The sequence below is a fragment of the Mytilus edulis genome, chromosome 3, assembly GCF_963676685.1.
Source record: "Mytilus edulis chromosome 3, xbMytEdul2.2, whole genome shotgun sequence".
Lineage (NCBI taxonomy): Eukaryota > Metazoa > Mollusca > Bivalvia > Mytilida > Mytilidae > Mytilus > Mytilus edulis.
This window is the reverse complement of record NC_092346.1, coordinates 29,725,952-29,798,040: the sequence shown is the minus strand read 5'-3', so window position 1 is coordinate 29,798,040 and position 72,089 is coordinate 29,725,952. Positions and strand designations below refer to the sequence as shown.

Genomic DNA, 72,089 nt, shown 5'->3' with positions numbered 1-72,089 from the left:
TTATACTATGAAATATAGTTGAATTTGAACCAAACAGACTTCCAGGGATGCATGGCAAAATTTATTTCAATCTGATGTAAATTTGACTTAAACGAAACAAATTTTATCTGATGATGTAATTTTTTAATTAAAATTGGCTAGTTATGATAAATCAGTTGATTGCAGTTATAAATTTACTCTTGAATTTATAAACAATTTTAATCTTTTCTGTCCCTTTGGAAAACTGAAACTATAACCAGATTATCTGATTACAAGAACCAAGGATTTGTATACTATACAAATCCTTGCAAGAACGAATCTATATTTGTAACATTGTAGTTTTGAAGAAATCAGGTAATGCATTATATCAGAGGCTGCGTGGACACCAGGGACTCCACTGTACATCAAGGTGCTGTCAGCTTTAAAACTTGTAATAAACATGACTATTTTTGATAAAGTGTGATATAAATAAACCTCATGCAGTCTTTTAACTACTTTCCAACATTGGAGGGTGAAAGAGAAATCAATGCCTGAAAAGGTAGATCATCCAAAAGCTTTGTCCTAAATTAGAAGAGAATGAACCTGTGTAAATTAATAAGCGAAAGTTGCAATAAAGAATTGCAGTCTACTTTCAGTTTCACTTTAAATTATTGAACGCCACGTCATCGCGAAAAGAATAGTAAATGGTGGTTAATTAACATATATTTATAATTACATATGGAAGTTGAATCCAACTGCAAAATCTAAAAAGCCTCTCGGACAAAGTTTGAGTCTTGTAATACTGTTTTTGCTTTGCTGCTCTGTATTGGGCCAATTTTTCTTCCATGTTTACAATTGAGGAGATATTAATTTCAGAGTGTTTTCCGGAGTAGGATCGACGTGGTTCATCTTGTTCCCCAGCTACTGAATTATTGACAAGACGCACAACAACTGACAGCAATGCGCTGATAGCAATTTTAAATATCCGAACTTTCTTGTTTTTGTTTCTTTTAATGTTCAATTAACTTTTTAATGAATAATTGAAAACATACAAAAAAATGGTATGATTGCATATGAGACAACTCCACCAGAGACTAACATGTCATAGAAGTTTATTAGCAATGATCACTGATGATAACTCACTGTCATGATGACTGGCCATCAACAATGAACAACGACTTAATTGAATGAAACTACTTATTGCTCAAAATTGTACTCAGATGAGTAAAATCGAAGACCACGAAAATACACGAACAGTGCAACAGTAGTTTCAGGCTTAAATGAATTTGGATCTTTTATGTCGTTTTTAGCACTGTATTTTCACTTCTATTTCTTTTGTATCTGGGACTCGTACAAAAGTCACAGTTTGTATACAACATACTTATGGATGGTAATATAAAAAATAGTATTGAATTTGATCACAGTAAAATTACCCTGAACACAGAAAGACACGTGCTATTGTAAACATTCAGTTCTGAACTGTCATAGATTCGATCGAAAATACCAATAAAATCAATAAATAAAACACTGAGGCTACCAAAGAACTGTTCAACTTTAATATCGCGAAGACCACAAGCCATGATTGATTGTTGTTTGCTTTATGTGACGTCCAGTGGCAAATATTTCACACACATAATATCAGAACAAAACAATAATTAATTTGAAAAGAAGGCTGTGCAAAGTGGTCTGTCTGATCGAAAGGCAAATATTTTTTTAAAGGTGGAATATATCTACTATATTAAATACATTCCACATAGCTGCTTTACTAAGATGATGACGCGGAGCATAACCTATATAATGATGATGGATTGATATTTAAGGGGGTTCGCGGGTCTAAATCATTTATATAGGATTTCTCTATATTTTTCTATAAATAAACTTTATCTTATAGTTAATAGAAAAATGAAATAAAAAAATGGGGTCACCGTTCATTTGCGCTCACAATCTTCCTTCGAAGGAAGCATACATCTTTGTAAAAGTGTTTTTTTTTTCTGTTGACCTAATAGGAGAAATAAAGGTAATATCGAAATAAAAAAAGAAATTTATTACAGAAATCGCTCAAATTTTACAATAATTTAGTTTAAGTACAGCATATATCGAAATTATATTAAAAAATATAGGTCACCGATGAGTTAAAAGAGATATTTCAATTTTAAAGCCAAAAAATGGCATTTTTCTACCAAAGGGAGATAATTTGGAAGTTTTTCAATGATGTTTACATTTTAGAAGTCATCTGGGGCCAACATGAATTAATTGTTTTGAATATTTTTTGTACCATATGATAAAATAACAACTACAAAAGGTAATAAATAAAATTTGTAATGAAAAACAAATGTTTAATTTTTTTCTGAAATTTTTAAACCCTCGAGCCTCCTTAACGTTCAATGGCAATTTAAAATACATATCATGACGAGAATATCAGTATGTACCCTCATTTGTACAAGACCGACACGCAGAGTCGAATTTTATATTGACCTGTGGCTTGGTGATCTTCGACCGTTGTTTTTGAAGGTATGTCTCAAAGGAAATTATACAACTAATAATTTTCACACAATCTACAAGGCAACAGTCTGAAATCTTCATGACTGAACTAGTTCTTATTCCAATGCGACGATTATTTGCCCTTACTCCTGAATACCGCATGCTTAGCTTAAAAGCAAAGCATCCTTGGGTTTGGCTCGATCGCGAATCTGTTTCACAACCTCCTGCACTCGAGCCGATCATGCTACAATGATCGAGACCACAGAGGTGATTATACTAAGTAAGGCGAATGATACCAATGGAACATTCAAGCTCATTTTTGGGGCCTTTTATTTTCATAGTTTGCTGTTCAATGTGAGCCAAGGCTTCGTGTTGAAGACCGTACTCAAAAGCGGACCCAGTCATCTACCAAAAGGGGGGTTCCAAGATAAAAAGAGGATTCCAGGCATATGTCCCCATTCAAATGCATTGATCGTCCAAAAAAAGGGGTGATTTCAAACCACTGGAAACCTCCCCCTGAATCCGCCATGGTGTACTGCTTAGTAATATTGCTGATTTTTTTAAATGTCTTTATATAGTAATGTCGGGTGATGTTTTCTATATTTCTGTCGATTGTTGTTGCGTTGTTATGCCTTGTATTTCTGTTGTCTGGTGTTGGTATTGTCTGTACAATTGTGAAGATTACTGTCCAATTCCATGTTTTGTTCCGTTGATGACTTCCACTTTCCCTGCATAGTTTTGTAGATGACATAATCAGTTTTCCGCATTTTTGCTGGTCATGTTTGAAGATATTGATTTGATAATTAGTATATATTTTTCGTAGATGATTAAGGTCCGAGTACGAATTTTGTTCCGGTCTTATTCTGATTTTGTGCAGAGTTATGATCCTTGGACCTAGAAAATTCACTGAAATAATCAGGTTTCCTAAAAAAACAACAATTGCCATGCTTGATTTGTAAATTGATCAATAGTTTTATCATGACAATTTTAAGATACAGATTAAGATCGAAATTTGTTTCATACGGATGATTTTGTGCCCAGTTGTGGTCCTTTGACCTAGAAAATGCACTGAAATAATCAGTTATCCAACACCTTTTTTCAACATGCTTAGAGATATTAACCTGCTATTTATGTTCTAATACAATGATTTTTTAATCAGTAGATGACTATGAATTGCCATGCAGAATGCTTGTTAACGTTGATCTCCAATCAGGTGATGGACTCCTTATTATTCAATGATTTTTACAGTAATACATGAAACAGTAATCTAATTGTAATGAGGCCACCATACAAACTTCAACAATGGACAAGCGGCTAAATAAAAATACTAATGAAATTAAAAGTCAATATCTATAGGCCACCATTCAATCTTTAGCAATAAGCAATAAACAGTAATCACAGAGATATGTCTCGCTTTCTTTTTGTAATTTTGATAATCTGATAATGCAAATGTTGAAATCAAAATAGCAATACTTTAACATGTAAGATATGCACCCTGACTGAAGGTAAATGGCTAAACAATCTCCTTGGAAAAAAGATGTGCCAATGCTAATACAACTGCATAACAAATACTATTGACTTATAATAACAACTTATTAAATAACACAATAAATTAGAAAACACGGATAACAACTTATATTAACTAACACAATGAATTAACAAAAACGAGCAACAGCTTTCTAACTAACGCAATAAACTAACAAACATGGGTTACAACTGATTAACTAACAGAATAAATCAATAAACACAGATAACAACTTATCATCTAACACAATAAGCTCTAACCGGAGAGCACGAATTTCATTACAAAATTGCTTGTCTCCACCGGGAATCGAACCCGGTACCTCTGTGTTACAAGGCAGCGCGTATACCGACTGAGCTAAAGAAGTACTTCCTTAGCTCAACCGCTTACGGCTGACTAAGTATCTAATAAGTTTTTCTAAGGGAAGCAATCCCGTCACACTTCCCCCACCTCAAGAGTCATTATATACTCTATAATGATGATACTTTCATCTTTTTTATATTTATATTTTAACCTGAGTAGGTAATTCTTCTAACCGTGGGTTATTATTGTTGGGCGCCAATGTAACCGGAGAGCACGAATTTCATTACAAAATTGCTTGTCTCCACCGGGACTCGAACCCGGTACCTCTGTGTTACAAGGCAGCGCGTATACCGACTGAGCTAAAGAAGTACTTCCTTCGCTCAATCGCTTACGGCTGACTAAGTATCTACTAAGTTTTTATAAGGGAAGCAATCCCGTCACAAAGCTAACAAACACGGGGAACAACTTATTAACTAAAACAACTAACAAAAAACACGGATAACAACAGTTACTCATTGGTCGTCAGCACTCAGAAAAAGAAGATAACAGAGAATCGGACAAAACCATCCCGCAGCTGCGCTGTTACAATACTTCGTCATAAACGTATCCAATGCCGACGTTATTGTCGATATATCGCCAATACGTTGTAGCAGGGTAAAATTTTATAAGACATAAAATTAATTCTGTTCGGCATTTTAGACATTAGACAATTAGAAAGACTAGTCTGGTGAGTAATGTTATTTCACTTTTTTCAATTCACTTGGTTTTTTTTTTATCCATTTATTTATTAGAAACCCCCTTTAAACTCAAAATCTGCATTTAAGAAATAGCAGTATGATCTCAAATCGAGTCAAAGACATTATATTTTTTTTTATTGCTGAAGGCATAAACATCTCAGGTTCAGTGCATGGACATTTCTGTTAAATTCATTCTTTACAATTATCGGGACCTCTTAAAAATGTTAAATCCACAAAAAAAGATTCCAGAAAAAACATTCTTACTTTAGACTAGTCCTATAACATATGACTTTGCATTCTTATTCAATTTTTAACGTTTTTTTTTTGTTTTTAATGCGATAGTATTTTTTTTTTTTATCAGAAATGCAAAATAGAAATAGTAAATAATGCCCTGAGGTCATATGTCATAGAACTAACTTTAGACAAACATTTTGGAAATAAAACATATAACAGTAGCCCAAACCGGGAAGACCATAAATATAAAACAAACGGGGAAAAGGGGGGGTGCCGGGTAAAAGGATTTCGTGATGAATTTTAACCATTATAGTTATTCAACAATTTATAGGTTAAGAATGTCCACTAGTGAAGAAGAAAATGAGCATTTTGCATTGTCTGGCTTCTGTGAGGCAAGTTTGAGTACGGCTGAATTTGAATGTTCGCTTGAAAACATACTTGACAAAAAGGACGCAGAAGCAAAGGGGCCAGTCTGGAATATGAAATTAAGTAAGTCAGTTATAATAATAATGAAAGAGAGAAGTTTTTTCTCAGAGCATCTTATTAAAATCAGGCTTATAGTTGGATAAACAGTTCAAGTATTGTCCAAAAAATATTGTCAGTTCGATTCTGTCACTGTATGTAAGTCTATATCTGTTCACAGTTTTGCAAGATGTTTTCTGTATTATTTCGTTTGATTACGTTTGATAGTTTTCTCTTTCGATTCAAGATTAAGATTGCGGGGAGACATCAACGGCCAAGCACCATATACAATATGTCTCGCTAAAATTCGTGAATAAGTTAAGCTTACAGCCATCAAACAAGGGCGCTAAATATAAACTGTTTAACCAATTATGCTGTTTTTACAGTTTGTAAAGAATGATTTTATGTACCATCTCAATCTTTCCGTTTGAAATTTAATATTTGATTACCAGTATTTAAAATGTGTAAACTGGCTGATTTTCCTATAATATGAATATTTATTTAATTATTTTAATAGAAAGTATAAACATAAATGATGAGGAGAGACCAGACAAGGATGAGGCTGTTCCAAAAGAAAGTGAAAATGAAGAAGAGGAGTTACCAGACAAGGATGAGGATGTTCCAAAAGAAAGTGAAAACGAAGAAGAGGAGTTACCAGACAAGGATGAGGATGTTCCAAAAGAATGTGAAAACGAAGAAGAGGAGTTACCAGACAAGGATGAGGATGTTCCAAAAGAATGTGAAAACGAAGAAGAGGAGTTACCAGACAAGGATGAGGATGTTCCAACAGAAAGAAAAAACGAAGAAGAGGAGTTACCAGACAAGGATGAGGATGTTCCAATAGAAAGAAAAAACGAAGAAGAGGAGTTACCAGACAAGGATGAGGATGTTCCAAAAGAAAGTGAAAACGAAGAAGAGGAGTTACCAGACAAGGATGAGGATGTTCCAAAAGAAAGTGAAAACGAAGAAGAGGAGTTACCAGAAAATATTGAGGATATGACAAGAGAGGAAAGAATGGGTAATTGAAATGTTCCTTTCATAATTTTGTTGAATTGTTACTATAACCATTTGCTAGTTCTAAATCTGTTACGAATATTTATCAAATTTCTTCACTGCTAATGACATATCTGATTACAGCACATTTCAGTCAGTATGTAGCTAATGGTAATATCTTTGCATGGTTAGCTTGCTTATTAGCTGAACCGTGAAGTCATTGTTAGGTAAGGTAAACTTCCCTCCTTTAATAATAGACTAGCCCAACAGATAAAAAAAATTATCTCTCTGTAGGACTAAGCTACATTAAAAGGAGGGAGATTTCCTTGCATAACAATGACTTCACGGTTCAGCTAACAAGCAAGCTAACCAAAGATATTACCATTAGCTGAAATGTGCTGTAAATAAGGAGACGTGGTATGATTGCTAATGAAGTTGGTGTAAGCACAATATGTGACTGGACGGCCAGTAGCCACCTAAAGAATGTGTCGGGCTAAAACGTGTTTGAGAACACTAAATCAATTCCAGTATAGATATAAGAAGATGTGGTAAGAGCACAAATGAGACAACTCTCCATCCAAGTTATAATGTATAAAAGTAAACCATTTGTAATAGGTCAACATGGAAAAATAGTGCAACAGAATAACATGATAAAACAGAATGTTACCACTAAATATTTTGGCCCAGGAAACGTAAGTTATTTTAAAAATATTAATTTTTTTTATTTCTAGAATTTGCAATCAAAATGATAAACAAATATAGGAATGCACAGAATCCACCAAAGAATGACATCGAGCAGAACAATAAGGTACAATAGATAAATAAGAGGAAATTAGTAAACGTGCAATTGTAAATTATGATACAGCAGGAACATATATATTAATAGATATACTGTTCCCAGGATACAGGTATCAATCACAAGTTAAGCTATTACTGCAATAGTGTCTGAATTGCTGTTCTGAATAAGCATACAGTAAGTTAAAGGTTTTAACAATGAAACAAACAACAATATAGAGAGATTAGTCGTAATTTGTAGAGAGAGAGATGAGTCGTAATTTGTAGAGAGAGAGAGAGAGAGATAATTCGTAATTTGTAGAGTGTAGAGAGAGAGAGATTAGTCGTAATTTCTAGAGAGAGAGAGAGATATGAGTGACAACACCACCCACGAAGGTATTACATGTTAAATGTTATATGTTTGTAGGATCCAGTCCAGAATTCTGGTCAAAATGGATCAGCGAATGACAAAGAAACAAAAAATGACGAAAAAAGGAAGAGAAGAGAAATTATAAAAGAAGAAAAATTACAGTTGAAAAAGTCTAAGGAAGAGAAAAAGAACATACAAGCTCAATGTAAAGCTATCGAAAAGAATATGAAGAAATACGACAAGTATGTCAATTTATTTAGGAAGAAGGAAGAAAAGAGAAGAAAAAAGATGAATAAGATGGGAGAAAAAGCACAAAAGATGTTGGAAAAGGGTATTTATTTAATTGTCATGTCAACTAACTTCAGATTTCTTCTTATTAAACGAGTTCATGTGCACGCCGGTGACACGGCGAACAGTCTTGTTTCTTCTTCAACACGACGTGTCAATGAAGGAAAACACATAATTAGAAAAATGTATCAATTTTGAATTCTATCATCACATTTCACTTTTCAAAATGTAATCATGTATATGAAAACAAAATTTAACATGGTTGTGTAGCGTTAAAAACTAAAAACTATCTAGTATGAAGCACTTAAAAAAGAGGGACGAAAGATTCAAGAGGGACAGTCAAACACATAGATCGAAACTTATCAAACTTAACTAATAACTGTATGTAATCTCTTGGCTAGTTAGAATTTCCACTATTATATATACTGGCGCTATAGCTTTCTAAGATATAATTCACAGAATTTAAACGTTCAGATTTCTACTACATAAGCACATTTATGACCTTCCAAAAATATAGTTTGAATCGAAATCACGACGAGACACATAAAATTTATGAACAATTTGACTTATTTGCAGTTTGTTTGAAATAACTTGGTAGTTTAGTGAAAAGAAGGACAACATGTGTACATACGCAAATTTCGGATGAGGACATTACCTCCCCACAAAAAAACGCAACAAACAACCCCCCCCCCCCAAAAAAAACAACAAAAAAACAAACAACAACAAACAACCAACCAACCAAACAAACAAACACTATTAAGAATCTAAGTTTAAAAACTTAATAAAAATATACTTTTTGGAATTAAATTTCAACGTTTACGTTTATGTTTCCAGAAATGAAGAAGATCGAGAAGCAAAGAGTAAAGGACGAAAAGAAAAAACAAGTCAAAGCGATTGATGTTGTTCAGGAAAAACACAATGATTTAAAAACAGTGAAAACAAATGGAGAGACAGAGAATAACGAAGACGAAATGGAGAAAAAGGATAAAACTATTGATGTTGATGGGGAAACACAAAATGATGTCACGAAAAACGAAACAGAGAACAAAACAGAGAAAATAGAAGAACAGATAATCAGCTGTGATAATATTGAAAACAATGAAAGAAAAGAAAATCCCGAAAAAGATGCGAAAGAGGTTGAAATGAGTACCAATAATACCGGAAAAAAACCCTCATTTGCTGTCAGAATCAGTGGATTTTTTCGGTCCTTATCGTGTATCAAAGGGCAGAAAAAAAGCAAAGATGTGTGTTGATGAATAATTGTTATTTATTCTATTTTATTTACATTCCATGTTCTTAATAAAAAGTCTTGAAGGATCTGTTATCAATAGACTTTAATTAAGCTTTATTCTAGCATTTTGTTTCCAAGTTACGCTGTGTTGATTAACAAGTTATCTTATTACTGTACTTTTGCGTATTTTTCTGAGAAGGCAAAAGCAAAGGGTTTATTACTAGTAGTAAGTAGGTAGTAATTTCGCAATAAATTAGCTTTTCAAAACAACAAGATATAGGAAGAAGTGGTATGGAGTGCCAAATAGACAACTCTCCATCAAAGACACACTTTATAAGAGTAAACCATTAAAGGTCAATGTACGGCTTTCTATTAGTAAGGCATCAGTCTGCAGTCAGGATCTCACTTCGTCAAAATTATCTCCCCATTACGCCAGTTCATTTTCACAATTGTAGAAACTGAAGCCATTGTAGGGCTGAAGCGCTACCAATTTTGCTGTTGGAAACCGATAAAATTATCCACATTTCACCATTACGATCCTTATATGTCAGTTGTATTTTTAAAGACAAATGTATCAACTAGCTAATGAGCATCAGTTAATAATCTTGTCTGCATTGATTCAACTTAAAACTTTTGTCTGTCAGGTGGAATTTTCGAAAATTCATAAACATTTAAAAAAATTCTAATAAAATATTTCGTGGAAGGGCAGACTAGATTTTTTTAATGTATGAAGACTATACACTCTAGTAATCACACACAAAAAAAATAGAATTTTTCGAAGATATGTATTTTCATTATCAAACTTGAAAGACTGTCGTCAAGTACTTTCAGTAAAAAAATAGCTATTCGAACACACCTTCACTGTTTTTGTGACTCATTAGATAGGTATTTCACTTGACCTATATATTTTATCTTTTAGTACTGTGATTTTTTTTTGTGTTATAACGTTAACCTGTAGCTTTAATATATAAAAATAATAGAATCTGAAGCGAGACGATGTATGAGATATTCTCACTTTGTACGATATCAAGACAAAATACTCAACTCAAACACGGCCTAACATAAAAAGGTGCACTCGATTTTCTCTTTTGATACAATTGTTATCCATTTTTTGGATTTTTTCTTCAGTCACATAATGGAAGGGCAGACACGAAAATTACTGAACTAATAGATTGATATGTTTTCCATCCGTGGTAATTTAAAAAAAAAAGTCGGAGGTTATGCATTTTTGTCGTCCAACTTGGAAGATACCCATGTCGTCGACTTGATATTTTATTGTTCTGCTTAACTATGAACTAGATAACTTGAAAACTTATGCAAATGGTGTTTTTAAAATAAACACCTCGGAATTGAGAAGAAAATTGCAACTTTGTTTGTTTCTATTAACTTTTAAAAAAATTGTCACTATAGTAAACAATACAGTAAACATTTATCGCCTTCTCTAACAAAGAGCTTCTTTTGTTCTATTTCAACCTGGTTTCCGACTGTCTGGACACGGGATTTTTTCTTCTTTTTTTTAAAAATTTTCTAAGCCATACGATTTTTTAAACTGTGTAAGTTAATTCAGTGAAAGTGGATTATCCTGATTAAAACATATGTTTTGAAATCTTTCGTATCCAAGTTAAGTTTTGAATAACTACTAAATAAACACACATACAAATGGCAAAACACTTCTTTAAATATTAATATACTTACAAAGGTTCTGCAAAACTTACAGCCGATTGCATTGAGTGTGTAGACAAAAGTAATATCTTTGGTAAGCTTGCTAGCTGAAGCATGAAGTCATTTTGAAGTTAGGGAAAATAACTCACTTTTAGAGTAGAATAGTCCGACAGATAACCAATATATATGTTTGTTGGACTAGGCTACTTTGAAATGAGGGTAGTATACTTGAACTTATAATGACTTCACGGTTCAGCTAACACGCAAGCTAACCAAATATATTACCTTTGCCTACACACTCAATGCAATCGACTGTAACATGATTTTTCCTTCACAAACTTGTAATCAGCACTGCAGACCCAATACAGATAAACATATAAAATACACGAATAAAAGAAAAAGAAAGATGCTCTCTCAAGTAAATTATTTAAATTGTGGTAGAAATAATTCATCCAAAACACCGATCTTTGAAACAAATTTCTTGGTATTCCTAAACGGTATATTATACAACTTAACAACAAAATTATTTTCATTATCCTATTATGTTGTGATGTTATACTTTAGTAGAGAGAATTTGTGGTACCATTACAACGGCTAATCCCGATGCAATTGTTGCACCTGTCCTAAATCAGGAAACTGATCTTCAGTAGTTGTCGTCTGTTTATGTGGTTTATAAGTGTTTCTCGTTTCTCGTTTTTATTAGACCGTTGGTTTTCGCGTTTGAATGGTTTTACACTGGTAATATTTTAGGCCCTTTATAGCTTGCTGTTCGGTGTTAGCCAAGGCTCCGCGTTGAAGGCCATACCTTGACCTATAAAGGTTTACTTTATAAATGGTTAATTAGATGGAGAGTTGCACTCATAAAAATCTTCCTATATCTATTAAGCATTTGTGACAGGGACATAAAATTGAAAATGGAAATGAGTAATGTGTCAAAGATACAAAAACCCGATCAAAGAGCAGACAACAGCTGAAGACCATCAATGTGTCTGCATGCAACGAGAAACTCCAACAGACGGTTAGAAAGCCGTGGTGTAGTGGTTAGTGCATCGGACTACTAACACAAAGGTTCCTGGTTCGATTCCCGTTTGGGATGAAAATTTCAGGAACTCAATTTTCGGCTCTCCCTTGACACCATTTGCGAGTATGGTCTTGAGGAAACGATGATAGTCCGTCGGAAGGGGACGATAAATGGCTGACCCGTGTTAAGAGAGAGCTATATCTCTTGCACGTTAAAGACACCCTTGTAGATTTCGAAAAAGAGTAGGCTAATGCCGCTACAAGGCAGCACTCGCACCCGCAAAGTGGAAAGGGATTAATATAAGTTGCAAAACTTGTTTCCCAATCCACTCTAAATAAATATGTTTAAACTAAACTAACAGACGGTGGCGTGCTTCAGCTGGTCTCAAAATAAAAAAAAGATATACTAGTTCAGTGATAATTGACCGCATACTCCGAAATATACAAAGAAACTAAAATTAAAAATCATACAAGACTTAAAACGACTTGGGACATGCGCAAAAATGCGGCGGGGTTAAACATGATTTTGAGATCTCAACTACAGGCACTTGTTTCTATCTATTGGAAGAACCACTATCAACGTATATTAACGAGAAGCTTATAAATATACGTTGATAGTGGTTCTTCCAATGGATAGAAACAAATGCCTGTGATCTCAACCACATGTTTTGTCTAGTCAATGAACATTGACAAAACACAGATACACCTGAAGATTAAAACGGAAAAAAATAAGACACTTGCTGGACAATATCTAATTGTGGTGATTGAATAAATGTTTTTACAAATCCAGCAACGAAATCACAGTGTAAAATGCATACAAATAGCTTCTTCTTTGAAACTTCTTTGAAATCAGCACTGAAGACCCAATACAGATAAACATATAAAATACACAAATAAAAGATAAAGGAAGATGCTCTCTCAAGTAAATTATTTAAATTGTGGTAGAAATAAACCATCCAAAATACCGATCATTGAAACAAATTTCTTGGTAAACCTATACGGTAAATTATACAACTTAACAACAAAATTATTTTCATTTACCGGTTATGGTGTGATGTTATACTTCAGTAGAGAGAAGTGTTTGCACCATTACAACGTCTTATCCCGCTGCAATTGTTGCACCTGCATGTCCTAAATCAGGAAACTGATCTTCAGTAGTTGTCGTCTGTTTATGTGGTTTATAAGTGTTTCTCGTTTCTCGTTTTTATTAGACCGTTGGTTTTCCCGTTTGAATGGTTTTACACTGGTAATATTTTAGGCCCTTTATAGCTTGCTGTTCGGTGTTACCCAAGGCTCCGTGTTGAAGGCCATACCTTGACCTATAAAGGTTTACTTTTATAAATGGTTAATTGGATGTAGAGTTGCACTCATACCACATCTTCCTATATCTATTATGCATTTGCGACAGGGACATAAAATTGAGAATGGAAATGAGGAATGTGTCAAAGATACAAAAACCCGACCAAAGAGCAGACAACAGCTGGAAACTATCAACGTGTCTTCAATGCAACGAGAAACGCCAACAGCCGTCGGCATGCTCAGCTGGTCCCAAATAAAAAAATATACTAGTTCAATGATAATTGACCGCATACTCCGAAATATAGACAAGAAACTAAAATTGCAAATCATACAAGACTTACAATGACTTTGGACATGCGCAAAAATGCGGCGGGGTTAAACATGTTTTTGAGATCTCAACTACAGGCACTCGTTTCTATCCATTGGAAGAACCACTATCAACGTATATTTACGAGAAGCTCGTATTTCCATTTGTATAGCTGATTTTTATAGTTTGTTCTTATATTGTACTGTTACACCACTATCCCAGTAGTTATGCCTCTTTTGGAGAGTTGTATCACTGCAATCACCTCGTCTAATTTCGAGTATTTGGTGCTAACATCTAATCTATGAAATCGAAAATGGCTATGACCAATTAAAACAGTTAAACATAGAACCAAATGAGAGAGAAATTCAAATCAAAGCAAATACAATTGCACCAAAGGTTGTGAGCACCATAATGGCTTAATGTGAATCTCTCAAGTACTTAGTAAACTATTTAATTCATTCAAGAGGGCCCTCATGGGGTTTTTGATTATGTGATTACTTGGCCGTTTTTTTAATGATTATTTGATTATTAAGCCAAATATTTCATGATTATTTGATTACCTAGGACTGTATTTTTAGTTTATGATTATTTGATTACTAAAGATAAGCAAATATTTAATGATTATGTGATTATATTGGCAAAAAAATGGTGATTATGTGATTACTAGGACCCCCCATGAGGGGCCTCATTCAATAAAACACCTGCAAATTCTGTAAAAAAAGGGACCACATATAGCCGATAATATCTGTTTTATCTGTATTGATACTTGTACCAATACTTATCTTGCAAAATTCAGCATAAAAGAACTAAAGTATCAGGAATCAAACCAAACGAGTATTATCCACATTGATCTGTGTCCACACTTCCTGTGTTAATAAAATATCAGTATTTTGCGGCGTCGATACAGCATTCATATTTTTTTTATGTCAAGAACATGGTCTACAACTGTAATTGACAGAGAAAAACTTGAAACAGCAGAAATGTTCCGAAAAGTGATACCTACAAATCAGCTAAATGACCCGGTGAAATCGTCTACTGATCCCTTATAGAAGTTATTCCTTTCGAAAAGTGTGTTTTATCAACAACAAACAATTTAGTCTTTTGAAGAAACTATGATAAATGGGGGATTCCTTTAAAAGCTGGTAACAACTAAATGACAAACACTTTGAACAAATTTTAGTATTGAATTATTCACACACACTGCTAACAACTTATTACTGTTCAAATGATATAGTAACACCAAGTAATTTATTGACGAACACATTGCAACTTATAGCCGTCGTAACACAGAAAAGGGAGATAACAATAAATCTAAGAAAACTGCAGGCTGCACTGTTTCCAATGACAAACACTAAGAACAACTTTTTTAACAAACACAGTAAACAACTTATTTATAAACACAGTGAATAACTTTTTGTAAAACACCGTGAATAACTTATTGATAAACACAGTGAATAACCTATTGACAAACACTTGAACACTTTATGAACTAATATATGGTCGGGTTGTTGTCTCTTTAACAGATTCCATTCTCAATTTTATTTTCAATAAAGGAGTAGCTAGGTTCGGTAAGGACCGATTTTGTCCTCAAATTTCAGGTTTATCTTACGAAGGATTTTGACCACTTTTTAAACACTATTTCATTTGAATCAATTAGTTTATGTGAAAGATTTTAACTAATTTTGTCATTAAAAACGACCCGATTCAAGCTCAAATATGAAAAATCTACAAAATATGCCGAACAATGTCATTTTTCAGATGGTTTTCGTCAAAAATGAAAGTGGCCGCATCCGTGTTCATCCTCAATCTTTATATATGTTATGTATAATCATAAAATACAATTTACATTTTAATATTAAGGATGAACACGAATGCGGCCACTTTCGTTTCACACGAAAACCGCCTAAAATTTAACAAAAATGCTAGAATTGTGAAGGTTTCTGTAATTTAGCCTGACTTAATGGTGCTAGTACCTATAATAATGTGTATTGCATTGTCAAAAACAGCCCATATTTGTGTAGCAGGACCATTCTACTGTACAATAAATATCTAAAAGTTTACATTTTAACAATTTTGTAAAACTGCCATATTTTGGGGCCAAAAAGGGGTCTTACTGGACCTACTCCTTTACAACCGACAGGAACAATCTAAAACTGGTTGCAACTTATTTGGCGTATCACACAATAAAGGGTAGTTAGTGATGTTCGCTTGTCATGGTTTGGGATTTTTGTCAGATTTTCGGAAAACTCTGGTTTTATTCATTTGAATGCCTTTAAAATTTTTGCTCATTCATCCCACTTTTTATTTTATAAATCTTTTAAATGTATAATTATAAGCAAACTGTTTTAAAAGTCTTATTAAATCCTTTTTATGTTTAAATAGTTTTTGAGAACTTGAACTTGTCAATAATAGAGTATGAAAAATCAAGAGAGAACATTTTCCCGCCAAAATTTCAATGACTATTATCTCGAAAACAAACAAATTGACCTATATATTTTATTTGCTTTATTGTTCCTTTATTAATCGTCTTTTGATATATACTAATATTACGAAAAACTTGTTATTTTAAAACTTCTTTAACAACAATAATCATGAGAAAAACTGTGGCAGCGCTGTTACCATACTTCGACGTCATAAATATCCCCAATGCCAACGTTATTGTCGAAGTATCGGCAAAACGCTGCAGCGGAATAAGTTTCCAAAGTCTAGAAATTTTATTCTTTTCAGCTTTTTGAGGATAAGAAAAATTGAAAGACAAGTCTGGTGAGTAAAGTTATTTCACTTTTATCAAGTAATGTACTTTTCAATCAGTTTATTAAAAAAACAAACAACCATCAAACTAAAACTTCATGAAAATGTGTATTAAGCAAAAGGTATTTAAAACAATAGCCTAATTACAGGAACAATGGTTGTATAAACAAAATAACTTGAGAAGAAACACAGAAAAGACAAAAAAAAAACACCAACTGAACAACAAAAGCGAATACTGTGATGAATGCAATTTAATTTCCATCATGATTGGATTAGCGATGCACTAATTAAAACATGTATACCTAAAAAAAATTCTCTTAAATGTACATCAATGTTTTCATGGAGAACTACAAAATTCTTTGCAGTGAAACCATATTTGATTGCATGATTCAGCAAATTTCTAAATTTAAATAAATGGAAAAAGGGGGGGGGGGTGGCGGTAGGGAAAGGGGGGAGCGGTGATACAAAAAAACTTCATGATACATTTTAACTAATAGTTGGTTCAATAATTCATAGGTTGAGAATTGCAATGTCCACCCAACAAGAGGAAAGGGATCATTTTACCGTGTCCGAGTTTTGTGAGGCCATTTTGAGTACAGCAGAATTTGAATGTTCGCTTGAGGACATACTACACAAAAAGGCCTCTGAGGCAAAGATGCTAGTTTGGAAAATGGAACTAAGTAAGTCACTATTTATGCAATAGAGAGAGATTGAGAGAGAGAGAGGGCGAGTCTTCAGACATATAGAGGTCAGCATACGGAATTCAATGACAGACAATGGTCATATACAATATGTGTCGCTCAAATTCGCGAGTAAATTTGTTTTCGGTCATCGAACAAGAGTAAAATTTGAACGGTTCAATTGATTCTGCTTCAATCTACTGAGAACAGATTCATGGACCATTGTTGTAAAATTTTAGAACTGATTATCATTCAAAATGTATAAAATATCTGATTTTCCTCATTTGAATATTTATTTCGTTTATTTCAACAGAAAAAGAAAATAAGGGAGAAAAGAACACAGAAAAAGATGAGGATAAGGATGAGAAGAAAAAAGAAAAGGATGAGGAAAAGGAAGAAATCAAGCCGGAAATAGGTGTGGATATATCTACAGAAAAATCACGGGGTATTTTTTCTTTGAGTTTTTCACTATGCTACGTTTTTTGTTGCTGTATATATTTAAAAAAATTTTTTTTTCTTCAATGAGAATTACAGCTCTGAATGAGAATCAAGAGATATGGTAATGGTATCCTAACTTGTCAGATGAAAGTTTATATTTTAATTTTAAAGTCAGTTGGTGTAAATAAATGCTACATTGGACTCATAAATTTAAAGGCCCGATGAAAAGCAAGTAATGGAGTTTTCTTCTGTTCTTTCTAGAAATGAAAATAACAAAGATACACGAGCAGAGAATTGGAGAGAACCCACTGAAGAATGCCGTCGGACATGTAAACAAGGGAAAATTAGGGGGCATTAGTGTGAGGTTTATGTAAACGATGATACCAATGCAATATTATATTCTTAGTGGAACAGGACTTTCATTGCTGTTCTTCATATTCACAGGGTGAGATTAAGGCAATGAGACAATGTCACATCTGACAGCAAGACCTTATACTCTTTTTTCCCGATACAAACAAAAAGTAGCTTGAAAGTTGCAAGGGCATCTTCTACCCAGGCATGGGGTAATCGTAATCAGTAATCGTAATCATCTGTAATCGATTACATTTTGCAGTGTAATCCTATGTAATCAGTAATCATGCCATTTCTGATTACAAGTAATCGTAATGTAATCGATTACATGGCAAAAAACAGGTGTAATCATGATTACTTTTAGATTACTTTAAGATTACATTCATAAGATTACTTGATGATTACAAATCTTGTATAAATATGAAAATAGTTTTTGATAGACAAGATGAAAATAAGAAAATGTAAAGCTTGAATGAAAAATCATGAAACTAGTACTCACAATGATGGGACCTTGTTTAACGTGATCATCTATATAACAAATTTGTATAACCAAGTGTTTTATTTTGTTTTAACAGTTTACAAAAAGAAATTTACTGTCCAATATTTCTTTGTGAAATTGAGCTCTTATGATACAAGAATATTCTTTGAAAGCATTTGTTTTCCTTGATTGAAAACTTCTGATATTAACTCCAATTTCATATTAGTTAACCCAATATTTTTACATAAATACATTGAAATTCAAATGCAGAAAACATTTAGTTCCTATTTGACTTTGATGGTCAGCATAAATATATAAGCCCACTTAATTCAAAATGGAAGTTAAAACCAGGTTTCATTTATTGACAAAATTGAATGAATTTTATTTTCCATAAATTTGTGTATAATATGTGCTTTCTTATTTTAATTCTTTATTAACTTTATTAGCCTTAAGGCTCACCAGTATAAACAAGTGCATTTTGTACATGTACAGTGTATACATATGGCATAAATATTGCAAACAATATGCATAGTAAACAATAGGTGACATCAGAAGTTTCATCAATACAATAAACTGTTGCTTAATATAAAGAGAAATGTATAATATTTCTTAAGTTACAAAACTGTTTTGTGTTTTCACCTGACAATAATTCTATTAATTTCAATTAGATCAAGTATTAAAAAATTTCAAACAAATAATGACAATCAACCACTTTTAACTTTATTTATATCGTTATTAAGACAATAAAATTTTAATACCCAAGCCCACCCATTGTTTGTTTAAAAAAATAGAAGTAGTGATTAACACCTGTAAAAACATTAATGGATGTGTCAATTATGTCCCAACAGACAATAAAACTATACTTAATTAATTTTTCCTTATTTTCAGTTTTTTTGTTAATTAGGCAGTTGGTTACAATTTGTAGTTAAAAATAAAGTTACATCTTTTACATAGAGAAAGGACACTTGTCTATAGCTATTTTATCAAATTACATATGTTACAATGTATGTAACTGTCTTGTCTATAAATTCTTTTAAAAGATGAATAAATTAAGGCTTTTAAAAAAAATCACCAAAATAAGCAGATAAAAAGTTATAAAAAAACTTTGATATAGCAATATACAATGTAATCATAAGTAATCTAAAGTAATCATGATTACAATAAAGAAAAGTAATCTAATGTAATCAATTACATATGAAATAGGGTGTAATTGTAATGTAATCGATTACATTTTATTAGCAAAGTAATTGTAATGTAATCGATTACATTTTAAAGTAATCGACCCCATCCCTGCTTCTACCCCATTGATTTGGCGTTAGTCAAACAGAAAGACAATAAATGGACGTACCTAATCTATCGTTTTCTAAATTGTGAAAGTTTAAGATGTTCTACTGTGTCAAAAGATTGATTTAATTGTGTTCATATGCTAGTGGTTTTCTGATAGTTCTGATGAAAACCATGCATGTTATTTTCAAAGTTTCATTTGAATCTTATGTATGTATGTGTATAAATCTTGATTAAATCAACAGATTGTTTCAAATTAAAAACAGCTTTTTTGTCTTTTGGTTAATAAATAAGCTCTTCGTTTTCAACCATATTTTGAAATATACATTGTATCTTTAAATAGTAAGTAAGCCGAATTTTTGCACCATTTTAACACCAGTGTTACCTTTGCGTGTTGTGTTTATTTTTAAGATGTTATATAACTATTATAGGATTCAGTCCAGATTTCTGTACTAAGTGGAATAGGTGATGACAAAGAAACGAAAAAGGACGTAAAGAAAATTAAAAAAGGACTTGAGAAAGAAGAAAAGATAAGACAGAAAAAAGTTAAAGAAGAGGAAACGATTGTGAAAACAGAATACAAAGCAATCGAAAAGAGTACTAAAAAATACTCAAAAGATGATAAGTCAAAATGGAAGAAGGAAGAGAAAAAAAGAAAACAGATGAAAAAGATGGGTGAAAAAGCACAAAGGATGTTAGAAAAAGGTATCTATTTCTTAAATTTGCAAACTTCCTTCAGTTTTCTCCTGACTTAACGAATTTTATTGGTTGCCGTAGACATGGTAGACTTTATTATCTGGTGGTTGCCGTAGACATGCATGGTAGACGATAATATAGTCTTTTCTTACGTCAACCAAAAATCAATAAGAGACATGAACAAATCTCTTATTCAATTATCATATTTCATATTTCTATTATCTAATTTTAAGAAATTAATTGGTTTAATCCGAGTTCCATGTTCATGTTTATGAAAAGTTTGTCTAATACCATGGTTAGAAATTTTCATTAGTGGGCGCCATGGCCACTGACTGCATAAAAGGGGGGGGGGGGGGCAGCTCCGGTAATGCTTCTTGGATTACCTATATAACCAACGAAATTTTTCCTAGAAAAAAGGGGTTCCGGGTACCGTGCCCACCTCTCCCCCTCAAATCCGCCTCTGTTTACAGTTTGCAATTTAGTTGGTATAGTTCGATATTTTCATTTAAAAGAAAGTAAAAAGCTTAGGCTAAAAGAAGTATGACGCAAATATTTTTGATCAGCACTGCCAAAAATAAACCAGATTGCACTAAGTTTAAATCTTTTTATATAAAACATTGAATTTCTGCATCTATGTTTATGTTTACAGAAATGAAGAAGATCGAAAGAGAGAGATTACTGAGGGACGAAAAGAAAAAACAACTCCAAGATAGTGATGTTGTTCAGGAAAAACAAAATGATTTAGAAACAGTGAAAACAAATGGAGATACAGAGAATGACGAAGACGAAATGGAGAAAAAGGATCAAACTATCGATGTTGATTGGGAGACACAAAATTATGTCACAAAAAACAAAACAGAGAAAGAGACAATCATCTGTGAAAGTACTGAAAAGAATGAAGAGAAAGAAAATCCCGAAAAAGATGCAAAAGCCATTGAAATGGACCCCAAAAATGCCGGAAAGAAAACCACATTTGCTGCAAGAATCAGTGGATTCTTTCGATCCTTGTCGTGTATCAAAGGGCAAAAGAAAAGCAAAGATTAGTGTGTTGATGAACTGTTGTTATTAATGTTATATATGTTATTTTTATTTCTATTTTATTTCTATTTTATGTTTTTATTGACTACCCAAAATAAATGACATTTAGTTTTAAAGACCGTAGTTTATTTATTATTTATAAGTGAGCTTTGAGCTATCATTTAGTAGAGTATATTCGTATCACGTTTCATCGTGTTTGGTTTTTTTTCTTTTTGTGTGTGAGCTTCTTGCCGATCTGATCAGTTATTGTGCTTTTATACAAATATCCTATATGGAATAAGGACAGATACGCTCTCACAAATATGTTAATCTCTACAACATTTTTGTATGTCTATTCCAAAAAGAGTGACAAAAGATACCAGAGTCACAGTCAACTCGTAAATCGAAAATAAACTGACAACGCCATGTCTAAAAATGAAAAACACAAACAGACAAACAATAGTTCACATGACATAACAAAGAAAACTCAAGAATAAGCAACACGAGCCCCACCAATAAATAGGGGTGATCTCAGGTGCTACGGAAGGGTAAGCAGAACCTGCTCCACATGTGGCATCTATCAAGTCGGGAACCTGTTGCTCAGGGGTTGTCGTAGGTTGCTGCCTTTTGTTAATGTTTAACGTTTATTGATTAGCATTAAAAAGGCTGTTGATTTTCTGGTTTCATTGATCGGTACTGGGATGTCGCTGAACAGTTTCTTGTTTTATATAAAGAGCCCGAATGATTCTGGCTACCAAACCGCATTTCCGATTCTTCTTTTAAACTGTGGTACCAGAGTTGCTTCCCTTTAAACAGTCCAGTACACGATCAGCATCCCAGATATACACAAGTAGATCGATAATATATTATTTATATTTTTCCACAATGTTGCAGAGAATTTTGACTGGTTCTTATCGTTTATTTGCCTTGTTGGTATTTTTTATGCATTGGCTATTTACACATTAAAATCTCACTGAACAAACAAGTCCAAGATTGCACTGACGTCTGACGACCTTTTTTCAGGACTTGTGAGGCCTGTTTGTACGTGACCAACAAGTAATAAAAAAGTAAAAATCACATAAATACTGAACTTAAATTAAAATACAATAACGGAAAGTCCGTTTTCAAATGGCAAAAACTCCCAAGCTCAAACTCGTCAAACGAATGTTTAACTGTCATATTCTTGACTTGGTACGATTAATCCTGATTTTATAAGTAGCTAGCAGATCATCTCACTTGTATGACAGTCGCATCCAATACCATCATGTTGACAACGATGTGTGAACAAAACAAAGACATAATAGGTAAAAATGTCAAAAATAGGGGAACAGCAGTCATCATTGTGTTATAATCTCAGTCAATGTAAAAAAAAGATAAAAAAATATGGAACACAGAAGCACAAAGATGCCATAATAGACAGAGCACATAAGCAAAAATTAGAGACCTGGTTACAAAAATGTATAATAGCACAATAATGGGATGTATAAGTACAGAGCCACGTCATATGTATATAGAAACACAAAACACATATATAGACAAAACACAATACCAAATATTAAGGAAAAAATATAAACGTTATCATAGAACAGTAACACATATACAATGATTGGATGTATATATAAGGCAACAACCATTTTCTTATCTGGGGTGTGTGTGGGGGGGGGGGGGGGGGGGGGAACAGAAACACATTTTTTTTCTTCTCAAAACCATAAAATTTACATAAAATTCATTTCAATCTGTATGTCTCACCTACGATAGTAGAGGGGCATTATGTTTTCTGGTATGTTCATCCGTTCGTTCGTCTGTTCGTTCGTCCGTCTGTCCCGCTTCAGATTAAAGTGTTTGGTCGAGGTAGTTTTTGATGAAGTTGAAGTCCAATCAACTTGAAACTTAGTACACATGTTCTTTATGATATTATCTTTCAAATTTTAATGCCTAATTATATTTTTTATCCAATTTCATGGTCCATTGAACATGGAAAATGAAAGTGCGAGTGGGGCATCCGTTTACTTTGGACACATTCTTGTTTAAATTGATGTAAAATGTAAAGTGCATAGCTCTGTCTTTATCCTGGCATTGGCTGTTGTCTCTGTTTTTTTAGCCCACTTTCTACATTATGATATTCTCTAAGTCCGTCTTACAGGAACCACATTCCTCGAATTTTAATACTGCAATTGAAGTGGCCACCATTGTCATATGTAATGGCAAAGAGTGAGTAGCTCCAAATTATAAACATCCACTGTTTCCAACGATGATAATTGACATTCCATTAAAAAAAGAGGTATAAAGAATGTTACAGAATGATACAAAGGAAAATACTACCGGCATTCAAGTCTGTGTCATACACAATCAGGGCCTTTAAAAGACTGCTTATCATACCATATCTATCCCTGTTATAAAAGGACCATTTCATGTTTATAATAGTTGCAGTTTTAAGTATGTCTTAATATAGTAGCATACATGCAGGAGACTTGGAATGCTTTTAAATATTTCTGGATCAAACACTATTACAGGAAAATACAAAAAGTAATAAGGTATAAATGGCAATCTTAGCGTAATCTGTAGACTGGACAGATGTTATAATTTGCTGTGAAACATCTCAACTGTTGTTATTTTTACTATTCTCAAATTCAGCAGTGCACCTTTTTTTTTCATGCAGGTGACACCATAATTTTTTTTTCAGCTACAATGCAAAACATTTTTTTTTCTTTCAGCTAGGCCATCAAAATATTTTTTCAAAAAAATACCAGGCCCCCCCCCTCCCATATAAGAAAATGGTTGTTGCCTAGGAACGAAGCCAGGGCATATGTGTCAAAGAAACACAAAAAGGCATATAGACATAGCACATTAGCAAAATTGAAAGAAAATAATACAAAAATTTGCTATATAGCACACTAACGTAATGACGGAGTGTACAAGTACAGAGCCACGTCATATGTATAAGAAACACAATAAGACATATAGACGAAGCACATTAGCAGAAATGAAAGACAAGGATACAAAAATTGTCATAGAACAATAGCAAAATGATGGGATAAATAAGTAAATAGTCACGTCTAATGGATATCACCAAAAACAGTTGACAAGTTCACGACCATGCGCTGTCCGCAATCTGAACTTCGTCAATGGTTAACTTTTGGTGTATATTTACGTCTTTTGATCGTTCGATCGTGTGTAGTGGTGTGGTTGTCGGGGAGGGGTTACTATATAATCAGAGGCTCCTGACTTGGGACAGGCGTAAAATTGCGGCGGGGTTAAACATGTTTATGAGATCTCAAGACAACCCTCCCCCTTTACCTCTAGTGACTGTGTTCTACGAAAACAGACAAATGATTATAAAATACTGGTAGTTGTTTACAATTTTTGTGTGAGAGACCCCTGAAAGTAACAGGAAAATGACTATGGAATATTACAATACATTGTGACAAAAGAATGAAATAGTCGTTACTTTCCCCACACTATATCTGTGCTTCATAATCACTCTAGTACACCAATACGTTGAATATAAATAAAATGTAAGCCAAATATAAAGCAAAACAAAAAGACCCGGAGAGTTATGCAATGCAACTCGGCGGATTCAGCCGAAGATTGCCGATTTTCATACCATGGTCAAGAAAAACCAGAGTCAACCAAAGATATATCTTAACTTTCATCAAAATAAACCTCTATATAGTTAGTCTTGTATGATTTTTAATTTTAGTTTCTTGTGTACATAATTCAGAGTTTAGTATGACGTCCATAATCACTGTACTAGTATACATATGTTTTAAGGGGCCAGGCGGCAGCTGAAGGACGATTACGGGTGCGGGAGTTTCTTGCTACATTGAAGACCCATTGGTGGACTTCGGCTGTTGTCTGCTCTATGGTCGGGTTGTTGTCGCTTTGACACATTCCCCACTTCCTTACTCAATTTTACTATGTAATAATAAGCACCTTGGTTTTAGATTTTATTCTAAAAGACGCCGGGTTTCAATGTTTGAATATTAAACCTGAGTATATTAAATTTATAGTACCCTTGGGGTATTGATACTATCTCTAATGGACTGACATGAGTTTGGCAACTTCATTTAAGAGTGTAATTGACAATTTAAATCTTGTAAAATTAAAAGTTTAAAACCATTCAGCAAGGTCAAGCGATCAATTAAAAGTTAATAAACACAAGGGTATTAAAATAATCTTGCTTAACTAAGTTACAGGCCTTAAATAGATTGAAACATGGAATTTTAAAGCTCGTTTCAAAATATTTATGTATTTATTTAATCAATTCTAAAATCGCAGTTCAGTTTTATTAAATCTCATTGACATGGGCATTGTATGGTCAGAATTTGATCGTCAACATCATAGGATTATAAAGCATATACGTATTAACATACATATATAAGATATTGGCAAAGTTACCTATACGATTACCTGGATAACCTATCTCTCTCTGTAATCATGAGACCACCAGGTAAGAGAGATGTTTTTTTTTCTCATTTTGAAATTAAAACAAATTAATCCTTACAAAAAAAACGAAGATTTTTTTCTATTAAGTTTATCTTTAGTTACCAAAAAGTACTAAATTGTTTAATTAAATGATTTAAATAGTATAGAAGCGCAGCTGGCTCTTCATTTACGTTCCAGTGTAACGGTTAACGAAGGAGAAAAAAACACGAAATATATATATTTTTTTAAAACAAACTTTAATTTTGATATAAAAAAATATCGAATTATAGGCTGATAAAGTAGATTAACGCAGCTTGCTCTTTGTTTACGTTCTAGTGTTACGGCTCTTGTAACAGGGGGAAAGAAACAATTTATTTGAAAGTACAAGTGAACTTTTGAATGGTTCGTCTTTGCGGCAAATGAAAAACAAACAAAAGAGAAAAATCGTTGTTTAATTGTTAAATTTTTATAAACTTTTTCGTGGTAACCGCACAGAAAATTAACCGACAAGCTTGCGCTTAATTTTAAACCATAATCTAAAATTTGCGCAATTAAAACTTTAATCAAATTGTTAAAACTTCTTATGTAGTTATTCCTAAACCATGAAAGTGTATGGTAAGAACTTCTGTATTCCACAGTTTGTTGACGTATTATTGCAAATTATACCTTTTATAACTGCATGGCTGTGTTGTGATTGTCAAGCGAAGTAAACACAAAGTTATCTGGTGTCATCAAACCTTAATCCGGTGTGTTATAACCCGCAAAACCATTGCCGGGGCAGTAGTTAGTTCCCTATCCGAGTAATAATCCTTAAATAAGGATTTCTTTCTAGTGTTCAAAACTTTTTTCTCTAACATGCATGAAATATTTGACACTGGACGTTTAACAACCAACCGTGAATTAATCAATATTTTTTTTAACAAATTGTACTCTTGTAATGGCATTTATTCATGATAAAAAAAAATGAAACAAATTTTCTTTAATATGAGTTAGAGAACAATTATGATTTACTGAGAAGTTACACGCCTATGAATACTTCGAAAAATTGACAATTTTCCAGCTACTTACTTTATCAAAAGCCAAAACAAAAATATGGTTCTTTGGCAGAAGTTGTTCCATTTTCTACTTTTCTATATTTAAATCACTAAGACTTGTTTTATAAAATTTTGAATAAGCACTATCAAGTGATTACACAATTGGGTGATTGTTACTGATCTGCGGAATAGTTTCCAAATGGTGGGTTGTCCCCAACCTGTCAATGGTTGCACAATCACGCAGTAGCAGGATTTTTTCATTTGATTCTACTGAAGAACGTGTGCAAAGAAAGGAAGAAAAGAATCACTGAACAAATAACACAAAACCATTTCAAACGTTGCAGGATTTTTCAAGTTTACTCTACCAAAGTAGGCTATGATAAAGTTTCTTTGTGTTTAAAAGAAAGGAAGAAAAAAACACTGAACAAATAGCACAAAACCTATAACAGTAATTGTGCATGTGCAGTGCAACTTAATGAGGCGAATGCATTAAGTGCTTGTTTGATCAGAAGGCAGATTGGAACTCTAATTTATTTTGATATATCAGAAAACTCTTCAAATTTAATGTTTATTCATAGTTTATTCCTATATGTCACGAATATGGACTTTAACTGAGAATCTAAAAAATCCAATAAAATTCATTAAGTCGATAAACCGGCCAATGTACGAGATAGTAATCATCAGGAAAATTTATACCCAAGTATATATTGATAAGATTTGATACTAATCTATTTTTAAACAATAATAACAAGATGATCAATGATTTAATGATTACACTGAACAGAAATTTGCATACGTAACGAAATTGCAACGAGCACGTGACGCGCATTATCATGTTTTAAATGTGGACCAAGTTCATACAAGGAAGCCATTTAAAATGAAATGGAATGTTTTGAATATTTTATTTTTACAAAGATTTGTTGTTCTCTCCCTATAATGATTTTTTTCTACAAAGACATGTTTGTTCTCTTTTTATTTACATTTTTTTGGCACTTTTGATTTATTTGGGTTTAGTTTGATGTAATTTTTATTCGTATTTTTTTGTTCGAAAAGTTTTTATTTGTGCAAATCAGCATCGATTATCTGTATGTCATAGAAAGTTATCACTATTTTCCAAATTTTCAATGAATGGCGAAGTTGACTTTATTTTATAAGAACTAAATTTGCCAATTAGGTGATGGTTCTGCTTGGTGAGATCGATGGATGTATAAATACGCAGTCACGCACAATTTGATTTAGGGTTTCAACTAAATATAAGTATTTCGTCATCCAAGGATATCCAGACGCGCTAAAAGGCTTCTTATCACGTATTCTTGCTTCGGATCAATATGTAGCTGTAAGGCTTCTGTACGTTTGTTTGTTTGTTTGTTTGTTTGGGTAGCCATGTCATGACTTTAACTACGATAAGTATAGTTGATTGGAGCATAAGCAAGTGAGATGATTCGGTCCGCTATCAAAAATGACAGCAGTAGGAGCTGACAGTAGTATACAGCTGTTCGAAATTCGTAAATAGATTGAGAAAAAACAAATCCGGGTTACAAACTAAAACTGAGAGAAACACATCAAATATAGAACAAAGACACAACAGAAACACTGAAATGCAACACACACAAAATCGAACTATAAGACAATAGTAGTCATTTTCCTGACTTGGTACAGGACATTTTAAGAAAAAAAATGGTGGATTGAACCTAGTTTTATGGGTAGCTCAACATCCCTCTTTTTTTGACAATGTTAAACATAACACTAAAATGACAACATTACATGACAGGACTACAATACAAATAAATGGAAGAACATTCAGGATATAGAAATACACAAATTAACAATACAATAGAACATTAGTAAAAAATACAGATTAAAAATACAATAGAACATTACGAAAAAATAAAACTGGATTCAATCTCCAGCTTTCTTTTAGAAATGTCTTTACCAAATCATGGCCGTGACTCCTTTCTAAAGAAAAGGTATTTGTAGGATTTGTGTCTGTCCCCAGCCAAGAAGAAGCTAAAATTCAATGGTTGTCGTTGATTGCTATCCGTCATATTTGGTGTATTGGTTTAAATCGTTTTATATTTTGTGATGTCGGGGCCTTTATACATGACTGTATTATATGGACTTTGCTCGTTGATAAAAGGCAACTAAGTGGTCGACAGTAGGTTACATCGACTTCCTTTGGTATATGCTAGAAAGATGTCACCATTTTTATTTAAGTTCGCCTACATCCGGGGGCTCCATATGTTATTCCCTATCATAAACATCTGCAAATACTGGGGTAATTCAAATTAACACATATCCTTGATATTAAATCAAAATATGGATTTGTTATTTATTTATTCAGTTTTCAATTTCAAAGTACATCACACCTTTATTTCACTAATACATTAAGCAGATAAATATGATATATGACGTCACTTAAATACGTAAACTTTGGAAAAGTTTCTATAACTAATTTTGTTTTTACGGATAAAGTCGTTTGAAGCGTTCATTAAACTCGTTCTAAGCCTGATAAAATATATTGATGAAACGATTCCACATTCGTGAGTATGACCGAAATTAAATAGAAGCATTGTTAAAGCTTAGTTTTACGTACACTAGTATCGGAGCTTTTGTTGACTTTGCAGATATCAGTTTTTCAACGTATTGATTTTAACTTTCTACCCATAAAGGTATAGTAAAATGAAGTACTTGGGGAAGTATTAAATAATTTGAACACCACTGACTCATGGCAACAGTGTCCACTTAGCTCAATGTCACGATTAGGTAAATATTAGCTTTAGTATATGTAACAAGCTAGAAAATGTTAATACCCTTGAAGTGTTGTTACATCTAAGCTGATACATGTATACAAGGTTCAATCGAGTATACCCTTGATAAAATGTGATGCACCTTTTTACACATGACTTTTTTGCAACTGCGTGGCATTTTGCATGTTTATCACTTTAAACATGGTAAATATTAGCTTCAGTATTTGACATGGTAGAAAATGTTAATACCCTTGAAGTGTTGTTACATCTAAGCTGATACATGTATACAAGGTTTAGAGTCAAGTATACCATTGTTAAAATGTGATGCACCTTTTTACATGTATGATTTTTTTTGAAACTACGTGGCATTTTGTATTTTTATCCCTTTAACATGGTAAATATTAGCTTTTGTAACAAGCTAAAAAATGTTAATACCCTTGAAGTGTTGTTACACCTAAGCTGATACATGTATACAAGCTTCAATCAATTATACCATTGATAAATGTGATGCACCAACTCTTATCTTGCTTTTTACACATGACCTGTGCGCTACTCGTGGCCTTTTTTCATTTTTATCACCAGATTCTTCGATGTACTTAGAAAAATGTAAGGCTATAAAGTTCAAATGGTAATTACATAAATGGCATATGATATTGATACATTAATTGTTAAACTAAAATAATTATCATTACCAGCATATTTTTGTTCAAGGTCTCGTCTTTACGAGAAGTCAACTTGAAGCTTTCTTTGGATAGTGAAATGAAAATGGGCGATGGAATGACGTAAAAGTTGACGGATGGTTGATTCAAATCTATTTTTTTATATTGGTTTCCCAATCATTTTTCCATATCATGGCTCCATGGTGTTTTAGCTACGTTATACTCAAGATCAATAGCCCGTTTTAGACTGAACTTCTATTTACAGGTGTAAATTGCATTTTCATTGTGCGATCACACCTTTGTTGAATGACACTCCAGTCAGATCCAGAATCAAAAACAGATTCTTAAAAAATAGTGAGCTATCCATAATTGTGATAAAACTATTTGGTATCGGAACGTTTAGAGACGTATAATGGATAATCTATTTCGATTCGTCTTAAATATTTCATGAGTTAAAAGTTTCATCTTACAAGAAGAATTGCATCTTTATCTTCAAATTGGAATTGAATTAATGTTTATGATACGATAGTTTATCCTTTTAAATGTTCAGATAGAACATGATCGATCTATGTGTACATTGTACCATGACAACCGGGGTTTGACAAAGACGATTTAAAGAGTTATTTATACAATACATACCGTGGCCTTTAACATGGAATTAAAGTATGGAATCACACGTTGTAGTGTTATGTGTTAGTTTGTTCTAAACTTCTGATATATTAAAATAACATTTTTTTACATGACTGTTGTTTTCAAAATTTTGCACGAGGTGAGTTTTTGAACTATATATTTTAAAGTTTAACGTGGCCTTAGAGGATCTTAGAGAAGCCCAGGCAATGATATCTACAAGGAGTTCCGTTAAGTAATTACACATTGTGCGGAATGTTTTCATTGTAAAGCTTTCAATACTTCGTTATTTTCATAGCTATTTTATATTTTAAACACGCACAATTTTATATGGATATTTAAACAATTCATATACCTTTTACACTTTCACATATATTTAAAAATGACATAAGAATTTATTATTTATTATTTAAATGCATTTACCATGCTCTATGTTCCGTTCAATGCACTTTTAAATTATATATAATATGTCTTTTTGAAAATTGACAAAAATAGTATAAAAAATGCATGGTACATCAATTTTCAATACAGGCTAGTCACGTGCAATGTCAGTATGTATTTACAAAAAAGTCAGTAATTGCTACAATTATTTATAACCCAACAAGGAATAAAATCGAAAGTGTAAACAAAATGTAAGGTTTTCTTTTTCATTGTTATATATTTATGAAAAGATGGATTGTGTTTGGTAATTTGAAACGCATGATCTTTAAAATGCCAATTCTTTCTTTTTGTCTTTTGTTCGGCATTTTAATTAAGTCTTGACACGGAATTACAATGTATATCATAATGTAAACAGTTCATTGGTCTATTTACAGGTTTCAACCATGTAGACCATGGCCTCATCGAATGCTACTATTGTTAGTAACGACAGCGATCCAGAACCACCCAGAAATTCTTCAGATAAAGTATTGTCTCGAATTAATTTAAGTTTTCACGAATCAAAAGCAGATCAGATATTCAGACTTGTTCAGGACCAAGAGGAATTAAATAAAAAGTTTACCGAACGCGCCCTTCATCGCCAAGACGATCACTGTGCGGAAGGGGATAATAGCTTAAGTGATAGCTCATTTAAAGAGACCGAAAAAAGACTATCACAACGTCTCTCTGTGCATAAACAAAAAGGCGGTAGATCTAAAACTTCTATGGGATTTCATAATGATAAAAATATAATAAATAATTCATCATCTGACGAGGAAGAAACAAAAATGGCCGACGAAGAACGAATGATTAATACCAGGATTAATCGTCCAAAATCAAGCTACGTCCGACGACGCCATCTACCGGCGGACGACGAAGATGAGAGTCCTGTTGATTCTACTGCACAAAGACGCTGCCGGTCTACAAGACCAACTTCTAGACTAGGAAAACGAGATGTCGAGGGTTCATATCGTGAATGTCCTAGTCGCCATGAAGGCGAAAATAGAAAAATGGTGCTAACAGAGACATCATTCAATGTCCAGGCTCCGCCCGCCACGCCTACTAATGACATTATTGACCCTATAGGGTACGATAGGTATGCTCATATTAAGACACCAGTACCATGTGTTGAACCTGATATAACACGTGAACGAACGGGTATTACACGTGAGCGAACGGGTATAACACGTGAGCGAACTGGTATAATTCGGGAACGAACTGGTATAAGACGTGAACGGACTGATTTACGAAGCACAAATAAAAACTCTGAAAATACCAACACAACAAACACAAGCTTCAGTAAAGCACAATATGAAAAGCATGCTAGAAATCGTCAAAGAGAAGACACCATGTCTGAAATTTCGACCAGACAACGACACCGCAGGCAGCAATATGGTAATGTTCGAGCTAGTCGACCTACTTCGGAAAATGTGTATCTTGTGCGTCAAAGAACGGAAGCGAGGTTACTAAAAAACGGAAATTCTACTTCAAATATGAACAATAGACCGAAGTCAGATAGGGTCATCATGACTTCAAATGGACCAAAGCCTATACTGTCAATTGATTCTAATCCAGTCAATAGTACGACATTAAATTACCAGAAAAATAGTGTTCAGTCGTCACAAAATACAACATTGGACTATACATCATCCTCACGACCTATGTCTCGACGTGGACGTTCTACTCAGGAAGTAGCAAATCGGCCTCCAGGGGTAATTGCAAATAGACCTCCTTTAAGTCTTATGAAACTACCACCTCTAGACTCATCTGTTAGTAAACGTGCTGAGAGGACACTAGCTTTAACGACTGCACGTGAAACGTGTGTATAATGTAACTAAAAAGATGTAATATTTACTTTTGTGCATTTTACGTTGCCATTTATGCTACAATTTTGTGCTTTATATAACAAGGAATTTTATAAATCCCTTATGACGTAAGTAACTGAGAAAATTACACATGCAATAAATACATTGTATGTGCAAATTGAAATGTTAATAAAAATCATAAAATAAAGAATTTTATAAGTATATATATTATATTTCGGCTATGCTAAACACTTTTATAAGCATGAAACATTTTCCACTGCTCGTTAAACACCATGCAGTCAATCACTCAGTTAGTCATTCATCAGGGATGGATATACTCATGTAAATGATTTTGGTCACATTTTCAAGCTTACTTAAGCGTAGTGACCGTCATCAATATTTGAACATATATATCGTTTTGCTGAATCCAATGTACATGGAAGGATTGGCTATATATACATGATATAAGTCGGAATTCAACACAAAGCCCAATATCAACCAAACGATAAATCACACACACCCACACACACAAGAAACTATCACATATTCGACTTAAAAAATCCGCGAAAAAGGTATAGAAATCAGACGAATATTGATTAATTTCACTTACTATCAACATCTAATAACTGCCGATCAACAGGTCTCTAAACTAGAAAACTTGGGTTTATGGTCATGTCCCAAAAATATTGTAGACTGACTTATTTTTCGTCATTGTGTTTTCAGTCTGGACAAGGGCTGTTTTGGAGACAAGTAAACAACTAATTTCAATTGTAAATGATCGTGTACATATTCTATTTTCTTCCAATTGATACTGCTAATAAAAAAGAGTGCTTTTTTCACAATTAAAATAAAATTGCGTTTTAATATTTTGTTATGGCACGGAAGATCATAACTGGAAAATTCCGTTCTTATTACTGTATAAATCCCAAAGTTGTAATTGTATATCGGGCATTCGGAAGCCACATATATTTGATATTGTAACTAACCAAAATGTGTCCATAGTACAAGGATGTCCAACTGGCTGTATCATTTTCTATGTTCAGTAGACCGTGGGGTCAAAACTCTAATTTGGCATTAAGAATAGAAAGACGATATCATAAAGAAAAGGTGTACTAAGTTTCAAGTTGATTGGACTTCAACTTCATCCAAAACTATCTTGACCAAAAAATGTAACCCTAAGCGGGACAAACGAACGGACAGACGGACGGACGGCTGCACAGACCAAAAAACATAATGCCAGTAAAATGCTGTGAAAGTGACATCGCCAGTTACAACACGATGAAAACTTGTCTGCTGACTGCTGAGTGCACTGCTGTGTCATTTAATTAGGTCCGTGTCCGTTCTAAAATAAATTTGTAATTTTAGTTCCCCGTGAATAACATTGATCATTAAATGCTTCATAAAATATTAAAATTTATGCAATACATCAAGCAAAATTAAAATTTTCATGAATAGAAAATTGATTAAGAATTATGCTTTAAAATTATACTGTTGCTATGTTTTGAAAACATGGAGAAAAATGATACAGCGCTTTGACTTCAATTTTAATTTACAATTGTCAGCAACAACGACAATTTAATATATTGCAAAGTTTTTCTACCTATTAAAGCTATTTAAAATGTATTTTTGCAGAATCATCGTTTGCATTGAACCCAATTTTGTTTTGTTTTTCTCATCATTGTTTTGCCGTCATTGATTGTTAAATTTAATTAATATGAGAAAAACTCGTCGTAATAATATTTCAGTTAATATTGAACCAGTATACAAGAACTATCAACATCTAGATCAAGTACCACAAAGAACCGAACAAAATACGGGGAAGTATGTAAAGTATTGATGTTTAAAATAAACAAATCGATTGGAAGATATCCAAAAATTGAGATAAAAAGGTTCAGATATTAGCTATGCAAAATAGTTCAATAAATATTTCCTATCAACGTATAATATTCTGCCATTGTTATCGAACTAATTTTTTCTCTAACATACCACAGTCAGAACTACGTTGTTAAAGGGTCTTAGTATGTATAATAATATAAGACGAATAAGGAAAGAATGTGATATTGAGCAATTAGTTTACATTTTTGAAGGCTTCTATACCATCTCCGGAGATAAATGATGTCACTTGCACGCCTGTCCTCAAAACACACAAATTTTGAAAATTATACAAAACTTGAGAGCTTCCATACCATCTCCGGAGAGAAATGATGTCACTTGCACGCCTGTCCTCAAAACACACAAATTTTGAAAATTATACAAAACTTGAGGGCTTCTATACCATCTCCGGAGAGAAATGATGTCACTTGCACGCATTGTCCACAGAACACACAATTTAAGAGAAAGATACAAAACTAGAGGCTACCATACCATATCCGGAGAGAAATCTTGTCACTTGCAGCGTATGTCGACAGAACACACAATTTAAGGGAAATATACAAAACTTGAAGACTACCATACAATATCCGGAGAGAAATAATGTCACTTGCACATCTTGACCACAGAACACGCAAATTAAGAGAAATAAACAAAACTGGAAGGCTACCATGCCATATCTGGAGATAAATGATGTCACTTACACGCCTATTCAACAGGACACATAATTAAAGAGAAATATACAAAACTTGAAAGCTACCATACTATATCCGGAGAGAAATAATGTCACTTGCACGCCTTGTTCACAGAACACAAAATTTAGGAGAAATTTACAAACATGAAGGCTACCATACCATATCCGGAGAGAAATATTGTCACTTGCATGCATTGTCCATAATACACATTTTTTTGAAAAATAAACTCAACTTATACATGTACATGCATTCTCTATCCAATGCGACATTACAGATGCATGGAAGAAAGCGGTTATTCTTCTCACGATGTTCGGATTTTGTAATATTATTATAATACTTATAATACAGGATTCGATTTCACAAAAAATCTTAAGACTATAAGATTGATCGTAAGTCATGAACAATTCAGTATACTTACGACCGATCTTAGTCGTAAGTTTTTTTGTGAAATCGACTGCTGGTATATAGAGTAAAAACAGAAATTTGATTACTAACGTTAATATATTTAGGCTGACACCCGAAAGCTTGAAAATATCAAATTTGTCACTAAAAGCAACATTTTGACATCTATTACAGCAGATTCCATTGAGTGTGTAGCGAAAGGTAATATCTTTGGTTAGCTTGCTTGTTAGCTGAACCGTGAAGTCATTGTTGGGTTAGATAAACTATACCCTCCTTTCGAATAAGCATAGTCGAACAGACAGATTGATTTGTTTTCTGTAGGACTAGTCTATTCTTAAAGTAGGGTAGTTTACCTAAGCTAACAATGACTTCACGGTTCATCTAACAAGCAAGCTAACCAAAGATATTACCTTTGGCTACACACTCAATGGAATCCGCTGTAACATTACAGAGTACCGGCTACTCTTCCCCGGATATTGGTGGTATTCGTGTTACTCGTCGTTTAGCTTTCTATGTGATGTTTTGTGGTGTTTGTTTTCTTTTTTGTTTTTGTCATGACGTAGTGTGTTTCCTAAAGTGAAGTAAGAATTATGAGTATATATATTCGTTGTCTTCGTCCTCCTTTTTGATGCGAATTAACAAAGCAAGATAACGAATGTCAATACTAGAACACGAACTGTTTGTCTATATCAGGAGCACACTAGCTAGATCCTTGGTGTTACTGTTTTCAACTTTTTTTCACTGTGTCTTCGTGGTTTTGATTGTTTTTTCGTTTCATAAATGGAAACAATACACATTTCGTTATATCTTTTATGTTAATTTTTGAAAAGGTGGATATGTTGACAATGCAAACCCAATTTATCACACAATATTTTGGTTGTAGGATAGAGTTCTTTGATGCTTACTTGATTGATGACCGGATGCTGTCATTTAGCGTTCATCTTCTTTGAAAGTTCGTCTGAAAAGTTAAAAAACAAGGAGGGGAAAGTGCAAAATCGAGAACTGATTTTGGTTTCGCACTTTTGCGTTTCGCCTTATTTGATGTTGGTGGAAATAAACACACCCTTTTTACGACCTTTGTTATGCTTGTTTACTATCTCCTAGACAACACTACCATTATCACTCATCTTAGTGTGCTACCAGTTTTGACGTGTTTCTAGTCTTCTAGTTTCTAAAACTTCACACCGGTAGACACTACTTGAGCAGGATCTGTCACGTATGCTTCGAAACACACGAATCCAGTTCTTGTTTTTATATAGATTAACATGGCTTTAGCTTTATATGAAAAAAAGGAGATGTTGTATAATTGTCAATAACTCTCCACCAGAGACCAAATGACTTGTATGTTAGTAATTGTAGGTCACAGTACAACCTTTAGAAATGTTCAAAACCCAGCTATATAAAAAGGTACCGTGATGTCAAAATATGGCCTTTTCGTTTTTAATTGAACAGAAATCATAAATATAAAACAAATCAAACGAGAAAATGAACTGCCTGATTTATGATAAAAGAAATAGCGAAAAACAAACATAACAGACAGCAAATAAAGACAACCTATGAATAGCAGGTTTAAGACTTAAGCTTTCTGTTTTCTGTTGTGTGAGTTTAAAAAAAAATAGTGTCTGTTGTTGCTGACAAGGTATGTATGTGTACCGACATTTTATTAATTTAGTATACCTAATGGTTAGACAAGAAACTCAAATCAGTTTGACAATGCCAATTATGATGCTGTATCACAAAACGTATAACATTACAACACAACGCATGTAAATATAGTCCAGCAGGAACTGTTCATCCTTTCGGAACACCTGTGCTCAACTATGGTTTGGTTTTGTTGTAGCTTATCTTAAATTTTCCATGTAGAGTCTCTTGGTCTTTTTTTTTCATTTGGCCGTAACTTTGCCGTCTGTTTTCCTTTGACTAATGGTTTTTAGTTGTTTCCTGGTGTTTTGCTACTTTTTACAAGCATAACTCAAAAGAAATACGAGACTGGGTTTAACAATAGTACCAAAAAAACTGGACTTGGTCTGGAATTTAACTGCCAATGAAAATGATATATTGGCTAGAGTTTAAAATTTTGCTATTGTACGGTTCCCTCATGAGAAGCTGACTTAAATGTAAAAAAAAACCAAACATGTTACAGTTTGAAAAATAATGATTTATGTCCGATAACGGTTTAAGATGAATATATGAATTTCAATATTTAAATTAATTCGATATTTAAATGAATAGATAATGTATCAATGTTTTTATACAATGATGATTAAAGCATAAGTCTAAATAACTTGAACTCTAACTTAATATATCTTTAGGATAGAAGGACGTCATACCGAATCGATTTAATGAAGACGAGATTAATTTGATGGGAAAATCAATCGAAAGTCATCAATCATACGAAAGATAAGAAACAGTGAAGCACCAAAAGTGCGGTCACCCTGAGTTCACTGTCGTATAAAATATCCATTTTTAACTCTACAGATATTAATATAATATTTTATGTTAAATTGATTGCCGTTTCAAAAAAACTACAATATACCTCGGTTATATCCTATCTCATACATGCGTATAGTCTGTTCGGCTTATTATTCATTCAACGGCCACAAGCACGCATCAAAGGACCATATGATAAGTCCAAAATATTGTTTTTCTACTACTTAGTTTGTATAATAGACATTTTACGTCCTTGAAAGCTGATTCCCAATGGAACAATGATGAGGCTCCCACAGGGTACCCCCCTCAGGTCGCAAGGTCGCTTTTAAGTTCGTCGAGTGGTCGTTTTTAAGGGAAATGTACAGGTCGCAGGTCGTTTTCCCTAACACAGAGGACGGAAGTTGGTCGGAGGTCGTTTTTTCCAAATTTTACAGGTCGCAGGTCGTTTTTAAAAGGCCCTCAGGTCGGAAGTCGCCTCTTAAAAGCCCAGAGGTCGCAGGTCGTTTTTGACCCTGCGGGAGCCTCAATGATGCCATTATGATTTTTTTGGAATTTGGTTTTGAATAATGGTTGGAAAAAGAAGAATTCATGAGTTCAAAGTCATGTCAGTTAAAAGAACAAAAGATTGAAAATATTCGATAGTTCATTATACCTACTAAATTACTACAATTACAACAAAAAAAGACAAGTTGAAGGCCTCGTGAAAGTAATTTAATCCTAAGATAATCTAATGAATATTTAAATGCAGTGTTTTCTCTTTGTGTTTAGGGCTTTTCTCTTTCCTGTTTGGGCAGAACATGTTTGCTTTTTCAAAATAACAGCTACGGCATATAAGGGAAGAATATTGGTATTATCTGCTTTGTTTCTCTTTTAGGTTTGTTTGTGTGTCTCTTCACTTTTGCTCTTTTCCTCTGACTTCAGTTTGTGGTCTCCGCTGTTTTGTCTTTTCTTCAAACTAAACACATACATTTTTTTTGTGTCGTTTGGTTGCTGTTTCGTTGACTTAAACCGAAAGTATCTTATCCTTATGATTTATTAATTCTTTAGCAAGCTAATAAGCATAATCATTCTTCAGCGGTTTTTAAGTAGTTCAACATTTTTTTAGCTTCATCCATCTTGTTTCTAGAGCATCATTGTTTTCGAACAAAAAGGGGGAGATCCCACGCTTTTTTGTTTAAAGTAACATTTCATTTAATTTCCAAACTACATAAAAAGTGTGTTTGTTGTATGAATCTTATTGGCAATATGATTTCCTTTGATTTGATTATGCGAGAAAAAAATGTCTTATTGATTTAACATGCTGAAAATAGAAGACTTTAATGTCAAAATCACCAGATTAAAATTGGACATACCTTAAACGATTTAATACAAGATTTTAACATTTATTTGGCAAATCTCCCGTCAATCTGACATGTAAACAGGGAGGTTTTTATTAAAACTCGTGATGTAAACCCCCATTACGTTTATAACGACGACATCAAATAAATTCTTGATTGCGAGGGACATGCCAGCCACTATTTATGATTTTTCATCGATAATCAAAGTCATTTTATTCAATGTGATACCTAGTACATCATGATAAAATACTATTTTTGTAAAACCTTTTGTTGAGATGTGTATCTTTAAAATCCACGGAGTAAAATCGTTTGTCATTGTAATCCTATCTCAGAAATTCTCATGCAGAGATTTATTAGTTTATATAATATAATTTTTTAGCAAATTGGTATAAAAATCATGCCTCTTGAACACATCCGACCGCTGCAGCTAACTTTAAAGAAAAATCATCATGTCATACAGGAAATCGAATTTAATAGTACTGCAAGTATAGGACTATGCCTCCTCTTTTTGGGGTTATAACTGAACTAATATAACAAACATCTGAAAAGAAGATTCAGAAGGCTTCTTTTTAGTTCATTTTAAAAATAGATAAATATAACTTTTATAGGGAAAATAAACCCAACGAGTGTCAAGATCTTAAAGGCTAACAATTACCTCCATCGGTAGTTTGACTACTCCCTTAAAATCACAATACGTTACAAAAGTAGCGAACCCCGAAAGAGGAGATATATAATACGAATATAAAAGTCTTAAGATTTGCGCAACGATCGTATCATACTAATATAGGATGGTAGTATACGAAAAGAATTATATAAAATCGCGTTTAAAAAATATTTCGGTTGAACAAATAGCCTCCGTCAGTGCCAACGTTCATATGATGCTGCACTTTTTATGGAAATGGTATTTTCTTTAGAACAGGAGAACAGGTTGATGCCCAATCGTGGCAAATATGTCATATCGTTGTAACAGATATTGAATCTTTATTCAGTTATGCACGCGTTGTCTTGCTATAAGCATGCCCCTATCGTAATTCAAAGTATCTGAAAAGTTGTAAGTTCGCATTATACATTATTGAAAAATTCAAAGTATACGCAAACAGCGAGAAGGTGTCCGACCATTCGTTTCAACTCGGCCGATTCCGTACTTTCATGTAGCGGAGTCACCCGAGGATTGACGATTGGGTTTCTGACAGATCCAAAAAGCGCTCACATGTTACAACTCATCACTGTTAAGCTGATGATTAAATATTAAGTCTTTTTGTTCAAAAGTGCATTAGTATGAGTTATGTAAATCTTTGTAGAACGAACGGACGGACAAGTCGAATTTCAAAATAGCCCCCATTCTTTGAACCCATAATTAACATATATTTTGAAATTCTCAATAAGGGACAGTACAGATATAAACGTTTAAAGAAAACTCTTACAGTGCTCCTTGTAATTCCAGTCATATATCAATTTCAGGCTTAAACAAAACATTATGATTGTACCCTCTGACTTTTTCTACCCGGAAGCAGCCTTTTATACTACTCTCCATTTCGTCGACGAGACGTCATCTGCTATTATCTAATTATTTTTATTGGAAATTTTATTTATAAATGTAATTTGATTTGTAATGTTTTTTAAAACTAGATGATGCATATGGATTGAGTGACTTTCTTTACTATTCATTCAAATATCTGCTAGAATATAATTGCTAATAATAAATCGTGTCATCGTGTGACATACTTGCACTAAAGTGATTGAATTAAACCTAGTAGGAAAACTGCGAAAACTATATTTCATGTGTTTACCTTGAAGAGTTTTTTTTATATAAATCCTGAAACCAAATCGTAATTGCTTAAAAGTGACGCAGGTTTTTATTGGGTGTTTTTTATATAATCAATTTTCATTATTTCAACCATCACCATGTTCATCGCAAAATGTTTTCGTGTTGGATTTACATTATTGATTGATTGAGTATAGCGAAATGGTATCATTGATGTTTCTCATTTGGCAGTAAACTTTTTTTTATAAAGAGAGGGCATCCAATTAGAAATATGGGATAAATATATACACAGCTACGACTGTATCCTTATGTTTGACAACTTAACCTATCGGGTCTGTTTGTTTTGTTCACACATCGTTGTCAATATAATATAATTTTATGCGACTGAGTGAGAGGTTTAGCTAGCTATAAAACCAGGTTTAATCCATCATTTATACATAAGAAAATGCCTGTATACAAGTTAGGAATATAAAAGTTGTTATCAATTGTTTTATGTATTTGAACCTTGTGTGTTTTGATGTTTGAGTTTGCCATTTGCTTAGGGAATTTCCGTTTAGAACGCTCCTCGGAGTTCGGTACTTTTTGTTATTCTACTTTTTTTGAACGGCTGTCCAGTTTCATGGCGATGCTTTGAATACACTTTCCTCTGAGTTCAGTATTTTTGTTATTCTACTTGTTTGGAACGGCTGTCCAGTTTCATGGCGATGCTTTAATTCTATCTCTGTAATAACTTTTTGAAAGGTCTTTACGTGACATGTTGCCGAAGATATTAAACCGTTATCAATTGATAATGTTTTTTCCAAATGAATTGCAAATAACATTCACTGTCCAGTTTAATCTTTTAAGTAAGTGGACAGAAGCTCGTTAACTCGACAAACGCACAACTTTGAAAATTTCGGAAGGCCAACAATTTGGCTTCTGAAATTGACTGCATCTGCGTATTGAGGTACCTGGCATCAGTAGATGGACGTTATGGTATTTTAATTGAACAAACAATTTAACCACCATTATGTTTGATCAATGATTTGATAACAAGACAACAACACCGCAAAGATAATAATGAAATACACACGAAATCAGCGTTTTACCTTTCACTTTCGTCTGTTTGAATAAAATTGAGTTACTTATTCAAAATCATTAACTGTAAAGCTCAATTTCCTGATTCGTATCTATTATGAAATTGGATATATAAACACAAAAATGAGAACCTTCACATTTCCTTCAACTTTAAACGACCCTTTCCCATGAAAATCCTTGTCGGGTTAATGAGGACTAATAATTCTAGTCTGTCACTTAAAAAATATTGATCTAAGAAAAAAATCTCTTAAAACATTATTTGTGATGCAATCATATATTTAAGTCATTGAGTTGTAAACACATTAATCAGACAAGACTTGAAGCATCAAAATATGTTGCTACTAACAGCAAAATCCAAATATTGAAAAAAAACCTAAATATAGTTTATGCTGTATCATTCGAAAGTACATTTTGTCATTGGGGATTTTGTTTTGTAATTTAGCGATGCTATAATTGGATTCCTTCTAATTGGAGTCATTAATTTTATTGCCATTTCAATAGGTTTGTTATGCATTTTAAAATTGTTTTCACTTTAAAGTTGCTAAAACATGTAACGGGTTGTGAACACCCTAATTTTATGAGGGTCAAGATGGGGGGTCTGTTATTCTGTAAACATTTAATTTTCACCCCTTTTTTCTCTAATCTTCAAAAAATTAACCCCTTTTTTCTAATCTTCAAAAAAATTAACCTCTATTTTCTCTAATTTCAATTTTTTTTGCCCGTTATTCTCTAATCTTCATTTTTTAAGGGCATTATTCTTTAATCATTTAACCCCATCCGAACCCTCATGGATACATGTTAATCGATAGGCGTAGTCTTGAAAAAAACAGGAGCATAAACATTATGAATTTTCGATGCAATTGATAGTAGAAATTATGTGAAAACGCAATCAAATCATTTAAATTTAAAAAAAAATATTTTAATGATGTGTTCAAAGACACAATTTAAAAACTTGTCGATATTTTAAACCATTATCAAATTGAAAAAGTTCAAAATGATGTGTTCAAAGATATAATTTCTAAAATTTTGTTGATATTTTAAATCATTATCCAAATGAAAAAGTTCAAAGATATAACTTTCAAAACTTTTAACAATTGCCTTATTGAAGCCATAAATTATGCATTGAATCTGCAGACTTAATTGTAAAAATATTAGGCTAATGTCTCCAAGGTTTTTATTATTATCGTTTTGTATTGAAATATGAAGAATTGATGTTAATAATGTATTATATAAACTGCAGAAATATATGATGTGGAAAGCCGCAATGCATCATTTATTGTTTGTTATTGATTATTAAACAAATAATGCATCTAATGTTTTCTATTCACTATTACCTCTGAATAGTAAAAGGTACCTGGTGTTCAGTGGTTGTCGTTTGTTGATGTGGTTCATAAGTGTTTCTCGCTCGTTTCTGATTTTTTTATATAATAGATTAGTCCGACTTGGCTTTCACCTTTAAATTGTTCTACACTATTAATTTTTTGGCTCTTTATAGTTGGTGGTTCGGTATGAGCGAAGGCTCCATGTTGAAGACCGTGCTTTGATCTATAATGACTTATTTGACAAATTGTGACTTGGGTTGAGAGTTGTCTCATTGGCACTCATATATCTATGTCTATATCATACCACCGGAAGGGGTGTTGTTTTCCAACATTTAGTAAACTCAACTTACTTGCCATTTATTTGCAAACAAATAATATATAGTTAGCTTTTGCTAACTTGCAAACATATATATATAAATAGTTGTATGTGAGCTAGATTGCCATTTTATTACCAGCATATACAATGTATATTGTAGTTATATCTGAGCTAGCTTTCCATTTTACTACTAGCAAATAGTCACAATTGTTAACTTATTTAGGGGATTGCTAACATATATATAGTTACCAAAACTATCTTGCAACTATTTTTTTCCAATACATACAGTTATTTTTACAATTCATAACCAGAAGTTCATTTACCCACGATGTAATGGGCAAATCTAACTATAGCAGAAACAGCAGTCTGATTTATATTGACAGTCTCTTACTTTATATATTCTTTTGGTATCTTTTTTTTTTTTAGATGTGACTGTTTAGAAAAACAGTTTTAAAACATAGTTTGAATACATAACATAAAACTGTTACTAATATTTGATATAGTTACACAAATAAAAAGAAAAAGTTATGAAGTTATCATAATCATATGTACCTAACCCCTAATCAGGAGCTTGTAGTCAAAGTTGTATTCGTTAACAGTTGCGGTCTGTCTCACTTGTTCTTTTTATTTGTTTAATGATATTAGCTTACATATGAACTTTTTTTTATCTTTTTGAAATTGTTCATATTGTTGTTAGCTGACGATAGCTTAATTTTCAATATGGGAATTCATTTATTGACATGTATTTGTTTGCACCCGATTTCATTTTTTTTCATATACATTTGCATCAATGGAAGTCATACCCATATGTTCATATATGTTACTAATTTTGTCAAGAATAACAGGTTTCACTTAAATCCGCAATTTCGATACAAAATTATAAAAATAATTGCATCCCTGAATAACTATATATTCGAAAGAAAAAAAATAACCGAAAATTTTTGAATCTTAGATTCCAAAGCAGGATTTTGGCATGTTATTCAATAACTTGTAAATTCGGGAAGAAAGGAATGAAACAATTATATTTACTCGTTATTTTCTATACTGTAAGCATTTAAAGACTGAGCAACACTTATTCAGTTTTATGTGCATAATTAATATAATTAGAAGAAATCGTGTTGTCCACATCCTATGTGTTATTGTTGTATATATAATTTGTACAAACGCTTCCAAAAACTTTAATTGAAACTAGCATTTTAGAAAAAAATATTTTCACTTAATGTGCTATTGGGGTTTCTCCTTGAAAACAAATTACCCGTCTGAATATATTTAATACATTCGTTATCTTCAGAGATACCATAATATTATTTAAGCAATCCATGTAGTTTCCAAAAAGATCGTATCAAAGATAATACTTATAGACCTTTTTGTTAGAGAACGTGCTAATTCTAAAATTACGTCTGCCCGAAATTAACCCGATGTTAATAAACTATATGTTAATTTCAAAATTGTTATATTATACAACATAATGATGAATTAAAGGAGAAAGAAGATACTCTACTTTTACGATAATGACGTTTAGAAATAGATAAATAATCAAAAGTTCCTCTTCAGGTTAATTTGGTTAATGCTTTCGGATCTAGTTTGCTTTAATTTATCTAATGTTCCGAAAAGTATCACATTAAACTTGCAAAATTTGTTGGAAAATTATTCCAAAATGATTTTGAAAGACGCCTTTATGTGTCAATGTTCACAAAGGCGTTGTTTATAGCGGTTAATAAAATCTTCATTACACCTCTTTACAAGATAATAACCGTCATCAAAAGAACTGTATACAATATATAATCACTTTATAACAGTCACGATTGCTTTTGTTCCTTTTAAACATTTATGTCACTTTGTCAAATGTCTTTACAATGATGTAATTCTAAACAGTTCCGTTAAAAAACAAAGTCGGAAAGGGCAGGACCTACAGCAAGCAAAATGAAAATCTGTACATGGTTTAGTTTACCGGGTGTCCTTAAATGATTTAATGTGCTCTTTAACTCAGTGTACCAGTTCTTAACCTACTGGTTGAACCCCGAGGGTTGAATAGGATTGGAAATTTGCTCAGCTGGGTTTCTCCGTTCTGGAAGTTAAAGAGAGTAGTCTAGGAGTGACCCGTTTGGTCTTGAAGGATGTATAAATACGCAGCCACGTCGCATCGGAATGAGGACGTTCAATTCAATGGAATACTCCCACACAAGTAGTCCAAATTATGCAATTGCTACTAGGAATTTAATTCAATTACTTGCATATACATTCCGTCGAGTGAACTTAAATACATTATGTCAATGCCAAAGCAGATTTTTTTTCTAGTGATTTTTCCAGGAATTCATTCGTTAACAGTCAAACCCATTTAAGTGGCCGTCTATGAAATTAGCTATTTTGCTGCATGCACAGGCAAACACTCCATTCGATATACATTATCATGTAATATGGTAACATACATAACCCAAAATTATTTTGCCGATGAATAGACATCAGATAAAAAAGAAAGAACACAAAAATAAACCACAAATCAGAACGACAACATAGAGAGCATGAACAAAGAAAGAATATAAACAAACAAAACAAAAACACTTTGACCAAATTGTCTAAGGTCAGATTTAATGTTCCTCATCTCGAGAGCGGCCGAATATTACTCAATGATAAACTAAGTCTTGTACATTACAAAACGACTAGACGGCTATAAGAGTCTGTTTAGCAGTAGTCTTCAATATTCATTTCTCGAGTGTTCAGGCGGCAGATCAGATAAAAGATTTGAAAATTGGCAATTGCTGCCCCTCAGTAAATTTTACGTAAAATTCAGGTGTTTGCAGAAAAACTAAAATCAGCTCAGGGAAGGATAGGTTTAGATGTCTCCGATTTGTTGTTATAGTGTGAACTGGAAGAGAACAATCGACTCAGCGAGTTGGTTTGATACATGCTTTTCATCTTGGTTTGTATGTAATATTTGTCACCGGACATTACACACCAATCTATCATCATCCTTACTATCATCGATGAAAACTGTACATAATAACCATATTGAATACATAAAACTGAAAAAAATCCTCGTAATTCTGTCATTCGCTGCACTACAAAAAGCATGTTTTATTGATACGACTAAAAGAGGGATAAAAGATACCAGAGGGACAGTCAAACTCGGCATAAATTATTGATACGACTAAAATGTGTGCTATGGATATGTTTTGTATTTTCATGTCAAAAAAGAGGGGATAGTATCATTCTGTTTATTTGTTCAAAGTGCCGTTACTTTTTAGTACAATACTTAAAACACCCTAAAACCTGGCAAATTCAATACAGATATATTGATTGAAAGCTGACCCTCTCCGTTTAACCACGTTGAATTATTGAATTAAAGTTTTATTTTATTAAACAAAAAATTCGGAACAATAAAATCTAAGACGACTTTTAAAACGCTATCTTTTATATAATTTGAACAAGAATCGTCCTTTTAATTTGCATTAAAAGATCGTTCTTTTCTTATCAGCAAGTGCAAAAAGAACAATTATTCAGTACATTTGGCTCTAAATCCGATTTACCTAGTTCTCTTGCGATTCATTTAAACATAACCTAACAAACCGTTCGATGGGCATATTTCTGTAGACTAAATATCTTAAGACGCAAAGATCTCTTCAGTACGGATTTGTTTATGACTTTGTACCTCTTTTAGTTTCGTTGAACCTCGATCTGTAAATAGCGCCCGGATTATGTATACGGCGGCCATTTTAAACCGTTATTAACTCAACAGAATAGTGTTTCAGCAAGAACAGTCTATGTATACTTTGCAAGAAAAAACTTTCAAACCAATTTCTGGTTCAAGTGATTAGTTTGGTCCGTGTAACGTTTTAAAACAATGAACACTGTTTTGTATATGTTTGTTTTTGCTTTTTTTTAGGTAAAATATGAAAATTTTAAAATCCCTAAGATGTTATCAATATTTTTGGGCACTTGAAGCGTCATTTTCAAAATTAAACAAACTATCTTCTCAGTATGGAAATCATTGTATGTAGCGAAGTAGTACCCTGTACCAAGTCAGGAATATGATAGTTGTTAACCATTTGTTTGATGTGTTTGATTTTGCCATTTGATTAGAGACTTTCCTTTTTGAATTTTCCTCGGAGATCAGTATTTTTGTGATTTTCCTTTTTATACTCTTTTTGGGAACGTTGGTCTCATAGTCTTACAAAAAAATATTATAGAGAAAATAATACACATCATCATAAAAATATATGTTGGTCAGTGCACGTGTTTTTCCCATTTGAATAAACTTTTATGGGTAAAATAATATGGGTTAAAAACATAGCTGTAGGGAGTTATAATGATACCTTGAAACTAAATCAGAACAACTTAATATTGTTTCAATTTTGTAATCAATATTTTCTTTAAAAATTGTGCTATAATTTCTCTTTCGTATTTTCATGACTTTTACAACCTAATTGTGAACTTGATAGCTTTCATTTACCAGAGTTATCTATAACATGTTGAGGAAACCCTAACTCGAATGATTCAGCGCCCTCTATCCACTACTTTTCTCGATGGAGTGATCGTAATATAACGACTGGATTATTCGGGTTAAGGAAACCCGAACAATCTCACTATTTTGGCACACGGCAACCGTTTTTTCTCTGTTGGAAACATTTTCAATGGAATTTTAAGTGAATTTGTTTTGTTTCTTATCTCTTAATACATCTTCTATTAAGACACTGTTTTATTGTGATCAGTATATGCCATACCTCTATTCATATTGTGTCGTCTGCATATTTCAGACTTATTTTGTTGGTTTGCTAACTTTTGAAATCAAGAACACTCAAGTTAGTCAAATATGAATCAAATCAATTTTAACCACTTTCTAAATGCCATCCTTAATAGATTCAATGATCTTCAATCTAAATCGTGAGAGATCGACCCGCTGTGAGGTTGCTTTAAGAGTACGATTTTTAAACAAATTTCTGTGTTATATGGTTTCAGGCAATAAGAAAGCTATGGTTTATTTAAATTTGTCTTTTGTGAAATATGCCATATCTCAGCTCGTGTATTTTCTACAGATATGTTTAAAACACATCGAAATTTTAAGTAATGTGTTGCATTTAAATTTGATTTCTGCAAAACTGCATTATTTCTGATTGGAATATTATATTAGTTTTTTTCTGCACAAACTGTACACTTTTTCATTTCTTGAAATTGTTTCTTATCTGTTATATTTGATAAATATTGAAGAGAAATGACAAGCCTGATGACGCATACTCGAACGCCACTTTTGTACTTTTTTTGGCCTTTTTAACATTTTTGATTCGAGCGTCACTGATGAGTCTTCTGTAGACGAAACGCGCGTATGGCGTAAATATAAAATTTCAATCCTGGTATCTTTGAAGACCCGTTAGTGACCTTCTGCTGTTGTTTTTTTCTATGGTCGGGTTGTTGTCTCTTTGACACATTCCCCATTTCCATTTTCAATTTTATCTATGATTGTTTTTTTAAAGAAAATATCAAGATAAAGAACAGCAATAAAAGTTATGTAACTGTAATATATTGTTTATTTTCATTTAATTTAAGAGCTTGTTTATTCCAGCTACATCCACAACATATCCCTTTTTTTATGTGTTTTTTTTGGTGAGACGACCAATTTAATCACACCACATAGTGCCTTAGAAATTCAAACGTCAAAGTGTCTATCCAGTTTAAACTGCAAATAGTTTCATTTCACAGATAGAGGCAAAATCATAAAAATACAATTTCATTACAAATTTTAATATTTACTTTGGTACAAGATCATTATGAAAATTAACAACAAAATATCACTCCCTGAGAACAACGAATAAGACAAGGCATTAGTTGTAGCGTACTTTGATATCCATAAATACATTCATATACATATATATTTCAAGTTTCATTTGCATACAGTTGAGTATCATACTCTCAATACACGTTAAACAAATTTGACAGAAATTGCATGCACCTGTTATGCATAAATTACGTTTCTAAAGGATGTTCGTTCTGCTGTTCGTATACAATGTGTCATTTCGTACACCCTCCGAAATTTCCATAAGCAATGAATAAAAAGTTATAAGCAACATTTACAAAATATTTTCAAAATCGGGTATTTTCCCCCATTCTTTCATACGAAAAAGCTAGAGAATCATGTTCCTCCATAAACATCATAATATTTTCCATTCGATGTTTAAAATGCACTTCCTTTACGGATATGATCATATGTCATCAAATATTTCAGCAGGGAAAATCCTTTACTAAGCATATGCTGCCTTTGAGATTCAATATAACTTTTAAAGCTTTCTTTTACACCGACAACATTTTTACAATAAATGTACAATGGCACTCCATGTAACTTTCGCTACTGTTGCGTACATATTTAGAAAATTAAAAAAAAACTTAGTTGCATAATGATACATGTTTTTAAAAAAATATCATGCTCCTGTTTCTAAATATCCAACTCTATGTGACTTCTACACTAAATTATCCATATTTTTTAACTGACTAGACCTGGCACTTTAGAACTACGAGATTTCAAGAAAGATCGAGGAACTCCACCTGATCTTCACTTCCGTCGGAATAATCCAGCGGTGGTGTCATTGACGGTGATGGCGCGGTTGGTCTAGCTGGGAATTCGTCGTTGAAAAGGGGAGGTAACTGTTTAAGAGACTGTCTGTTTTTCATCGATCTAGCACATTTTTGTTGTTTCGATTGAGGCAGTGACCACGTTCTCTGTAAATTACTTTTTTGTCTAGAAAGTATAAAACTATCATTGTTTATCTTAGATTTACAAGTTGAATATAAATTGTCTCTGGTTTGTTGCCGTGTTATAGTTAAAACTTCCTTAACTATTCGATCGTTTCTTGGGACAGACACTTTATTTGAATAAAGAATTTCATCTTCTAAACCAGAATCGTCGTACTCATCATTAAGTCTATCTAAAAATCCGGAATCATTAAGCCCAACGTTGTTCAAAGGTTGTCCTATTTCGGGAAGCGGAGCCCTTCGTTGAATTCCAGTGAAAGTTGGTTGACGATTTACTTGAAAATCGCGCACGAATCGTATAAAATCTTCTGTACCAGGATCAGGTCTTCTTGCAGGAACATTTTTACGTTGATTTTTCCTTGAAATTGGAGATTTAGATCTTTTTGGTCTATCACCCCTCATCCTTTCCATAAATATGTGAAATATCCAAGCTAAATCAACATTATCCTCTGAAAATAGATGATGTAAATATAATTTGAGATGCATTTAAATATTATTAATAACAATTTGAAATATATAAAAATGAATATAAAATATAATTCAAACCATTTATCACGACTTACATACATCTTGCAAGGGATCATTTATGTTGAATTAGCACTGTACTTTTATAGCTGAAGTGAAAGCAATTTATTCATTCATCTGAAAGAAATAAAATTGCTCGAAACCAATATGATATATGTTATTGTATTGATATTTTAATACGTCGCTGAAAAATCATACAAGCGAATATTTCTAGATTGAATTTTTATTTAACCAGCATGGGATGTTTCTATAGATTTTAACATGTATATGTCATGCATATTTATATGAAAAAGACGTAGGGTTAAGTACATGTATGTATACATATAGATATCTTTTTCGGTGCAGTGTCCAGTAGTTGAGGTTGACCTATTTTTGCTCATTTTGCAACATAATTAGCCGAACAATAACTCATTAGACAAAACAATATTAATAGATGTAAGAAAAAAAAAAGAAAGAGGAGGTTTTTTACTAAATAATAGTCCGTTTAACCCTTTGCCCTTCATGTGGTATTGTAAATAAATGAAAAGGAATGAGAGGTGTCAATGAGACAGCAACCCACATACATGAAGCAACAGATATATTCAAATCATAGAAGGCCAATCTTGTCGTTGCAGAATAAATTAGAATCAAAACCAATGATTCTAGACTTCTCCCATCAGGCAGTAACACCAATGTCAAAGAGGGAATTTCTTGGCCGTACGAGATGTATAAATACTCGGCTAAATTTGCATTAAATGGGCACAAAATGAAATTAATATGGCATATACTGGATAGGTGATAATGTTTTATATGATTTATCAACCTGAATTATTGCCAATACAGTAGAAAAAGGGCACATGCATGTTTAATTGGAGATATGTGTCAAAGGGAACCACTCTTTTCCTAGGGTGAATATATTTGAACGTCCAAATCGTTCTAATTTTCGATTTTTGTTTCCATTAAAATTGACATACACACGTCTGCAAAAAGACGCGAATGATCGACTGAGGTATAAAATATGAGCACCTTCATGTATCTCATTCATCAGCAATAAAAACCCATGCCCAAGTGTCGATTTTAGCTGTGCGGGATGTATTACTACGAAGTCACGACAGGTCGGAATAAGGACGTTCAATCATATGCTTTGAGTATAGGGAGAACATTGAACATTAGATACACGTAAAATAACTTATTTAATGGTCCTTAGTTGTTTTTTTTAATCTAAACTGTAGCAAGGATACATTTCGGTCTCTGTTTTACGTGCTACTTTTTCTTGTGGCAGTCTTAATGTCTGACTCTTCATTATATATGGAACGCCGAAGACAGCTATGGCGTTCCATAATCAAATCTACCATCCATTGTTGTATTTGATACAAAGGTCGATATTTGACTTTTTTTTATATAGGTTAATTTTTTCAGATATATTTCTTGAATGTTGATACGTACTAACGTGTATGAAATTTTAGAATTCGATAATGCTATAATCTTCTTTTATTTACTTAGAATTGAAACGTGACGTTTTTGAATTTACCCTCGTGCTGTAGGAAAAAATCGACAATTTTTACCAACAAAATATATTTTTATGCAAACAGATTAAACCCTTCTACATTCTAAACTAATTTGAATTTAAAATGCCCATTGAAATAAATAAATAAAGGGGAGTTTTGTTATATCCGCCAGGTGTATGATATCATTTTTCTTCGCTGTCAACAGTCGGTAAAAACCGGATACAAAACATACCAAATTAGAAGTTCAATTAGGAGAAACTCCTCCTGGGATATATTTAGAATTTAGTAAAAGAAATCTTTCATTTACATTACATAATTTGATTTATGACATTTTAATTATATTTTGATTACTTTCGCTCGCTTTTTCATTTTCGTTATATGCGCCTTCTCAATACCTAATAGTTTGTCTAAACTTCTCCCATCTGGCAAAACCGAAATAGGGACGTCTTTTTTTGGCTGTACGGGATGTATAAATACTAGGCAGTGGCTATTCGTCCGGCTAGCCGGACAAATAGTCAAAAATGTCTATTCATCCGGCAAGCCGGACAAATAGCATTTTTACGGTTTTTCGCTATATGTCCGGCCAAATATATAATGATGAAGATATAACATCGTGTTTTGAAGGTTTTGAATGAAACGGGTTGTTTTATAATATATTAACCTCGGATTATGAAAAAAACCTCATTCTTTAAAAAAAACCAAAAAAAAACTATACATTTGATTCAGATTTTTTTTATTCAATATTCTAAAGGAACTTGGGTATTGGGTGGGGGGAGGGGGGCAAAAATGATTCTCTCTTTTGTTGTTCTGCCTATGAATTTCCTGTAAGGTAAATAGTCGGGCCAATCATTATTGGCTTCATCTATAATTTCAAAAGATCCTGAATTTATAGTTTCTGTGAAGTTTGGTTAAAGTAAGGTCCCCATATAATTATGCACGATTCTTCATTTAAATTGTTCGGCGATTTTTAATTCATATGAAATTTGAGAAGGGCAGGCACGTGTAACCTGTACCCAAAAGAAGGATTGTGTTTTCGATAAGATTTTTTTAGAAAAAAATGTATATTAGACTAGATACAACAGAAAAAGGGGGGACACCAAAACCCTGGTGTCTTATTCCCAGTCCAGGCATATCAGTATGTTTATAGATCTACGTTGTAGTATATCTAAAAAATAATGCATCCAAGCAAGTTTGATATAGTATTTTTTCCGAATGCGTTTTGCCTCCATAAGGTAAATGGGGGTAAATCATCAATTTTACTTTAATTTCAGGCTTATTCCTCACAGTTAACATATATCACTTCTATAGACATTTGTTTAAAGCAATCTCATTCTCTCTGGTTTTCTCTGTGACATCTTTAAATATGAATCACGATCTCCAATTTTCAACACGTCCATTGCATACGCGTTTGTGTTATCCGACACCGCGTGTGTAATCCGACACCTCATCCGGGACACTTTCCACGTCACATGACACTTTTATTGATATTGAATATTTGCGCATCCGCAGACGGATGGCCGGACGAATAGAGATTTTTAACTATTCGTCCGGCTAGCCGGACGAATAGACACTCCGTAAATACTAAGCCACGTCCAATCAGAGTGAAGAGGTTTAATCTAATACATTTGTACCTCGTTTAGAAAGTGCTAAGATATCTGGGCCCGTATGCATAAAGCTACTTAAGTTAAGATTCGTTCCCAACGATACATTAGTACTACGATTGCATTTCTTAATTTAAGTTGGTTTACGCATACGAAGAATCATTGCAACAACTCTTTTATATAGGTATTTTAAGTTGGCATGTTACAGTTACAGCCACTATTCACCCCTATCGTTTTTATGCATCATTTGTTTCTACGATTTTTATACAGATCAATCCCCTTCAGATACCTTACTAAAAGATTTATCGATAAGTTGTTCTCATCATGAATATAGATGCATTTTTGCCATTGAACTCTGAACAACAAATTTAAATTAATCAAGCATTTTTTTGTCGGCAGATGTCCATATTTCAGCCTTTCCAGCTTAATAATTAAACTCTTGGAAATTCTAAAATGGAATTTAAGATGAGTACATTTTGAAAACATCATTTGCTTGGAGTCAATTTATAACCATCAGTCGACGCCCAACAAAATCATCTCTTATCCATAGCCATTTTTGTAAAGAGAAAAAAATAAGCAAAACTTAATGTACAAAATAATCGACAGTGCAGTTTTTTTCGTAGTTAAATTTGACTCATGTTTTTAAATGATTTCAATGATAAAATAATTAAATAATTTCTAAATTATATACTACTCTCCCGGTATAGCCAATTCGACTGACTTTAATTATATTTACATTATTGTAAATTACTTTGCATTTCCTTCTGTTGATGATTAGATGCTTAGTTCGAAATTGAAAAAATAAATTGTGCAATACAAAATGTAATAACAAAATACCGATCTCAAATGTCAATCCAAAAGGTAAAGTCCACAAAAACTGACAAATCAACGGAAGGACTGGAAAACACTGTCATATTCCTAAGTTGGTACATTATGAAAAAAACGGTGGGTTTAAACCTGGCAACATGACTTCTTCTGAATCTTGAAACCATGACGAGAAAATAATAAACGCCAATAGATTGCCTGACACTAGATCTATAGGAACTTATCATTTGTTTGTTATTTTATGCCATTAAAAATATGAAATAGGGGTTTGATTAACGGACACGGACCGGGAAACCACTTTTCGTGTACCCTTGAATTGTGAGAGCCACGATCTCTGTACGTTTGAAAATTTTTGAAGCAATTCTATGCAGGGGATTTAGGTTGCCTGTTGCGAGGCAAAATATCCACCCGTCTCGCCCGTTACCAACATACACTAATTTTCTACCGACAGTTCTATAATTTCCCCTCTTTATCTCAATGGACTCCAAACCTACCACTGTATAATAAATTGCGTGAGATATTTGCCATTGGACGTAAAACAAGCGGTAAATAATCAGTCGTATATACATGCTTGTAATTTTAAACTTTGACAATAACCTACATTGTGTATTCAAGACTTTTTTCCCTCACGAAAATATCATCTGTTTTGTTTCAGCACCATCGCCAATACTTTTTATGAAATCAGTCTTCAACACATGAAATGCAAATGATATGATTTTTTTACAGTAATTTCCTCAATATATATTGATTTGTATAAAATATAAGATTTAATAATACGTACAAATAAAGATATAACAACTTAATATTTTTGATATTGTATCCTATTTTGATCCCAAGAATTAAATATTCATTATGTTTAAGGCATTGTTTGGTATCTCTAAGGAAACAAGCAGAAACTTGACAGCATTCAATAAAGGAGGATCAAACTCCAATTAGGATTTAGTGTCCTTAACAAAATGAAAGATAAAATGTTCAACCAAACAGACAACTTATTTCAGCATATTGTAACTCAATCAGAACTCAGTCTCCTAAACAAATTCGTAAATAAAAACCAAATTATTATAACTGTTCATCTGAAAACGTTATATTGATTTCAAACCATAAATCAGAAATGTTTACTTTACCTTAAATGACAAATATTTCCCGCTGGGTTCGCCCATAAAATGTATACTATTAGGAAAAAATAAAGTATCACTTCGTTAGACCAAACAAAAATGTACAATGTAAAAATTATGTAAAATAGGAGTTTTTAACAGTTGCAAGGCTATAGTTTGGTTATTAGAAATGTTAATAGTTTTGTATAAGTGTGGTTTAATAGTAACTGTTGCTTTGATCTATGGGCCTATTAGAGGTAATTAAAACCTAACTATTTTACCTTGAACTCATTTTAATTTAAAGATAATGTCAAAATGATAGTAGTTTTATGCTTATTACAATTTCTGCAGTAAGACGATACTTAAAAAACTTTGGTAAATTAAAACACATGAGTAAAGACAAATTTATGTAGATAGAACATGTTTCACTATACATTCAGTTGTTTAATCAGCATAATATTATTTACAATTAAACAAATTTATGCTATTTTAAGTCGTGACATTTCTTGGAATCGGTTGTTCGCAGATCTTTCTCATGATTCCGTTCTCAAAAATAAAGAAAAGAGTGAGTCACTTTGGATCAACAGATTACAGAATAAGAGTCAAAAATAAATTGATAAGAGAAAAATGACGACAAAAAAGTAAAAAAAGAAAAGAAAAAACATTTATGGGATGCGAAATAATGAAAAATTGTAAAATTAAAAGAATCAGGTAATACAATACTGTTAACAGAAATGAATGTTGTACTGAATAAACAAATTATATGATCACAGAATTTTTCTTTATTCATGATGTAAAATTAACTTTATGATAATGTTACAGAATAAGCCTTATTTTTAAAGATAAAGAAAAATGACTCAAAAAATTAAATGTTGTTTACAAAGATATATTATAACTTCTTATATTTCCTTTCTTGTTTCACACATTAAAAACTCATGTGAACTGTTGTCGTTTAATAAATGTGAACCCAATATCATGCCTTATACAAAATTTAACATCCTTCAATAGTTTTAGGTTAAAAGCCTGCGGAAGATACACGCGAATTTAATCATTTTGATCTCATTCTACATTTCAAAATTCGCGTGCTACTACCGAAAATAGTTGCATATTAGTATGCTAATTTTTCAAGTATACCAAAACAGAAATTTGATACTACTTCTTTTCTTTTATTTTCATATGACATTATACTCAACAGAAATATAATGCTATTTTTTGTATATTTATGAGATATTATTTCATCATTTTTTTACACTTGGAGTGGTTGTATTCTTTAAATTCTGTTTTCATTTTCGTTTAACATGAGTGAATACAATTTTACATATTTAATAAAAACAATCGAACATCACAACCGATTCTCAAAATAACGGAAGATATTAAAATAAGACATACGACGACGAGGTTCCTAACTAAAGGCAGGTACATGAGTATGTGGGGAGGTTTAACAAGTATTGTTGAAAATATCTTAAACCTCAAACCTATTGCTCTTGCCGCGATATAGTCTTTTTGTGCTGATGCTGCGTGGAGCGAACACAAATCAATCTATCAAACCCATCCATGGACTTTTTAATTATGCCCATCACAATTCTGAATTTGTCCTTTAAGAACTTGGGGGGGGGGGAGGGGGGGACTTTGGAAGCGTTTATGCCCGAAATTTTCTATTATATGTATTAGATTCGTATAATTTCTTTAATGTATAAGCTGACACACGATTGCGTTGCCAATACGCTAAATTTGCGACACTAAAATCGACAATTGATGTCATCAAATCTTCGAATACAATTTTACCATTTTCTAAATGAAGCTGTTCCAGAATTTCTGTATTTAGCCGCCGATATATCAAAATATATTCAATATAATATACTTTTTATAAAGGTATACTGATATGATTGCCAATGAAACAAAGGATTAACAATAAAAGAAAAAAAGCATATTTCTGTCATTCCATCTTAATTATTAATTTACTTTCTCCCTATGAAAAATATAGTTTTGGAATTTCCAAAAGTATTGAATACCACAAATCATACTTATATTTCACACACATGCGTTATATCATATAAATTATTTATTATTTCAAATATAGACATATTGATTGCCAGTTAATGATTCATTCAAGAATATATTATTCATCACTTTAAAAGAGGGACGAAAGATACTAAAGGGACAGTCAAACTCATAAATCTAAAACAAACTGACAACGCCATGGCTAAAAATGAAAAAAAACAAACAGAAAAACAATAGTAAACATGACACAACATAGAAAACTAAAGAATAAACAACACGAACCCCACCAAAAACTAGGGGTGGTCTCAGGTGCTCCGGAAGGGTAAGCAGATCCTGCTCCACATGTGGCACCCGTCGTGTTGCTTATGTGATTACAAAATTTTAATCCGGTAAATAGTCTAATTCGGTAGGTCACATTCATGAAAGGGAAGGGAATTGTAGTTACGACGTAAGGAACATATCCGATATCATTTGTGAAACGGTTATTCCATAACGCTCAACCAACTCGTGATGGCGTCCGTAAAATTTACGAAGGGATGATTTCAACTTCACCATTTGGAACTCTTGGTTTAATAGCTTCCTTGTGAGCAGCAACCCTCTATCAAGAAAATCATGATAGGAAATGCAAGCACGGGAATATCGTATCATTTGGGAGATATATACCCCGTATGGAGGTGCTGCTGGAATGTTATTCTATTTTGAGGAAGTTTTTCTTAACAAAGCATTTGAAGTTTAATGCATAAATATGCATTTTTGGATCACTAAAATGTAAATTATCAAACATAATTAAAATAAAGTTTTTTAAAATTATTTGTCTGTATAAGAATAGCAGAAGTGAAATTAACAAATATACCAAACTCCAAAACAAAAAGCTCTAACACATCAAACGAAACCGGAAAGCAACTTTCATATTCCTGACTTGGCACATGCATTTCCGTATATGGAAAATTGAGGAAAGAATCTGTTTTTATACCGACTAGCTAAACCTCTAAAGCACTTATTTGACAACAATAGGATGAGGTATGAAATGAACCTTTTATGTCCCCTTCAAATTGTAAAAATTATAAAACAGGATTCCATAGTTTGAAAATTATGGCAATTGATAAATTAATGATTAAGGCAGGTCAGTTAAGAACAAACAGTCAATTTATATAAATTTGTGTTGGTAAAATAAAAGTATTAAAAAAGGAAGAAAACCCGAAATCAACTCAATATTTTTTGAGAATTGTTTTAGGCTATAGATTGTTGCCTTATATCTCATGGTAATTAACAGATTTTTTAAATAATGAACAATGTAATAGGTTCGTACTTACTCTGCTGCTGTTTAAAAATGAAAATTTTCAAAAAATTAATATCACTCGAAACAATCATATTGATGTAGCAAAAGATGCATTTTCTACATTTACATCTTTTATGTAAGCTTTAGATTTGAAATATTTTGGCCACGAGCATCACTGAAGAGACATGTATTGTCGAAATGCGCATCTGGTGCAGGAAAATAGGTACCGTTTATGTTATTACACATATGTATCGTTGAAGACTTGTATGCTAAACCCTCGAGTCTTAACCGAATCCTAATCTTTTTAGACTGGTTCCCTTTCCTTTATCTGTTTGGCTCTGAGATACAAGGGACCAAGGGAGAGGACTAGCCTAAGTCTTTTATTTAGACTTTGAATCTGTTTAAAGCATTGTATCCTGCAATCAGCCATCTTTTGTACAAAGAACAGACAAACAAATACATGTTAGAATAAAAAAAGTATCCTGTTATCTATTTTGTTGAAGAAGAAAAACTGTAAAGTTAAAATTACTATTTATTTACTTGACAGTTTATTTTGGACTTTTCTTGATGATGCGAGCATAAGCAATGTCGATTTTTATGAAATTCAATACATACTGAATACCAAACAAACTAAATTTTTTGGGGCCCTTTACATGTAAAGCTTGCTATTCGGTTTTAGCCAAGGCTTAGAGTCAAACTTAAATTGGAGGAAAAAAACAAAACACATGCATTGTCGTAATATTAATACACTACTTGTACTCGCTAAGAAACATTTGAAAAGCTTGTCGAGCCTCGCTTTTCTTCCTGTTTAAAAAGCTCGTACAAATATATTATATATTTTCCCACAATTTACGTGCATTGTATATCTATAACATTTACTAATGAAGCCTAATCTTGATTTCTTTATACCAGTTCAGGTATATATGTCATTCAAATATATTCTGACACTGTTATCTTTCGTGTGAAGGACACAGAATATTAACTATTGCAAATCATCAGTGTTATTTAATGCCTTCCTTATATTTTTTCTGAGAATTTGTTCTGACATGTTATAAATTTTACTTTGAGGGACTCCCCATTTAGATAAAAACTTTCGAAACATGAGAAATGAATTTGTTCCAAAACGAACGGATACTTTTACGTCCAATTTGAATTCAACAAACCTTCGACACATAGAAAATGAAATTGAAAAGACGGAGTAATGTTACGACCAATTTGAATTTAACAAAAATGTGCTTTCTGAATAACTCAAGGTTAGTCGCGATGTCAGGTTAAGAATAACAAATAAAATATGTCACCGATTATAGTTTTAGTAATGCAAATTTAATAGATGTCCCGCATCTTTCGACACTAAACTGCCAGCAAGGAATTACTTTAATGTCGAAACTTAAAACAATGATTAATTTACAAATTATTATCATTTCCTGGGGGAATGGAATTTCAAATACACAATCATATTTGTTAGAAACAATTAACTAGATAAAGGCTTTACAACAAAGTTATATACATATGCAAACACAAGTATATGAAAATAAGTGATATGATTGATAAGAGAAAACTATCACCAAAGTTGAAATGAAGTGGACTTAAGCAATTATAGGCAACCGTACGGCCCCCAACAATGAGAAAAATGTATACAATACAGTCGGCTATAAAAGGACCCTACACGAAACAAAAAAAAACCCAATACAATAGAGAGAACTAACGGCTTAACTTATAACAATGTTTTTTACGAAAAACAAATATGACAACAAAGAACCAATAACAACCACTAAATTATAGTCTCCCCTGACTTGGGACTGGCACCAAGTTAAAAAATGGTGAGGGGTTAAACATGTTATGATCTATGCTATTGTTTTCGTTATTGTTGTTGGATTGGTTTTGTAATCAGTTTATGATACGAAAAAAGACCTGACGCTGTAGGGACGACATCAAAAGTTCAATGAAGGATAAAAAACTTAATTCAAATCGTTTTTTCACTGACCCCCCCCTCCCCCCCCTACTTCCCTATTAACTTAATTTGGGAAAAATTGATTGACCCATATGGATATATGTAAAAATCAATGTCGGATAACCAAATCTTGCAGCAGTTCAACCCCCCCCCCTTCCCCCACCCCCCACCCCAAACTATTTGGATTAAGTTTTTTTTATCTTACATTGATCTTTTGATGTCGTCCCATAATACCTCCGAGTGATGTACCTACGCAAAAACATGTATGTTTATTCGAATTCGATGTTTTTTGTCGTTCTTGCCGTTGTATGTCTGTATTGGTTATCTATAATTATTTGGAATAAGATGTTCATTTAGTTACCAGTTTTTACCACCTTCACACAATACATTATTTCGAAAAAAAGTTTTGTCTAGCATAGCGCGGCGCGTTTTAATTTGTCTGATGAGTGAATCCTCTTTTTTATTTCGAATTTGGCATGCAATAACAACTAAGTTCTGCAAAATGAGATGAGTTGCTATATTTGTATTCTATTAATTTCTTACTTTTAGCAGACTTATTTGAAATATATATACTGCACGTTAAAACTTGAATGTGTTTTTATTTTATGTTTTACTTTATGTTCTTTTATCGAACAGCATTAAGACAGGTCTTGGATAGTACTCGCATTCTCCCATTTCGTGCTTTTTCAAAAAATAATTTCGCATTTTCCAAAGTATATATCAACTAAGTCCTTGAAAAAGGTTACACATATACCATACTCCAAAATAAAAAATATAGTTCAATACACAGTATAAAAAAAATTAAAATCTTGTTTTAATCAAGTACTACTTTTATGGCATGTTATTTTATCTATCATGAATTAGTTTCCTGGAACTGACAAAAACTAGTTAAATTGCCTTCGAGTGTTGCACATTTAGAAGTACTTTGGAAAAAAGGGCACTTAAAATTTCTTTCAAGGGTTTTTTTCCAATTATTATATATAAATATAATCAGTAACTAAATTTGTAAATTATAGAAATGCAATTAGCACAGATTAGTCCGCGGTGCCATTGTTTCTATGCAAACACCAAATTTGTAGAACATGGTCTAAAGAAATGCATTAAGTAATTACCTCTTTTAAAGTCAATAAAACGTTTTGATAGCATGGTAAAATTGAAGAATCTTATGGACATTGACTTGAATTTACAGAATTAATTAAATATTAATTAAATTTAAGTACATATCAATTATAAATTTAATTGAAATATCGAAGCAGACATCTCCTGTTTTGTAAGTGGAATCTATTCAGACAGTTTTAAAATGGTGCAGTTGAAAATCTATGTCAAGCTCATATGGAAATCAGGAAATTAAACTATAAGTGCACGTGTATATATAGCTAAACCAAACTAAATACTCTCATATCTGTACTAAGTGTCTTTTTGTTGTGGGATGTATAAATACCATGCCACGTTCAGTCTATTTTTTTGGTAAACTGATGTTTTTTCTGCTTTGTATCGATATGTTGAGCTAAGCTCTTTACAATAAATTTATAGTTTGTTCTTATGTTATATTGTTCCATCATTGGTCCCACTTAGTATTCAATATTTAGTATTAGTCATCACCACCTCGACACAATACAAAAGTTAAGTCTCGCATAAGCGCGTTTCAATATGTACTGATCACTGATGCCTTTACTTTTTCAGTCCAAATTTGCCATACAATAACAAACAAAGTTCTGTACTTGAATGTAACAAAATGCGTAGCTACATGCATTTGTGTTCTATTAATTTCTTACTTTAAGCAGACTTATTTGAAATATTATAGGGTTATTGCATGAATATTGGGGAACATTGTCCCGAGCAGAATTTTATATTGCACGAACTTGCGAGTGCAATATATGTTCTACGAGGCATTCAGACAGTTCTCCCTTTTCTGTTTCAATGCATTTTCCAAAGTACATACCAACAAAGTCCTTAAAAATGGTAACAAATATACCATACTCCAAAATCAAAAATATAAATATATATCCACAATATGAAAAAATTTAGAAATACTATTTATCTCAAGTACTCCTTTAACATAACATGTTATTTTATCGATCATGAATTAGTTTCCTGGAACTGGCAAACACTAGTTTAATTGCACACAAGTGTTGCATATTTAGAAGTACTTTGGAAAAACTTGCAAGTTAAAATTTCTTTCAATGTTTTAGTCAATTATTAAATATAAATGTAATCGGCAACTAAATTTGCAAATTACAGAAATGCAAATATCACAAATTAGTCCGCGGTGCCATTGTTTCTATGCAAACACCAAATTTGTAGAACATGGTCTAAAGAAATGCTTAAAAACGCATTAAGTAAATACCTCTTTTAAAGTCAATAAAACGTTTAGATCGCATGGTAAAATTGAAGAATCTTATGCAAATGGACTTGAATTTACAGAATTAATTAAATTTTAATCAAATTTAAGTACATATCTATTTTAGATTTAATTGAAATATCGAAGCAGACATCTCCTGTTTTGTAAGTTGAATCTATTCAGACAGCTTGAATTGTGCAGTTGAAAATCTATGTCTACCTAATATGATAATCATCAAATAAAACGATATTTCTACAGCTAAACCCAACTAAATACTCTCAGATATGCACTTAGTGTCTTTTTCGATGTGGGGATGTATAAATACTCTGCCACGTCCGGTCTGTTTTATTTTTTGGTTAGTTTATGTCATTCTGATGGGTTCAACTTATTTTTATAGTCTGTTCTGATATTGTACTGTACCACTGTCCCAGGTTAGGAGGAGAGTTTGACGCAAGAAAACTAGTTTAGTGACCCCGCCACATTCAGTATATGGCTCTCCCAAATCAGGATCCTGGTATTCAGTGGTTGTTGTTTGTTGTTGTATATCATACTTGTTTTTCGTTCATTCCTTTGTACATGAGTCGGGTCGTTAGTAATCTTGCTTGAATTGTTTTCCATTTGTCATTTATGACTGACTATGCGGTATGGGCTTTGCTTATTGCTTAAGACCGTTGGGTGACATTTTTTTGTTAACTGCTATGGGTTTGTTCAATTGTGGCGAGTTTTCTTATTAGCAATCAAAACACGTCTTCTTATTTTATATAAAGACCAAGAAACACAAGCCCGACCATAACCAGATGGCCCGGAAGATTCAGCAGTTCCCTTTCTACAAGAGACGCCGGTTGCTTGAGTTATAATTGTATTTTACACCTAAATGAACCATTTAATGCTAAAGGGAAATGTTTATAGTACATTTTGATGAACAGGAGTTTAATGTTGTAGTTTTTATGAACAATCCATTTTTTTGCACACAAGATGCGCATTTCGACAATTAATATCTCGTCATTGATGCTCAAGGCCAATTTATGAACTATTACATTACAGAACGAAGAGCTTAAAAACTTAGAAGGACAAATGTATAGCCAAAGCAGGGAAAGGAATCAAAGTTTTGCATAAGGCAGATACATTCCTTAATTTTAAATAATTTCTATTAATTAAAGAAAATCATAATAACAAATTACCTGTATTTTAAATATACACTAGAACACACCCGCGAAATCGCGGGCATTCAGAGCGTAGTTTAAAGTATGTAAAGTGTTGTTGGAAGAATTTTGTAAAATATTGAATGACTGGAGAATTTCAGCAAAAGTATCATAAGTCATATATAGGTTATTTGGGACAGGAAAATGCTTTTTTTTTTTTTTTTTTTTTATCCCTCCTCCTTTATTTCCAAAATTCCCAATTTTTGGTTTTCTATCAATTTCAATATGAACATAGTTTTCATGTAGTATGTTATGAACATTTAAGTAAGGAGCCTGTAATTCAGTGGTTGTCGTTTGTTTATGTGTTACATATTTGTTTTCCGTTCACTTTTTGTACATAAATAAGGCCGCTAGTTTTCTGGTTTGAATTGTTTTACATTGTCAGTTCGGGGCCTTTTGAAACTGAGTATGCGGTATGGGCTTTGCTCGTTGTTGAAGGTCGTACGGTGACCTGTAGTTGTTAATTTCTGTGTCATATTGGTCTCTTGTGGAGAGTTGTCTCAACATGGCAATAATACAACATCTTCTTTTTTTTTGTAATCAATGAATTTTGTAAAAGATTTAATGACTGGAGAATTTCAGAAAAGGTATCAAAAGTTCACATGAATATTTTTAGCGTTTATCTGTATATTATGAACATTCAGTACTATATAAATATAGTGTATTTACTTTCAATTCTAAGTTTACTAATCGATCCATGGTGGTCATTGATATAGTATACAGACCCTCTCTAAACTCTGCGACCGCCGTGGATAGTAAACTTGAAAATGATAGCAGATAGAATTCTGAAAATACACTTTATTCTTTGTATATGTATGTTCAAAGTATACAGACAAACGCAAACCGGAAGTCTAATCTGACTTAAAATTTTGTCCAATGACGGGACAATATCCGGATGCCTTTTTTCTCGTTTTTCTCCCAAAATAACTCAATCTGAATAATCATATGAATGGATGACAAATGCGACTATGCACTGTACCTATAGGACACAGATGCGTGTTGATTAATTTATTGTGGAAAGGAGAGAAGCGACACCAAAAATGAGGTCTTCTCGTTTAATAGTATAGATAGATAGATAAATAGATAGATAGCATGCTGCCAGTACCGAATTTATAACTTTGCCGGTGATACAAAAGGACAACCAAAATACATAAGTCAAAGAAAAACGAAGAACGGGCAAACAACAGTATTAAGACAAAGAAACACGAAGCCTTCAAACCTTGGAAACCTCAGGTTCTCCAAAATATGTTATGTTGTCATCCTGTCTCATTGAAGAAGATCTGGATTAGATAATTTATTTCTGTATTCTTGAAGTTTTTAGACTTTTTTTCATTTCTTTTCGTTTTTGCCATTATTCTCTAATTCTTCTTATAAAAAATGGTACTTTTAATGCAATTGGTATCTTCCATTTCTTTTTTTATCAGATTGTTCATAAAACTACACCTCATTATTCTCTCTTTTTTTGCCTATTTTTCTCTTTCCTGTATTTTCTTTTTTCCCTTTATTCTGCACTATTTGTTCAGTATATTCTCTATTCTTTATTTTTCTTGCCTATTTGTTATATTTTCTTTATTTTTTCTGCCCTTTATTCCGTTTGTTCATTATTCTCTATTCTATAAATTTACACCGATCTATATATTGCGAGGATGTATCCATCATGTGATGTTTTTTTGTCATTCTGAATACTAGTACATTACATCTTTCAGTCTATTGTTCTTCAACTTTGAACTTGTTTGGCTTAATAAATTTTTTGATCTGAGCGCCACTGATGAGTCTTATGTAGACGAAACACACGTCCTGGTACCTTTGATAAATATAAGTAGAATGTAGAACAGAGACGTGAGATACCAAGGAGACACGCCATCTCACCAGCAAGGCAAAATAAAAAGACAAACGACGACAAGACGAACACCACATGCGACACCTTAGAATGGCCGCGGCCCGAAATCAAAAGTTTTAAAATGATTTGCCTGTAACAAGACAGTTTTTTTTCCATTCGTTCGATGTGTATGAGATTTTGATTTTGCCATTTGATAAGACACTTGCCGTTTTGTATTTTCCTTGGAGTTCGGTATTTTTGTTCTATGCATATTGTATATTACAAAGCTGTTGACAAATATGACGTACTCAGAATTTTCTTAATACATACCATTAATGAGGGTCGGGGGAGGGGGTCTTTCAATTATTTACCATTTGGCCTCTAAGACATTTTTTTTTCTATTCTATATCTATTTTGACCATTATGTATCTATTATTGATATTTCAGCTCCCCATTTTTCGCTTTTTTTTTTTATTTTCATGCCTATTTCTCTATTCGTCATACTTTTATCCCTCTATTCTGTACTTTTTACTCACTATTCTGTAAATCACAGCTAGACCCTCATTGATACAACTGTTTATTTCTAATATAAGTTGACATAGGCATAGATGATTTATTTACATAGATACGTGCGGTGCAATTTGAATCAACTTTTGAATTGAAATTTTTAATAAAACGAATTTTTCATTCAAACTTTTCGAAAAAGAAATGTTTTAATGCTATCATAAGATTGTTCAAATTTTTAACACGATTTTCTCTGAATAAATTCAAAGGACTATCTAACCTATTCGAATAAATAGTGAATTTAATGCTGTTTTCAGGTCCTTTAATATGTTAGAAAGAGGGACTTATAATATCATAGATTGTCAATAAGTGTTCATTTTACATTCATTTTACATGTTTTTTCATAGCTTGTATTTTTGAATATTTTAAGAAAAAACGACGGTTTTACATGTACCCTTAATGATCGGCTGCTCATTTAAAATTGAGGTTCTTATGTGCTTATACAAACTAAAAACAAATTAAAGAGATACAATTCTTGTCTTATTCATGTATCATAAAAGCCTAGCTTCAGTTTTCAGTTTTAAAATTATGTTTTTCTTAATTATTTTTCATCTATTCATAACCTTTTTGTTTTGTTTGTTTTCAGTGACCCTCGTAAGCAAGGTGGCGTCGGTAATCGTAGGCATTTTTATAAATTGAATAAAAGACAGACCAAGAAAAAAATTTACACGAGAAATACGAAAAATGTTGCACGAGATATAAATTGATAACTTGCAATAGACAACATCAAACTTTCTAAACTTCAATAGATTTTAGAAGATGTGGTATGAGTGTATATTTAAATAACAATCTGTGTTTATATATTCTCGGGAATTAAGGAAAGCATGTCAGTTTCTGCTACTGCAGGTACATATAGATTAGCACTTGTAAGTTTCAACATTGTTACAAAGAATGCTACAGAATATCCATTTACGCTAATAAAACCCTGGTTATATCCGAATCATTGGGATTATAAAGAAAGATTTAGCTAGGATATCATTTCAATTTCACTATCTTAAAATCATAACAAGATTTGTGGAAACTTGATATTCATAAATAGCTATCATTTTAATAATAACAATTTTAAATCATAACTGGTTATTTCTGTCACAAATCATTTTTATCACAAATTTGCTTTTTTTAAGAATACAATCTTGACGAATAACGACGACATAAATCTTTTATATATAAATTAGGCATACAAATTAAATGCACGTGCGCCAAATATACCCTTTACCGGCGTTCTTACACATATTTAATAAAATAAAATAATAATGACAGTGCATGAATAAATAGAAGAAAATCCATAAAATAAATTTATACTACTTAACTACAAGCCTTTCAAAAATCATTTATCATATAATAATAAATCTTTATGAAAATAAAAATTAATATTCAAGAAAATAAATGTATTCTTACCTTTGAAACGTTGTAGCTTTCACCTTTGAGTTTAAGGCACCCTTTGTTGGCTTATAATAGTTGCCGGGCTCCAACCTGCGATAACACTTTCACGTTTAAACGAATGTTATTGATATGAGATTCGATCGATGTATAGGGGATATTTAACTTAGCGTTTTATAATATAAAAATAATTCGAGCTAAAGCTAGCACATTATTTCTGCTTTTCAAGCAATCGTGTGCAGTTGACCTATAATCATTTAATGCAAATTAGACCAGTATTATTTGTAAACATTATGTTATTGCATTCTCGACAAAGGAAGTTAACTTATTTAGATAAACTTGAAGTGTATTTAACTTTGTACGTTCTTCAAATATATGGCAATTAAAAGTATAAAAGCTAAACAATGCGATCATGGTCATAGTAGTATAAGTTAGTGCAAACATTAAGACAGCTATAGGTCAATCCTTGACTAATAATATTTGTTTTAATAGGGTTGGCAACTATTATTGTCAACAAATGAACTGATAGTTTTCCAAAACGATCTCTTTAGTGAAAATTTAGACAATTTTCAAAAATGGGTGGGGAGTCCTTGGGTAAAGAGGCTTCAATTTAAGTCTCCTTACATTTTATGGAGTTCTGACAGCGAGTCTTTCGTCTGGTATGGATCCGACAACTTTTATTGTGAAATGGTGTGAATTCTAATGGCTTTCCGGGAGAAAAAAGGGAGGTTCAGAATTTATCAACTTACATTTTTGCGGGGTCAAGACAAAATTAAAAAACCGAGATATCGGTCAATAGGGATACCGATTCAGTGTTTAAAATAATAACATTGATACGTGATGATTATAAAAAGAAAAAAAATTCTAAGAAAGATGTCCGACTGCGATATGCCCCTCTCGCTCTACTTCCTTTACGATTTGCCAACGCTTCCATAATTTCAAATAGAAATTCAAAACTCAGATATAGATTCAAAACTTATTAACATTATTGCATAGTAATACCCGCATCATGCATGTGCAAGGAATCATATGTTGCAAAATTTCTATTCGCTTTGATGCACCATTAAAATAGCTGGCATAACTTTAAATGTTTCATGTTGTTTTTTTAATTGACTTGAATCAGTATTATTCAAATTGCAATGAATGTCAGCTATTGAATTTTTTCCTGCAAGACATTAAAATTGTATTTAACTTGTTGAGTCTACAAGACATCAAACGAAAAGAAAACTGTCTCCATGGTGCCTTTTCAGTTACCAGCCATGCATTGGCAAGTGCAATGATTGATTTTAATTCATGTAAAAATATGAAAACAATTTTGGCGTCAACTTTAACATTGTGAATAGTTTTAGGGTTTGAAAAAAGATTTATAGATCAACCTTCTCTACGCTTTTATGTTGCATGTTTGATCTTTTATATATATTTTCTTCTGTTCTTTTAAGTTGAGGATAAACTTTGAGCATTTTGCTTTTGTCCCATGACAAAGAACGCGTACAGTAACTTAACAACCGAAGATATCTTCAATTAATGAATGGTTTCGTATTTGCTTAGTTCTTTATATTGATAACATTCCCTATAATAAATACTGCAATCGTATCTTGCCTTGTGTCGTATGGTCATCGTATCTTAAAAGATTTTCTCCACTTTTGTTTAGCCATCGATTTAAAAGTTAAGTGCTAGTACAAGTCAATGTTGGACAAAAGTCGATCCTTCGTATAAAGTAAATAATGTTCCTTTTAATTGACAAATTAAGTAAATATGAAAACATTGCACTACAAGGGATCCAATTATATACCAAGGAACAGAATTATATCAAAATATTTACTTTTATTGTAAACGTGATGAATTTGGTTGACTGAATGTCATATTGTTATTATAACATTGAATTTGACATTCAATTTTAATTTCCTCAGCAACGAATGAATACACGACCAATATTCGATTATGACACTATATATACTTATGTACCCGATACTATGACGTAAAAACCTTATTTACGACATGACCAAAGAGGTTTAGTTATGACGTAGTTTATTAATAATTTTTCTAAAATTGTTTCAGCACTTTTGCAATATACCAAGAAACTCTCAATGATTTATCTCCTTTTATGGTAATAGCAGGTAATTGACTCTCGGTATCTCCCCCGTTATAAAAAAAGTCGTCTTCTAATCTTGTTGGAGATATTAGACAACAAAATTAGCAAGGAATCGAAAAATCACTGAGCAACACGAACCCCACTAAAAACTGATGGTGATCTCATGTGATCCAGAAGGGTAAGCAGATCTTGATCCTCATGTGGCACCCGTCGTGTTGCTCATGTTAGTAAAAACCTGTAAATAAGTTTTTAATATCGGTAAGTTATATTTTGAAACAGGTTTTAATAGTTACAACTGTCAAACTGAATGTTAGGAATGTAACACATAGTTTTCTTCATTATTTTTGTCAGCACCATTTATTTTATTTCATGCTCTGAAAATATTCACCATAATCTAGCATATAAGAACTATAGCAAAGTATTGAATGCATGTTAGTATATACATTGTTTACCCAAAAATATTGGACGGTGCAACAAACAAAAACATTTACCAACACCCGACTCTTCAAAGAAACAAACGGATGAACAAACAAACAAACAGCAACGAACAACTCATGGTCAAGGTAATTGGTACAAAATGAAGTGGACGAATCGGTTTTACACGCACTCAGAAATCTATCAAGACAGTAGGTCATGAATCTAAAACCCAAAAATAACAAATCCTACACAGTCCTGCTACCATGATGTTTTTGATTTAAGAGTGTGAATATCCCTTTGGTGTCTTTCGCCTCTCTCTCATCAAAGATATTTGACTTATAATTAATACATCAGACGCGCGCGTAAAGTATTAGTTTTAATATAAAAAAGACGATTTGGTATGATTTCCAATAAGACAACTCTCCACAAGAGACCAAAATGACACAGAAATTAACAACTATAGGTCACAGTACGGCCTTCAACAATGAGCAAAGCCCATACCGCATA

At 32.5% G+C, this 72,089-nt stretch overlaps 4 protein-coding genes across 10 annotated transcripts; 3 read left to right on the top strand and 1 right to left on the bottom strand.

Moving 5' to 3' along the window:
* Positions 1-6,186: 6,186 nt before the first annotated feature.
* On the top strand, positions 6,187-9,446 carry LOC139515158 (DNA ligase 1-like). Its single transcript, XM_071304721.1, has 4 exons — positions 6,187-6,715; positions 7,422-7,498; positions 7,892-8,165; positions 8,957-9,446. The coding sequence occupies exons 1-4, from the start codon at positions 6,187-6,189 to the stop codon at positions 9,373-9,375; spliced, it is 1,299 nt and encodes a 432-aa protein (XP_071160822.1). The 3' UTR covers positions 9,376-9,446.
* Positions 9,447-16,300: 6,854 nt separating this feature from the next.
* Positions 16,301-21,470, top strand: LOC139514828 (DNA ligase 1-like). The gene is made up of 6 exons (XM_071304439.1): positions 16,301-16,404; positions 16,909-17,072; positions 17,386-17,517; positions 17,772-17,849; positions 20,056-20,328; positions 20,969-21,470. Exons 2-6 carry the CDS (start codon positions 16,922-16,924, stop codon positions 21,361-21,363), a joined length of 1,029 nt encoding a protein of 342 aa, XP_071160540.1. The 5' UTR covers positions 16,301-16,404; positions 16,909-16,921; the 3' UTR covers positions 21,364-21,470.
* A 4,185-nt stretch (positions 21,471-25,655) lies between these two features.
* On the top strand, positions 25,656-33,274 carry LOC139516162 (uncharacterized). Of its 4 annotated transcripts, none has more exons than XM_071306060.1 (2): positions 25,656-25,786; positions 31,644-33,274. In XM_071306060.1, the coding sequence occupies exon 2, from the start codon at positions 31,662-31,664 to the stop codon at positions 33,072-33,074; it is 1,413 nt and encodes a 470-aa protein (XP_071162161.1). In that variant the 5' UTR covers positions 25,656-25,786; positions 31,644-31,661; the 3' UTR covers positions 33,075-33,274. The 4 variants fall into 4 exon arrangements, with proteins under 4 accessions (XP_071162161.1, XP_071162162.1, XP_071162159.1 ...); XM_071306061.1 differs by lacking the exon at positions 25,656-25,786 and adding an exon at positions 29,465-29,558; XM_071306058.1 differs by lacking the exon at positions 25,656-25,786 and adding an exon at positions 30,503-30,970.
* A 17,362-nt stretch (positions 33,275-50,636) lies between these two features.
* LOC139516201 (uncharacterized) lies at positions 50,637-69,217 on the bottom strand. Of its 4 annotated transcripts, none has more exons than XM_071306131.1 (2): positions 69,092-69,217; positions 50,637-51,453 (listed from the first exon to the last, which is right to left on the bottom strand). In XM_071306131.1, the coding sequence occupies exon 2, from the start codon at positions 51,413-51,415 to the stop codon at positions 50,774-50,776; it is 642 nt and encodes a 213-aa protein (XP_071162232.1). In that variant the 5' UTR covers positions 51,416-51,453; positions 69,092-69,217; the 3' UTR covers positions 50,637-50,773. The 4 variants fall into 4 exon arrangements, with proteins under 4 accessions (XP_071162232.1, XP_071162234.1, XP_071162235.1 ...); XM_071306133.1 differs by lacking the exon at positions 69,092-69,217 and adding an exon at positions 56,567-56,655; XM_071306134.1 differs by lacking the exon at positions 69,092-69,217 and adding an exon at positions 51,572-51,647.
* Positions 69,218-72,089: the final 2,872 nt, after the last annotated feature.

Coding starts and splice junctions, on each gene's coding strand:
- LOC139516201 (XM_071306131.1), bottom strand. CDS start 51,415: ATGGAAAGGATGAGGGGTGATAGACCAAAAAGATCTAAATCTCCAATT.
- LOC139515158 (XM_071304721.1), top strand. CDS start 6,187: ATGAATATTTATTTAATTATTTTAATAGAAAGTATAAACATAAATGAT. Junction 6,716..7,421: donor GACAAGAGAGGAAAGAATGG/GTAATTGAAATG, acceptor TTTTATTTCTAG/AATTTGCAATCAAAATGATA. Junction 8,166..8,956: donor ACAAAAGATGTTGGAAAAGG/GTATTTATTTAA, acceptor TTATGTTTCCAG/AAATGAAGAAGATCGAGAAG.
- LOC139516162 (XM_071306060.1), top strand. CDS start 31,662: ATGGCCTCATCGAATGCTACTATTGTTAGTAACGACAGCGATCCAGAA.
- LOC139514828 (XM_071304439.1), top strand. CDS start 16,922: ATGTCCACCCAACAAGAGGAAAGGGATCATTTTACCGTGTCCGAGTTT. Junction 17,518..17,771: donor ATCTACAGAAAAATCACGGG/GTATTTTTTCTT, acceptor TGTTCTTTCTAG/AAATGAAAATAACAAAGATA. Junction 20,329..20,968: donor ACAAAGGATGTTAGAAAAAG/GTATCTATTTCT, acceptor TTATGTTTACAG/AAATGAAGAAGATCGAAAGA.